This window comes from Pseudochaenichthys georgianus, chromosome 21, assembly GCF_902827115.2.
Source record: "Pseudochaenichthys georgianus chromosome 21, fPseGeo1.2, whole genome shotgun sequence".
NCBI lineage: Eukaryota > Metazoa > Chordata > Actinopteri > Perciformes > Channichthyidae > Pseudochaenichthys > Pseudochaenichthys georgianus.
Window position 1 is genome coordinate 31,760,308 of NC_047523.1, and position 59,812 is coordinate 31,820,119.

General features: G+C 41.6%; 1 protein-coding gene across 3 annotated transcripts; it reads left to right on the forward strand.

The window, feature by feature from the left end:
• The first annotated feature begins 30,258 nt into the window (after positions 1-30,258).
• On the forward strand, positions 30,259-58,550 carry LOC117466517 (sentrin-specific protease 7). Of its 3 annotated transcripts, XM_071206999.1 has the most exons (23): positions 30,259-30,430; positions 31,118-31,201; positions 31,969-32,034; positions 32,145-32,260; positions 32,909-33,157; positions 35,965-36,089; positions 36,404-36,510; positions 37,071-37,383; positions 38,417-38,634; positions 39,107-39,226; positions 39,333-39,366; positions 40,588-40,818; positions 41,061-41,617; positions 41,836-41,963; positions 42,606-42,722; positions 42,818-42,940; positions 44,969-45,064; positions 45,155-45,360; positions 45,450-45,487; positions 56,169-56,212; positions 56,294-56,362; positions 56,446-56,596; positions 56,765-58,550. In XM_071206999.1, exons 2-23 carry the CDS (start codon positions 31,148-31,150, stop codon positions 56,897-56,899), a joined length of 3,297 nt encoding a protein of 1,098 aa, XP_071063100.1. In that variant the 5' UTR covers positions 30,259-30,430; positions 31,118-31,147; the 3' UTR covers positions 56,900-58,550. The 3 variants fall into 3 exon arrangements, with proteins under 3 accessions (XP_071063100.1, XP_071063101.1, XP_071063102.1); XM_071207000.1 differs by lacking the exon at positions 31,969-32,034; XM_071207001.1 differs by lacking the exons at positions 31,969-32,034; positions 32,145-32,260.
• The last annotated feature ends 1,262 nt before the right edge of the window (positions 58,551-59,812 follow it).

Genomic DNA, 59,812 nt, shown 5'->3' on the forward strand with positions numbered 1-59,812 from the left:
GATAGTATTGTGAGTATACTGTACGTTAAGTGCAGAGTATAATGTATCCCAGTGTGGGAGGAGCTTACCCATTACACATTTGAGACTTGAACCCTCTGACCCCCACTTTTACTAACAGGTGCGGTGTGTATTTGTGTAAATCTGTCTATCTGTCTTTTTGTGTGTGGAAAATTACGATATATATATATACTGTATATCGCATTTGAACCCTCTGACCCCTTCCAGCCTCCACTTTCACTGGTGTGTGTGTGTGTGTGTGTGTGTGTGTGTGTGTGTGTGTGTGTGTGTGTGTGTGTGTGTGTGTGTGTGTGTGTGTGTGTGTGTGTGTGTGTGTGTGTGTGTGTGTGTGTGTGTGTGTGTGTGTGTGTGTGTGTGTGTGTGTGTGTGTGTGTGTGTGTGTGTGTGTGTGTGTGTTTCTTTCTGATCCCTTTTAGCCTCCACTTTCACTGCCGGGTCAGATTGACCCGAATACCATCTCTGTGATATAGACATGTAGGGGGGGGGGTTCCAAATGCATGACATGAACCATTTTAATTTTAAGTGTTTATTACACTAATTAAGGTAAGAAGAAGAAGTTTCATACAAAAAAATACTTGAAAGTATTTTTCGTAGATTTTCAAACTTTCAAACGGGTCAATTTGACCCTGAATGTAACAGGAGGGTTAATCGTTAATGTCAGATATGGACTAAGTAAATGGGTCATTCCAGAATTGGAGGACATTTGATGTCCCCCATATAAAAAAATCTAATAATCCATGCCCAACATGCTAAAACATGCACTTGTTGTGTTAAACATACTTGTCTTGAGACAGAATGTATATAAAGTTGTAGAAAAGGTGGTTTCAAAATATTATTTAAATGATCAAATAGCTCTCGAACATCCCCTAAAATGGCATTTTTCTCTTGTCCCCGCTTCTTGGTGACCAACTTGCATGTCAAATATAACATTTAAAATAGGGATTTTATTAACTTTTTTTGGTATTATTCTATTTTTATATGTCTCTTGTAATGGTAAAATCAATTTGTTAAATCATAAACATATTTTAAATAACAGTAATTTTGCACAGAAGGTGTGTCCCTCAACATGCGTTCAACCCTGTTACCCAAACCTTTTTAGATTGGCACAGGAAGTGAACAAACTGTAAGTCAGATGACACAGTGGAAGTGACATCAGCAAGCCATGTGCTAGCAGGGGCGCCGTAGGGGGTGAAAAGTTAGGACGATTCTAAGGGCCCGTGACTGACAGGGGCCCCAAAATGTTCAGAACATTAAGAAAAAATATGTAAGTAACCTTTCATCAATTCTCAATAATTAACATTAATAGAATATTATATTGATAAATTACTCATTAAACTTATGATTCATTTAACTTATTTTCTACCAAAAGTTAATTACCCAAAGTCTCTGTACACCCCCTTCTATTTACGTGTAATGGTTTGGTCCTGCCTCCAAACGCGGTGCGGCACCAGCACTTGCAGAGAGTGAAAGCATGTGAGGAGGGATGCTAGTACTTAGCCTACATACGTGTGTTGTACCATGTTTCAACGACCAACAAAGTCAGACTCTAAGAAAAGGAGAGAAAGGAGAGAAAGACAAGAGAGAGGGACTAAAGGGCGACAGTATGTCACCCAGTTTTTCACAAGAAAAGGTGGGTGTGGTCCATGAGTGGTGGAAATTAGTCTGTTAGCTAATGTTTTTTTGTTTACTAAGCTGACATTAAGTACTGTTAATATCTTTACAGAAAATTCAGAGGTCTTTAATTGCACTGCTCTTTTAGCTGATATTTAAAGGTAGGGTAGGTAATTCACTTCAGAAGCCATTTTTGTTATATTCCATGGAATGCTCTTAACATCCCGATAGCAATGAATATATTAAATGCTTTGACAATAATTACAAAAAAATGCATCTGTGGAAGCCGTGGCGCTGTAAAAAGCACGACCAATCATCTGAGCCGGCCCGGCTAAAGTAACTGGATGGCCTGCCTGCCTGTCAGCCTTCCATCTGTGCAGGAGGGGGCTCTGTAAGGAACTCTGAAGGAAGGGGCAGATTTTTTTCGGTTGTGTACTTTCAAATTCTAGCGCACTCGAGCTGGTTTCTCCATTCTTACCTACCGTACCTCCCTACCTTTAATAAATGCAGGCACATTTTTAGCGCCTATTCATACTAAATCAGTTGTCCCTCCCCCTGGTGCCAGGTCCAACAGATCCATCTTTAGGCTCAGGAGCCCTGTCCCCCCCATAAGGCTGAACCAGCTTTTCTCCCAACTGAAGGAGGTGAGCAGCATTGTGTTGAATGCCACTTAACATATCTGAAGGGAAACTGGAATACAATATATATATAACAAAAAGCTAACATCTAATTTAAATTATACATTTCAAACACAGTATTTTCCCACATAGCCAATGATCTATATAAAACAAAAAACTGCTTTTAGTCTATTTAGGATGATGGACCGTTTGAAGCATTGAGTGATCAGTCTGTAAACAAAATGTTAATCACCGACATTTTGGTTATGATATTAATACTAATGTTATTATATTAAAGCAGGGGTGGGGAACCTCCGGCCCCCGGGCCGTATACGGACAGCTAGATCATTTGGTACGGCCCTCGAGGTAATTTATAAACAATAAACAAAGTGGCCTGTGCCTGGTGGTGGGGCCCAATGTGATATATTTTCATGGGGCCCAAAATCCCTGGCGGCGCCCCTGTGTGCTAGTGCCATGGGTAGACCAAAACTAAGTCCTCTCTTTTATTTTTCATATTTTTACAATAGGCTTGTTTTGAGACAAACGAGACCTGCGATCAACGTCTTGCTAGTGCGTTGCATGATGGTTGTCTCAGTACCTGTAATATGTGCAATAACAATAAAGTTGAATCTAATCTTGAGCAGGAACAAATGCATTTACTTAGTACATATCTGACATTAACAAACACATGTGTGCATTCTTTATAAATGCAAACCGAGTCAAGCCGACTCCGGAGGTGGCGGTATGCACCTTAAAGTTGTTTGCAATCCGCCAAAAAACCGAGAGAAGAAGAAGAAGAAGAAGAAGAAGAAGAAGAAGAAGAAGAAGAAGAAGAAGAAGAAGAAGAAGAAGAAGCCGACTCCGAGCTGTCCGACTTCAGGCGAGCTTTTTGAGACCTCCCCCGGCTGTGATCGGCTATTCTCGTCTACTTTCGAGGCGAGCCGCAGCTCGTTTCAAACAAGCCTAATCTTTTCAGTCTTAAAAGAGTGTGGCCCTCTGACCCACTCAACCCTGTTACTGATATTATCAGAATAAAGCATATTAATTTCAAAGTTATCTTTCTTGCATTAGATATCCAAGTTTGTCCTTGCCTTGGAAAGTAGCATTACATGCTACATCTAGCAATAATTCCTGAGGTTAAAGCTCAAATTAGCATTGATTTTCAACCCTGTTACTTTCAACCCTGTTACTATAACTAGAGTAACAGGGGTAATTCTTCATTGGAAAATATACATTTGATGCCTTAGCTGGGCAAATAACTTTTTTTGATGGTTTATTATCTGTTTTTCCTAAATATGTTAAAAAATAAAATAAAAAGGTTCATTTTTCAAAAATGTTGGTGTCTAAATTGTCCTCCAATTCTGGAATGACCCAAATACATGTGTTCCTGCTCAAGATTAGATTGAACTTTATTGTTATTGCACATATTACAGGTACTGAGACAATGCAATGCAGTTTAGCTTCTAACCAGGAGTGCAAAAAGCAGTAAAGTGAAAAGTAATGTACACAATCTACAGAATAAAATATAGAATGAATTGAATGATGAATAAACAGTGAGGGGTAGGCTATGAATACAATACACAGCAGCCTGTGAGCAATATGAACTAGCCTAATCCCAATACTAGGGGTGTAACGGTACACGTACCCGTACCGAAATTATTCGGTACGGGCCCTTCGGTTCGGTACATGTGTGTACCGAAGTGTACCGAACGAATATAACGTTAAATGTAAAAAATTGAGAACGTGAACAACTTCTTGGAAGTAATCTGAGGTGCTGCGTCGCAGCATTCAGAGTAATTTGCTCCCATTGGGCTCATCGCGTCATAGAGCGAGCAAGTCATTTCATTGGATGAGAGGGCATGCTATGAGAGCTGGTCAGAGGGATGCGTTCAAATGTAGTCGGTAATTTGAGGAACTGTCGAAAATGAATGGCAAACGCAGATAAAGTTGAGCTCGAAAATCCTCCAGCATCATTGAAGTCTCCGGTTTGGGAACATTTTGGTTTCGCAGTTACGTACAAGGATGACGGACAAAGACAGGTGGACCGAACCAAAGCTGTTTGTCGGCATTGTTCAACTAAAATTGGTTACGCGGCTGGCAATACATCAAATTTGCACACTCTTGAAAAGGCATCACCCGAACGTGAATATAACCGGTACCAAAAGAAAAAAGACTGAAGTGCAAACCCAACTCCCGCTAGCATTTAGCCTCCACCACTCGCAAAAACTTCAGACCGAGCCAAAGCTATTATAAACGCCAAATATCCTTATGTTGCCATGTTAGCAAAGCGCTACCTGGCTGTATCTGCTACCTCTGTCCCTAGCGAGAGGGTTTTCTCCACAGCAGGAGACATTGCTAGTGCCAGCAGATCTGCCCTTTCAGCAGCCATGTGGAAAAGTTCATCTTTCTTTAAACAACATGAAAATACAATGACAAGCAAGTCCTAATGTCAAGCTGGCTGCTTAGGTACTAGGGATGCCAGCGATTATTTGATTATTCGCTACAGTCTCCATAATCGAATATTATTTTTAAAAATCGATTTTATTTATATATATATATATATATTTTATTCGGTCGAATAATCGATTATTATTCGCCAGGGCTGCCGAATAATCGATTTTGATCATGGTCAGTTTCTGGCAACCCTATTAGGTACTAGTAAAGTTCAAATACAGATTATTTCAGTTCATCGAAATGCTGCACCTTAATGTTTATTTTATTATATTTTGTATTTATTTGAGTGAATACATTATTCACAGTTTAATAATAATAAAAAAAATATATATATATATGTTTTGTTTTGTGAAAAAAAATTCTGCTGTACCGAAAACGTACCGAACCGAAATGTTTGTGAACCGTTACACCCCTACCCAATACCCCTCCTCGACTCCTCCTTTCCCTCACTCGCTTCCCTTCCTTGCGTCTTAGCTCCGCCCCCGTAAGATGCGAGCGAGAGACATGAGGAGGTGACGCAAGGACAGAGGAGTCCTCAGGTATTAATTGGGATGGCCTCATTCACTCAAACGTCACTCTTAAACGACGTCTGTTAATGATGACATACACATAGCTGTATCCCCTCTCATTGGGCTTAACTGAATAACCCCTTAGAACCGGCCCATTTGTTGTTCAATATTTATTTAAATGAATGAATCTTTCTCTTGTTAGTCAAGGAATTCAATGTATGATGGTTGGTCCTGCTTTTGTGTTCCGTTTTGGTGTAAAATGTAGCCTACATTTAAATAAATATATAATTATAGTAATGTGAAAGCCTTTTAGAAATGAATTGCACATAATAATTCCCACGGAGCTGTGAGCACTTATACATTTATGTGACGCTTTTCCACTCATCTTCCAGTTGACGGTTTTCCTCAGGTTTTTCTCTGTTGAAATCGACCAGCTGTGAAGGTGGGGGCGGGGCTTTTATACACGAGTAGTGAAAACACTTCCGCGTAGTCTGCTCGCGTGTATCCTCCCTTTCGTCTCCTCCCGCACCCCTCCTCCCTCACCACTCCTCGACTCCTCCGTGTGCATTTCAGCTATTGGGACGTCCTTCAACATGGCGTGTCTTGCAGTGGCGGCTGGTGGAAAATATTTCTGGTGGGGCTGTTGATATAGTGAGTAACATTTTTTTTTTTTGGGAGAAATTACCCCTTAAATTAGGACTTCTGGTGATGTAATGGCGCGTTTCCACTGCAGCGCGGAGCTCGCTTTAAGCGTGCCGAGCCGTGCGGGGCCCGTTTTTGTTGTGTTTCCACTTGGCCTAGTACCAGCTAGCGGGTCGTAATTCACAGTTTTTCTGGCCCCATAACATCGTGGTTCTAGGGCCAGGAACAACCAGGCTGAGTCGGGCTGAGTATGCTAAACTAGAGAGAATCGCTGGCAAGGAGGCTACAACTACAACAAGATGAACATATTTTACCATGATTTAATTGTAATACACGTTTCAAAATGATGCTGAAGTAACAACATACTGATACCGGTTAGTAAAAAGCATGAATTAACGCTTTGACAAGTCTGTAGACAGACGGCAGGCGAAAAACCCTTTTAAAATGCGTGTTTTCTAAATGGAGCTTGGCTAAGCTAACGTTGCTCCGACCGTCCACACTCACAACCAGACATAAAGAGACCAGCGACTGTATTCTCCAGTGCCCATCATACAGGGCAAATGCAAAATGTTGCCGCTGGCCCGGGGTGCAAAGGGTGTTTACTTTATTCAATTATTAATGTAAACGTATTACATCAAGGGCATACAATTAGGCATTATTTTTTCTCCCAGCGCAGCGCCCCTCCAGATCTGGCGCCCTAGGCGACCGCCTAGTTCGCCAGTGGGAAGTGTGTAGTATATCACTCAGTATAACAGGCCTACTCTCTTTATTTGCTGTAGTTTAGTAGATATACAAACATAGAGTCCATATTTTTCTAAAACCATTTAGTGCTTCACAATAAAATACACAACGGTTGTTAGGCTGTTAGCTGTGCGTGTGTGTGTGGTACAGTGTGTGCGTAGATGCAGCGGACAGACAGGTCTCAGTTGGTTTGGTGTCCTCTGCTTACTTTTAATACTTGTAAGTTGTAAATAAAACTTTTGGCCCGTAATTTATTTTCCTCATTGTAGCGACCAGAGAGGGGGGGGGATATATCCAGTCTCTGATAGTGTTACGTTATTATGAGAGTGCTCTGTTTGATTCTGAAATTGTATATATATGTATATATGTATATAAATATATACATATATATATATATATATATATATGTGTTTGTGTGTGTCCCCGCATCTGTAGCCTGTTATTGTCTCATTATACCGCACTGTGAATGAATCAAAGTAAATATATAAGTGGTCATGAACACATCAGTAGTAATACAAATGCCACTTCAATCTCATTAGTATGCAGAAAAAGTGACAGGTCGCCCCGCCCATTTTCGACCGGAAGTCCCGCCTTATTTGACCGGAAGTCCCGCCTTTTTATTTTGAAAACCGGAAGTCCCGCCTCGTTTCACCGGATGTCCCGCCCCCGCTTCCGGCGGATGTCCCGCCCCCGCTTCCGGTTTTCAAAATAAAAAATAAATTAAAATTAAAAAAATAAAATGCCGTTGTTTTCAATCAATTAATATGCCTAGGATATATGTCCCGCCTCCTTACCACTTCCTGTGTGGTTAATCCTGTATACAGTATCGAATGTAACTTACAAATACTTGCAAATAACATGAAATTAATCAAAAGTAAGGCATCTTAAAAACATATATTTAAACCTCTCTGTTTTTGCAAACAGGACATGACAGGACATGAGGGGAGAGAACATATGGTGGAGGAGGGGGAACACACACACACACACACACACACACACACACACACACACACTTTCCCCGCCCCTCACCCTCTCCCTCTGTCTAAATAAAAAGCCATCGTCTTTAGTCACTCTTAAATATTTTTCAAGTCGAGAGAAAATGGCCAAGAGACGTCTTGATATGAATTTAATCAGCGAGACACCGGTGACAACTTACAGCCATCCGTTGGGTGCTCCAAATCAAAGTAAAGCATATAAAAAACAGATATTTTAAAAAGTCAGCCTTTTTGCTAGAGGATAAGGGAGGGGGAAAACCCCAAACCCCCTATGGAGAAGTCATAAACCCCCTATGGAGACAAACATGTTGTAAACAGAGGGAGGTAGGTAGGTAATATACTTAAATATATATATATAGAAAGTCAGAGAATATTTATCAGAGGATAACGCATATACATTTGTACAAGTCGACACTGGTGCATTTTGTAAGAAAACAGAGTTTTCGTACTCAGACCGCTGCAACAATTTCAAGCAGATCTCTGTGATATGCAGTCGCTGTCCGAATATAATGATGGCTTTAATTATTTATTAACAGTCATAAATGTATTTAGAAAAACCTGTGCTCAAACATTAAAGAAAAAGAAGGGTAAGGTTACCAAAAAGCTTTTGATATAGTTTTAACTCACAGCGAGATCCCTAAAAAGTCACTAACAGCTGCGGGGAAAGAATTCTTTAATAAAGTTTTTCAAAACTTGTTGAAGAAAAGCGGTATACAACATTATATAACCGCCAGTGACATAAAGGCATGTATGGTAGAAAGATTTAACCGTACGCTGAAAACTAAAATGTGGAGGTATTTTACAGCTAAAAACACTCATAGATAGCGTTTTTTATGTATGACAACTTTACAACTGGTAGAAAGTTAAGTACTTTTTCTGAGCAGATTTTCTTTAAGACTGTGACTCTTAACACACCAACCCCCCGAGAGCCAGACATACTCATCCCCTTTTCAACGTATTTTGTTTTTGTCTTTCTCGCTTTTTTTTTCCATTATATTTTTGAAAAAACTACATAGTGATTGCTAGCAAAAATACAACATGCAACTAATACATTATACAATATTACGACTTTTGACGATATTTTCAACACAATATACTTGTACCCTTTTTTTTTTTTTTTTGTAGGACTTCAAGATATGTTGCATGTCATGCATAAACACGGTGTCATCTTTCTTGAAACTGACGTGCTGTCCGTTTTACAAACAAGTTATGTTTATGCTTCTTCATCCTCTGAATGTTCCTCCCCCGTCCCTCTTCACAATAACAATCAAGGTGGATCTGTGAAATGAAACACCTCTTCCCAAAGCGTGACTACCCTATTGAGGGCATGCAGTAGGGGCAGTAGGGCAGTAGGGTCTAAATCGATGGGCCAGATATACTAACATGCAGAACGTACGGTATGTTTGAAAAAGACTAACCATTTATCCAGTTCAAGCTGTCTTTAAGATGTGACATAGCGCTCTGACTATTTCCCGTAAAATCGTGACAAACTATTACTTGTTCTTACATTTGACCTCTTGCTGCTTGGTTGAAAATGATAGATGAAAAAGAACTTTTTTTAAAAAGAGTCAAACCACAAATGTTTTAAGATTGTTACAAAATGTAAAAAATAAAAAAGGTCTGGAGACAAAATTAATTCAGGTGACTCTGGCTTTATTAGGACAACAAACATATAATACAAATGGGTTAGGGGTTAAATATAACCATCGTGGACTTAATAGTCTAACAAAATACTTTTATCTGAATACATTTGTTCTTTTTAAGAGCACTTTTTGAAATTATTTATTTATTATTTCAATGGAACAATCCAGTGTTTGTTAACATTAACGCTTTCTTCTCTTTTTCTTGTGTTACTAAGATACTTTTAAACACACTTTGGTGTATGCAACACTTGTTCAGATAAACAAGGTTTTTTCTTTTCTGATAAACTTACATATTTTAGTTATTTTATGTTACCAAGATACTTTGAGATACACCCTGATGTACGCAACACTTAACAAAGGGTATAATATGAAGTAGTTGGTAAGGAAGGGGTTTTTCTTTAAGGGTGCAAAACTTTAGAACAGGGTAAAATATTCATTAATTTGTATTGAATTGAGTTTTCTTTTTTTTGATTTTCAACATATTATGACTTTTACATATTTCTGACGTACTATACTTTTTTGACTTTTTTCTGTAGAATCTTGACAAAACTATTACTTGTTCTTAAATGATGACCTATTGCTGGAGATGAGATGAAAAAGCTACAACGCTTAAAGAACTTTTTTCTAAAAACTCTCAATTCTACACTGACTCCCCCCACTCAACGCAATAAGTCCCAACCCACTCAGCAAATCATCTAAAACGAAGGACCCCACCAAGACAACCGTTGAAAACTAGCCATGGATCTGAGAAAAACCAAGTCTGATGTAGCCTACCCTTATTATCACCAGGATAATGGATATGGGCTTAATAACTGGATGGTACAAAGTAGGGGAGAGGATGTTCCCGAAGAAGAGCTCTCCTCTATATGTAATAGTATTGTAAACGAAACATTTAAAGTGGTCCTGGAATCTTCATTTTTCAGAAACATTCTGTAACATTACCGAATAAATTACACTTACTCTTTTTCTTGTGTTACCAAGATACTTTTAGATACAGTTTGGTGTCTGAAAACTGAAACTGGTTGAATATGAAGTACTTTATAAGGAATTCGGATTCTTTTAAAGGCAGATTTGGGCTTTTTTCTCTTGCCAAGATACTTTTAGACACACTTTGAGGGATGCAAAACCTTAAAACTAGAAAATGAAGTACAGTCTGATTAGATTTTTTCTTAAAGACTGTTTCTCTAAAAGGTAAGTTTGTGATTTTAACAATTTTCCCTGACACTTGGCAGATTTGTGTGTAATTCTCTCACAAAGGAACTGTAAGATACACTTGTTATGTATGCAAAACCTTAAACTTTTTTTTTTTTTTTGAAAATAAAATACTTTGTCTGAATACATTTTCTTTAAAGGCACTTTTTTTATTTTAACGCTATTTCAGTGGAAAAATACAGTTTTGTTGACATCAAGGCTTTTTTTCTCTTTTCTTGTGTTACTAAGATACTTTTAGACACACTTTGATGTATGCAACACTTGTTCAGTTAAACAATGGGTTTTTTTTTCTGATAAACTTACATATTTTAGTTATTTTATGTTACCAAGATACTTTGAGATACACCCTGATGTACGCAACACTTAACAAAAGGGTATAATATGAAGTACTTGGTAAGGAAGGGGTTTTTCTTTAAGGGTGCAAAACTTTAGAACAGGGTAAAATATTCATTAAATTGTATTGAATTGAGTTTTCTTTTTTGATTTTCAACATACTATTTGTACACAATGACTTTTCCATATTTCTGATAAACTATACTTTTGACTTTTTTCCGTAAAATCATGACAAACTATTACTTATTCTTAAATGTCACCTATTGCTGGAGATGAGATGAAAAAGCTACAACGCTTAAAGAACTTTTTTTCTAAAAACTCTCAATTCTATAATTGACTCCCCCATTCAACGCAATGAGCCCCACCCTCCACTCAACAAATCTTCTAAAACGAAGGACCTCACTAAGACGATCGTTGTAAACTAGCCATGGAGCAGAGAAAAGCCAAGACTCCCCCCGCGAGTTGCAGTCAGGAACAGAGTCCACCAGCGACACCACCATGTGGGAAACCCGAATCTTGCAGTACTACTGCTGCTGATGCTACTCCTCGGGTCAAGAAGTCTCAGTTTAGGGACACAGTGAAATCGGAATTGTTTTATATTCTGGAGATGGTGATGTATCGGTACAGAAAAGAAATCTGCAAAGAATGCCGACGCAGTAACCCCGACCAGAGGCAACACGATTGTCGGAATGACATGCCCGATTTCTTCTTCAGAAACAATTACAAAGCGTTAATGAAAAGACTTTGGCTCGCCGACTTCGTTGCAGTGATTGACCAGAGTCTTATTGAAAAAGGCATTTGCGAGGATAAACTGAGGATAGGACGCGCTTCGGAAGCCTTTCTGCACAAGCTTGTAAAATGCAGATGCCTCAAGGAGAGACTTGAAATATCCATACAGAGTTGGATGGAGAAGAAGAAGAAGACTAACAAACAGCAGTCGGATGGAGAAGAAGCCAGGGACTTGTTCAATGCAGTGACTTTTTTCTTTAAGTAAAATAAAAATGGGAAACTACTATGCAAAACGCTCTGTATATATTGATCATAATGTAGTCCTTACCCGTTTAATAAGTGTGATGATGGGGACGATTGAAAACAGAATGAGTAGTGACCCCCGTGTAAGCAGAATGGCTGAAGTTTGTAAACTAGAAGACATTTTGGATATCGTTCGTTCTGGCAGTACTATTCCGGGTCATTGGGAAATGATTGTAAACGAAACATTTAAAGTGGTCCTGGAATCTTCATTTTCCGAAACATTCTGTAACATTATCTCAGAAATGAAACAAACATCAACAGTGTATCATGTGCTCTCATTGTATGCTCTGTTTGTAGATGTAATGCATCTTTGCGTCGAAAACAGCATAGACGTGAATATTTTGACTGAAGTGAAAAAACTCCATCACGATATCTCCAGTAATATGGGGAATTCTAAGCTGGAGACTGTCCTGGGGATGCTACAATCAGTATAACTATTGATTTTGCGTGTGAAAAAAATAAAAAAAGTGGTTTTTTACATCTAAAAACGGTTGTCATCATTTTAGCAAGGGGGGCGTGTCTGATACATGTGTATTACAGTCCTTCTTGTTGTGTTTTTCAGTGTTTTCTGTGTGTCTGTACACACAAAGCACACTTCATTATCTACTTTTCAGCTTTTTTTAAAAGAAAAGTGTGTCTTTCGGTAACTTTCTCAGAGAATTTAAGCATAAATCTGTCAAATGTTCAAAACAGCCTTGTTTTACTGAAATACCCTCAAAATGACAAACTGCCATTAAGAGTCAGATTCTTAACCAAATCTACTGACACAAAGTACTTCGTTATCTACTTTTCAGCTTTTAAATACAAAAGTGTATCTTTCGGTAACCTTTTTGAGAGAATTAAGCATAAATCTGTCAAAGATTCTTAACGAAATCTACTGACACAAAGTACTTCATTATCTACTTTTCAGCTTTTATACACAAATACAATACAATACCCTCAAAATGACAAACTACCATTATTACGAAATCTCCTCAAACAGAGTACTTTCTACAGATGAAGCCTCCCACTCAACGCAATAAGTCCCACCCCACTCAGCAAATCATCTAAAACGAAGGGCGACCGTTAAAAACTAGCCATGGATCTGAGAAAAACCAAGTCTGATGTAGCCTACCCTTATTATAACCAGGATAATGGATATGGGCTTAATGACTGGATGTTACAAAGTAGGGGAGAGGATGTTCCCGAAGAAGAGCTCTCCTCTATAACATATCCATGTAAGGTCTTTAGGACAAAAGAGGACCATGATAACATGACATATGAAGAATATCTTTCTCTTAAAAGATGGTATTATAGATAACCTTTATAGAAACAGTATATCTCATGCCACTCGCCAAGATCGCAAACGACAATTAGCAGAAAAGAATAGAAAAAGTAAAGAAAAACGAAGAAAAAGAAAAAGCAACATGAAAAGGAGAAGAAAAATTAAAAGCAAACGCAGAATGCGAATGAAAAGAAAAGGGACCATAGGACGGAAAACTAAAAAGACAAAAAGAAGGAAGGTGAAAAGAAAAAGAAACAAAGTGAAGACATTTAAACTAGAGGATGGTGTTGTAGAGCAATTACCGGATCATAATAATCTTATAGATCATCTCCCGCTAACCGACTGCTGCGAATGTGTTGAACAAATACCAAAAGCAATGTCAAAAAAACAGAGCATACAATGAAAGCACATGATACACTATAAATGTTTCGTTTACAATACTATTACTATATATGAAAGCAAAAAAATAAAACACATTTTCATTGTGTAATGGTTCTTACAGCTAAACAAATCCTACGCCAGGTATTCAACAGACCACAAGAAGCACAAGAAGTCCCAGAAAGGATTACATTCAGAGCTAATAATGGAGAAACCGAAGAAGAAGCAAAGCAGATTATAATCGTTGCGGGTGAAAGGATAGAGAATTTACATGTGATGTTAATGCATTTATCTGATATAAAAAATGCTTTAGTATACTTCCAAGAGACCCCTAAACATCTACTTGGGCTGTGTGAATTGAACGACAAACCGATCACCGTCAATGAAACGCGGAGAGAAGCAGCAGAGCAAATCGTTAAGTCTATTACCTTGTATGCACTACGACATTAACTTGGTAAAATGTAATATGTTTTCTATGAATTGTGTTGAATTTTGTGTTTTTTCAATTAAACAACCATTACACAATGAAAATGTGTTTTATTTTTTTGCTTTCATATATAGTAATAGTATTGTAAACGAAACATTTATAGTGTATCATGTGCTTTCATTGTATGCTCTGTTTTTTTGACATTGCTTTTGGTATTTGTTCAACACATTCGCAGCAGTCGGTTAGCGGGAGATGATCTATAAGATTATTATGATCCGGTAATGGCTCTACAACACCATCCTCTAGTTTAAATGTCTTCACTTTGTTTCTTTTTCTTTTCACCTTCCTTCTTTTTGTCTTTTTAGTTTTCCGTCCTATGGTCCCTTTTCTTTTCATTCGCATTCTGCGTTTGCTTTTAATTTTTCTTCTCCTTTTCATGTTGCTTTTTCTTCGTTTTTCTTTACTTTTTCTATTCTTTTCTGCTAATTGTCGTTTGCGATCTTGGCGAGTGGCATGAGATATACTGTTTCTATAAAGGTTATCTATAATACCATCTTTTAAAGAAAGATATTCTTCATATGTCATGTTATCATGGTCCTCTTTTGTCCTAAAGACCTTACATGGATATGTTATAGAGGAGAGCTCTTCTTCGGGAACATCCTCTCCCCTACTTTGTAACATCCAGTCTGTAAGGGTTTAGCCAGCATGCTGATGTTTTTGTTATTGTTCCTGTTCTCATTGTGTTTCTCTCATTTCAGTCTCAGCTTTCCTGCCCTTGATTGAACTCCACCTACTTCCCTTCCCTAATTAGCCTCACCTGTGCCCCATTATCATCTCTCCCTCTGTCTATTTAGTCTGCATCCACAGTCCCTTCAGTGCCAGTTCGTCTTTGTTATTCTTAGCGTTCCAGCAGTGTTTTTCTAGTATCTGATTCCCGTGTACCGAACCTTGGATATAAAGACCTTTTTGCATCCTAATCCTCTGTCTCCGAGTCGTGCTATTGAGTCCTCCACTTGTGTTCATTCAGTCGTTACAGTACGAACTGGCCAGAACCATGGACTCAGCCGACTCTGAGAATTTGCGGTCTGCTATTCGATCCCAGGGGGCTCGTCTTAACCTACAAGATGAACAACTTACCGCTGTCTGCCAGGGAGTACGAGAATTGTCGGATCGGCAGGAGGGTTTCCAGTCATCCATCGGCAGCAAGGTTTGCCAGCTGGCAGATCAGATCCAGCAGCTGGTGGCACATCTCAATCCACAACGCTCTGCTACTCCGCTTCCAGCGTCGGATCCGGCTACAGCTCCCGGTCCTGTTCCTGCCACCATGCCGACACCGCTGCCTTCGGTTCCTCACCTCTCCAGACCAGAGCGTTTTTCCGGAGACTCGGATAACTGTCGTGCGTTCCTGGTCCAGTGTGGGTTGCACTTCGAGCTGCAAGCCGCTTCCTTCCAGTCTGAACGGGCTAAGGTAGCCTACATCGTTTCCCACCTCACCGGCAGAGCGGAGGCGTGGGCTACGGCGGAGTGGGCTCGAGATTCCCCAGTCTGTAATTCCCTGAGAGGTTTTACAGAGACTTTAAGCAAAGTATTTGATCACACAACTCCAGGCAGGGAAGCAGCGAGAGCTCTAATGGATTTACACCAGAGAGGGAGACGTGTCTCCGACTACGCCGTGGAGTTCCGCACTTTGTCTGCAGACAGCGGCTGGAATGATTCATCCCTCTTCGACGCTTTTCGCCATGGACTGTCTGGCCCCATCAAGGACCAGTTGGCTCCTCTAGAGCTTCCCTCTGACCTGGATAGTTTCATTGCTATGGCAATAAGAATTGACACTCGCCTCGTAGAGAGAGAAAGGGAGAAGTCGAGAGCTGTGTTTTCTCCGCCAGGCCAGAGAGGGCAGTCTCAGGCCAGTCCTTTTTTCTCCAAGCAGCGTTTCCAGACGACCGACTCTCCAGCGCCGCCTACTGCCCAGGAGGAACCCATGCAGTTGGGAAGAGCAAAGCTGACTCCTGAGGAGCGCCAGCGCCGCCTACGGGAGGGGAGGTGCATTTACTGCTCACAGAGGGGTCACTTTGTAGCCAGATGCCCAGTAAAAGACCAGGCTCATCAGTAAGTAGGAGGGTCCTGGTGAGTCGAACTGTTTCTTTTAGTCCCTCTCGTACTCTCACCTCTGCTCAGCTAATTACTCCTACTCAGACTTTGTCGCATGCTGCTCTAATTGACTCCGGAGCAGATGAGAGTTTCATTGATTGGAGATTAGCCAAGAGACTTGGACTTAATTTTGTTCCCCTGTTGAGGCCTCTTGTAGCAAAGGCTCTGGATGGACGTTTATTGTGCCGAGTCACTCACCGTACTCGGCCCCTTAAACTAATCATCGCTAACGGCCACACTGAATCCCTGAGTTTTCATCTTTTTAACTCTCCTTCACACCCTCTTATTTTGGGCTACCCATGGCTGGTAAAACACAATCCCCACATGGACTGGTCCACCGGGAGAGTTTTGGGTTGGCATAAGGATTGTTTGGCCACATGTTTCCCTTCTGCTCCTGCTCCAGAGAGAGCTCTGCCCTCCACCCATGTGACTGTTGCCCTAACTACTGCTGTCTCTCCCCCTCTCCAAGCTGCAGCAGACTCTGATTTTCCGGATCTTAGCAGGGTGCCCACCTGTTACCGGGACCTGAAGGAGGTTTTCAATAAGACTCGTGCTTCCACCCTGCCTCCCCATCGACCCTATGACTGCTCCATTGACTTGTTCCCTGGGACCTCTCCCTCTAAGGGACATCTCTACTCCTTGTCTGGCCCCGAAAGGGAAACAATGAAGAAATACATTGACTCCTCCCTTGCTGCCGGGATAATTCGGCCTTCCTCCTCTCCGGCTGGAGCAGGCTTCTTCTTCGTCGACAAGAAGGATAAGACTCTTCGTCCATGTGTCGACTACAGAGGGCTAAATGACATTACCATAAAGAACAGGTACCCCCTTCCTCTTATCTCTTCAGCATTTGAACTATTACAGGATGCAAAGATTTTTACTAAACTTGATCTTCGAAATGCTTATCATTTGGTAAGGATAAGGGAGGGGGATGAATGGAAGACTGCTTTCAACACCCCTTGTGGCCATTACGAATACCTCGTAATGCCATTTGGATTAACCAATGCTCCAGCTGTTTTCCAGGCTCTGGTTAATGATGTTCTCCGTGACATGCTCAACCAGTTTGTTTTTGTCTACCTCGACGACATTCTCATCTTTTCTCCGGATGAGACGACCCACATCCAACATGTCCGCCAGGTGTTGCAGCGTCTCTTGGATAATCTACTCTTTGTGAAGGCAGAGAAGTGCGAGTTCCACGTCTCCACCGTCTCTTTCCTGGGATTTGTCATTTCGGAGAACAGCATTCAGATGGACCCAGCAAAGGTTAGTGCAGTCACTGAGTGGCCTACACCTTCCAATCAGAAACTCATGCAACGATTTTTGGGCTTTGCAAATTTCTACAGACGTTTCATCAGAAACTATAGTTCTGTGGCTGCCCCACTGCATGCTTTAACCTCCCCCAAGGTGAAGTTCCAATGGTCCCCCCTAGCAGAACAGGCTTTTCAGAGGCTTAAGAAGAGCTTCACTTCAGCCCCTATTCTCACACTTCCTGATCCACTTCAGCAGTTTGTGGTCGAAGTGGACGCTTCAGATGTGGGCGTTGGGGCAGTCATCTCTCAAAGGTCAAAGAAGGACAACAAGCTCCACCCCTGTGCTTTCCTGTCTCGGAAACTCTCCCCAGCCGAGAGAAACTATGATGTGGGTAACAGGGAGCTGTTGGCAATTAAGGTGGCTTTGGAGGAGTGGCGCCACTGGCTGGAGGGAACTGAGCACCCTTTCCTAGTCTGGACCGATCATAAGAACCTTCAGTACATCAGATCTGCAAGACGCCTCAACTCCAGACAAGCCAGGTGGGCCCTATTCTTTACCCGATTCAACTTCACCCTGTCATACCGTCCCGGTTCTAAGAACGCTAAAGCTGATGCTCTATCCCGCCTGTTTGATTCCGATCCAGCTCCTCGCACTCCCTCACTAATCATTCCCCCCTCTTGTGTAGTGGGGGCAGTCACATGGGACATTGAGGAGAGGGTCAGGCAGGCGAGTGCTAATGTTTTGGTTCCCGACGGTTGCCCACAGAACCGGTTGTTTGTTCCTGACCCTCTTCTCTCACAGGTCATCCACTGGGCACATACTTCCCTCCTCTCCTGCCATCCTGGTGTTCGCCGCACCATGTTCTTCATTAAGCAGCGGTTCTGGTGGCCCTCCATGGAGAGGTCGGTCAAGGAGTACGTGGCAGCCTGTTCAGTTTGTGCCCGGAACAAGACTTCCCGTCAGCCCCCTTCTGGTCTTCTGCGCCCGCTCCCAGTGCCACATCGCCCCTGGTCTGACATCTCGTTGGATTTCGTCACAGGGTTGCCGCCGTCTCAAGGTAACACCACTATTTTGACAATTGTGGATAGATTTTCGAAGATGGTCCACTTTGTCCCGCTGCCTAAATTGCCATCTGCCAGAGAGACAGCAGAGGCAGTGTTGTTCCATATTTTCCGTCTCCATGGTTTCCCTAGGGATGTTGTGTCAGACCGGGGCCCACAGTTTACCTCACAGTTTTGGAAGGCTTTCTGCTCACTCATCGGTGCCACAGTCAGCCTCTCTTCTGGACATCATCCGCAGTCTAACGGCCAAACGGAGCGGCTGAATCAGGAGCTTGAGACCTGTCTACGCTGCCTGGTGTCTCAGAACCCTGCCACGTGGAGCACGCATCTGATTTGGGTGGAGTACGCACACAACACTTTGCCTAGTTCTGCTACTGGTCTCTCACCTTTTCAGTGTGCCAATGGATACCAACCACCATTGTTCCCCGACCTGGAGAAGGAGGTCAGTGTTCCATCTGCACAAGCCCTCATCCGCCGATGTCATCGCACTTGGAGCCGGGCCCGCCAGGTGCTACTACGGAGTTCAGCCCGTTATAAAAGGATGGCCGATCGCCGACGTATCTCTGCTCCTACCTACCAACCTGGACAAAGTGTGTGGCTCTCTACTCGAGACCTGCCCCTTCGAGTGGAGTCTCGCAAACTGGCTCCTCGTTTTGTGGGTCCCTTCCCGGTATCCAAGGTCATAAATCCTGTGGCAGTACGGCTTCGACTACCTCGATCCTTGAGGGCCTATCCTACATTCCATGTGTCACGCATCAAACCAGTTAAAGTGAGTCCACTGGTCCCCACCTCCAGACCCCCTCCACCCCCCCGGTTTATTGATGGTGGACCTGTATATACTGTGAAACGCCTCTTGGCAGTTCGACCTAGAGGCCGGGGACGTCAGTACCTGGTTGACTGGGAGGGCTACGGTCCTGAGGAGAGGTCATGGGTCTCCACCAGTAATGTCAGTAAGGACCTCATCCAAGACTTTCAACGTCAACATCCTGAACAACCTGGGACGTCAGGTGCCGTCCCTAGAGGGGGGGGTACTGTAAGGGTTTAGCCAGCATGCTGATGTTTTTGTTATTGTTCCTGTTCTCATTGTGTTTCTCTCATTTCAGTCTCAGCTTTCCTGCCCTTGATTGAACTCCACCTACTTCCCTTCCCTAATTAGCCTCACCTGTGCCCCATTATCATCTCTCCCTCTGTCTATTTAGTCTGCATCCACAGTCCCTTCAGTGCCAGTTCGTCTTTGTTATTCCTAGCGTTCCAGCAGTGTTTTTCTAGTATCTGATTCCCGTGTACCGAACCTTGGATATAAAGACCTTTTTGCATCCTAATCCTCTGTCTCCGAGTCGTGCTATTGAGTCCTCCACTTGTGTTCATTCAGTCGTTACACAGTCATTAAGCCCATATCCATTATCCTGGTTATAATAAGGGTAGGCTACATCAGACTTGGTTTTTCTCAGATCCATGGCTAGTTTTTAACGGTCGTCCTTCGTTTTAGATGATTTGCTGAGTGGGGTGGGACTTATTGCGTTGAGTGGGAGGCTTCATCTGTAGAAAGTACTCTGTTTGAGGAGATTTCGTAATAATGGTAGTTTGTCATTTTGAGGGTATTTCAGTGAAACAAGGCTGTTTTGAACATTTGACAGATTTATGCTTAAATTCTCTGGGAAAGTTACTGAAAGATACACTTTGTGTATAAAAGCTGAAAAGTAGATAATGAAGTACTTTGTGTCAGTAGATTTCGTTAAGAATCTTTGACAGATTTATGCTTAATTCTCTCAAAAAGGTTACCGAAAGATACACTTTTGTATTTAAAAGCTGAAAAGTAGATAACGAAGTACTTTGTGTCAGTAGATTTGGTTAAGAATCTGACTCTTAATGGCAGTTTGTCATTTTGAGGGTATTTCAGTAAAACAAGGCTGTTTTGAACATTTGACAGATTTATGCTTAAATTCTCTGAGAAAGTTACCGAAAGACACAACTTTTCTTTTAAAAAAAGCTGAAAAGTAGATAATGAAGTGTGCTTTGTGTGTACAGACACACAGAAAACACTGAAAAACACAACAAGAAGGACTGTAATACACATGTATCAGACACGCCCCCCTTGCTAAAATGATGACAACCGTTTTTAGATGTAAAAAACCACTTTTTTTATTTTTTTCACACGCAAAATCAATAGTTATACTGATTGTAGCATCCCCAGGACAGTCTCCAGCTTAGAATTCCCCATATTACTGGAGATATCGTGATGGAGTTTTTTCACTTCAGTCAAAATATTCACGTCTATGCTGTTTTCGACGCAAAGATGCATTACATCTACAAACAGAGCATACAATGAGAGCACATGATACACTGTTGATGTTTGTTTCATTTCTGAGATAATGTTACAGAATGTTTCGGAAAATGAAGATTCCAGGACCACTTTAAATGTTTCGTTTACAATCATTTCCCAATGACCCGGAATAGTACTGCCAGAACGAACGATATCCAAAATGTCTTCTAGTTTACAAACTTCAGCCATTCTGCTTACACGGGGGTCACTACTCATTCTGTTTTCAATCGTCCCCATCATCACACTTATTAAACGGGTAAGGACTACATTATGATCAATATATACAGAGCGTTTTGCATAGTAGTTTCCCATTTTTATTTTACTTAAAGAAAAAAGTCACTGCATTGAACAAGTCCCTGGCTTCTTCTCCATCCGACTGCTGTTTGTTAGTCTTCTTCTTCTTCTCCATCCAACTCTGTATGGATATTTCAAGTCTCTCCTTGAGGCATCTGCATTTTACAAGCTTGTGCAGAAAGGCTTCCGAAGCGCGTCCTATCCTCAGTTTATCCTCGCAAATGCCTTTTTCAATAAGACTCTGGTCAATCACTGCAACGAAGTCGGCGAGCCAAAGTCTTTTCATTAACGCTTTGTAATTGTTTCTGAAGAAGAAATCGGGCATGTCATTCCGACAATCGTGTTGCCTCTGGTCGGGGTTACTGCGTCGGCATTCTTTGCAGATTTCTTTTCTGTACCGATACATCACCATCTCCAGAATATAAAACAATTCCGATTTCACTGTGTCCCTAAACTGAGACTTCTTGACCCGAGGAGTAGCATCAGCAGCAGTAGTACTGCAAGATTCGGGTTTCCCACATGGTGGTGTCGCTGGTGGACTCTGTTCCTGACTGCAACTCGCGGGGGGAGTCTTGGCTTTTCTCTGCTCCATGGCTAGTTTACAACGATCGTCTTAGTGAGGTCCTTCGTTTTAGAAGATTTGTTGAGTGGAGGGTGGGGCTCATTGCGTTGAATGGGGGAGTCAATTATAGAATTGAGAGTTTTTAGAAAAAAAGTTCTTTAAGCGTTGTAGCTTTTTCATCTCATCTCCAGCAATAGGTGACATTTAAGAATAAGTAATAGTTTGTCATGATTTTACGGAAAAAAGTCAAAAGTATAGTTTATCAGAAATATGGAAAAGTCATTGTGTACAAATAGTATGTTGAAAATCAAAAAAGAAAACTCAATTCAATACAATTTAATGAATATTTTACCCTGTTCTAAAGTTTTGCACCCTTAAAGAAAAACCCCTTCCTTACCAAGTACTTCATATTATACCCTTTTGTTAAGTGTTGCGTACATCAGGGTGTATCTCAAAGTATCTTGGTAACATAAAATAACTAAAATATGTAAGTTTATCAGAAAAAAAAACCCATTGTTTAACTGAACAAGTGTTGCATACATCAAAGTGTGTCTAAAAGTATCTTAGTAACACAAGAAAAGAGAAAAAAAGCCTTGATGTCAACAAAACTGTATTTTTCCACTGAAATAGCGTTAAAATAAAAAAAGTGCCTTTAAAGAAAATGTATTCAGACAAAGTATTTTATTTTCAAAAAAAAAAAAAAAGTTTAAGGTTTTGCATACATAACAAGTGTATCTTACAGTTCCTTTGTGAGAGAATTACACACAAATCTGCCAAGTGTCAGGGAAAATTGTTAAAATCACAAACTTACCTTTTAGAGAAACAGTCTTTAAGAAAAAATCTAATCAGACTGTACTTCATTTTCTAGTTTTAAGGTTTTGCATCCCTCAAAGTGTGTCTAAAAGTATCTTGGCAAGAGAAAAAAGCCCAAATCTGCCTTTAAAAGAATCCGAATTCCTTATAAAGTACTTCATATTCAACCAGTTTCAGTTTTCAGACACCAAACTGTATCTAAAAGTATCTTGGTAACACAAGAAAAAGAGTAAGTGTAATTTATTCGGTAATGTTACAGAATGTTTCTGAAAAATGAAGATTCCAGGACCACTTTAAATGTTTCGTTTACAATACTATTACATATAGAGGAGAGCTCTTCTTCGGGAACATCCTCTCCCCTACTTTGTACCATCCAGTCATTAAGCCCATATCCATTATCCTGGTGATAATAAGGGTAGGCTACATCAGACTTGGTTTTTCTCAGATCCATGGCTAGTTTTCAACGGTCGTCTTGGTGGGGTCCTTCGTTTTAGATGATTTGCTGAGTGGGTTGGGACTTATTGCGTTGAGTGGGGGGAGTCAGTGTAGAATTGAGAGTTTTTAGAAAAAAGTTCTTTAAGCGTTGTAGCTTTTTCATCTCATCTCCAGCAATAGGTCATCATTTAAGAACAAGTAATAGTTTTGTCAAGATTCTACAGAAAAAAGTCAAAAAAGTATAGTACGTCAGAAATATGTAAAAGTCATAATATGTTGAAAATCAAAAAAAAGAAAACTCAATTCAATACAAATTAATGAATATTTTACCCTGTTCTAAAGTTTTGCACCCTTAAAGAAAAACCCCTTCCTTACCAACTACTTCATATTATACCCTTTGTTAAGTGTTGCGTACATCAGGGTGTATCTCAAAGTATCTTGGTAACATAAAATAACTAAAATATGTAAGTTTATCAGAAAAGAAAAAACCTTGTTTATCTGAACAAGTGTTGCATACACCAAAGTGTGTTTAAAAGTATCTTAGTAACACAAGAAAAAAGAGAAGAAAGCGTTAATGTTAACAAACACTGGATTGTTCCATTGAAATAATAAATAAATAATTTCAAAAAGTGCTCTTAAAAAGAACAAATGTATTCAGATAAAAGTATTTTGTTAGACTATTAAGTCCACGATGGTTATATTTAACCCCTAACCCATTTGTATTATATGTTTGTTGTCCTAATAAAGCCAGAGTCACCTGAATTAATTTTGTCTCCAGACCTTTTTTATTTTTTACATTTTGTAACAATCTTAAAACATTTGTGGTTTGACTCTTTTTAAAAAAAGTTCTTTTTCATCTATCATTTTCAACCAAGCAGCAAGAGGTCAAATGTAAGAACAAGTAATAGTTTGTCACGATTTTACGGGAAATAGTCAGAGCGCTATGTCACATCTTAAAGACAGCTTGAACTGGATAAATGGTTAGTCTTTTTCAAACATACCGTACGTTCTGCATGTTAGTATATCTGGCCCATCGATTTAGACCCTACTGCCCTACTGCCCCTACTGCATGCCCTCAATAGGGTAGTCACGCTTTGGGAAGAGGTGTTTCATTTCACAGATCCACCTTGATTGTTATTGTGAAGAGGGACGGGGGAGGAACATTCAGAGGATGAAGAAGCATAAACATAACTTGTTTGTAAAATGGACAGCACGTCAGTTTCAAGAAAGATGACACCGTGTTTATGCATGACATGCAACATATCTTGAAGTCCTACAAAAAAAAAAAAAGGGTACAAGTATATTGTGTTGAAAATATCGTCAAAAGTCGTAATATTGTATAATGTATTAGTTGCATGTTGTATTTTTGCTAGCAATCACTATGTAGTTTTTTCAAAAATATAATGGAAAAAAAAAGCGAGAAAGACAAAAACAAAATACGTTGAAAAGGGGATGAGTATGTCTGGCTCTCGGGGGGTTGGTGTGTTAAGAGTCACAGTCTTAAAGAAAATCTGCTCAGAAAAAGTACTTAACTTTCTACCAGTTGTAAAGTTGTCATACATAAAAAACGCTATCTATGAGTGTTTTTAGCTGTAAAATACCTCCACATTTTAGTTTTCAGCGTACGGTTAAATCTTTCTACCATACATGCCTTTATGTCACTGGCGGTTATATAATGTTGTATACCGCTTTTCTTCAACAAGTTTTGAAAAACTTTATTAAAGAATTCTTTCCCCGCAGCTGTTAGTGACTTTTTAGGGATCTCGCTGTGAGTTAAAACTATATCAAAAGCTTTTTGGTAACCTTACCCTTCTTTTTCTTTAATGTTTGAGCACAGGTTTTTCTAAATACATTTATGACTGTTAATAAATAATTAAAGCCATCATTATATTCGGACAGCGACTGCATATCACAGAGATCTGCTTGAAATTGTTGCAGCGGTCTGAGTACGAAAACTCTGTTTTCTTACAAAATGCACCAGTGTCGACTTGTACAAATGTATATGCGTTATCCTCTGATAAATATTCTCTGACTTTCTATATATATATATTTAAGTATATTACCTACCTACCTCCCTCTGTTTACAACACGTTTGTCTCCATAGGGGGTTTATGACTTCTCCATAGGGGGTTTGGGGTTTTCCCCCTCCCTTATCCTCTAGCAAAAAGGCTGACTTTTTAAAATATCTGTTTTTTATATGCTTTACTTTGATTTGGAGCACCCAACGGATGGCTGTAAGTTGTCACCGGTGTCTCGCTGATTAAATTCATATCAAGACGTCTCTTGGCCATTTTCTCTCGACTTGAAAAATATTTAAGAGTGACTAAAGACGATGGCTTTTTATTTAGACAGAGGGAGAGGGTGAGGGGCGGGGAAAGTGTGTGTGTGTGTGTGTGTGTGTGTGTGTGTGTGTGTTCCCCCTCCTCCACCATATGTTCTCTCCCCTCATGTCCTGTCATGTCCTGTTTGCAAAAACAGAGAGGTTTAAATATATGTTTTTAAGATGCCTTACTTTTGATTAATTTCATGTTATTTGCAAGTATTTGTAAGTTACATTCGATACTGTATACAGGATTAACCACACAGGAAGTGGTAAGGAGGCGGGACATATATCCTAGGCATATTAATTGATTGAAAACAACGGCATTTTATTTTTCTCATTTTTTTAATTTTTATTTATTTTTTATTTTTATTTTGAAAACCGGAAGCGGGGGCGGGACATCCGCCGGAAGCGGGGGCGGGACATCCGGTCGAACGAGGCGGGACTTCCGGTCGAACGAGGCGGGACTTCCGGTTTTCAAAATAAAAATTAAAAGGCGGGACTTCCGGTCAAATAAGGCGGGACTTCCGGTCGAAAAGGGGCGGGGCGACCTGTCACTTTTTCTGCATACTAATGAGATTGAAGTGGCATTTGTATTACTACTCACATCTGTCCATCAGACAGAGGGCTGCTGTGCCTCCTGTCATCATTAATGGACGTCTCTTTAAAATGACCGCTCAGAGGAGAGGAGTTCTCATTTCTCTAACCGCCTGCTGCTTCCCCTCCTCTCTCCTCGGTTCCCCTCCTCGGCTCGCATCTCCTGTGGGCGGGACTAAGTCTCGAGGATAGGAGTCGAGGTGGGGAGTTAGAGAAATGAGAAAGGGCCCTGGGGCCTCATTTATAACGCCGTGCGTAGGATTCACATGGGAAGGTTGCTTACGTAGTAGAAATCCAAAAAATAGATACAGAAATGTTCCGACATTTTCCGATTCACCAAACATTGCGCACCGGCGAGGAAAGTGCGTACAGCACTTCCTACGCCGGTTTCCCTTTATAAATCACAACCGACTTGAAATGCGGTGCAGCTTTTGCGGGCTTCACGTAACGCCCATATTTGCCTATAAATAGTCAAAGAAACGCCCATTCATTCATTCTGACTGACTTTATGAAGAAGATCGCAGGAAATGACGACAGAACAGCTAAAAAAGACATCTCACACCGTGTCAGATTTTGGTTATTTTGGGGAGGTCGAGATAAATCATATTGTTTGGTGGATGCAGTTTGAACCAGAGTAGCAGCATGGAGGTCGGATCGTCACCAAAATAAATAAATAAATGGCCCGAAAAAGGTTAATGACAAAAACAATACACATAGCCTTCCTCAGGCAGTGTGTTTGTACCGGGGACAGGAGACACCCCCTTGATGAGAAACTAGGCTTGTTTGAGACAAGCAAGACCTGCGCAGTTGCGATCAACGTCTTGCTAGTGCGTTGCATGATGGTTAGTCATTTTGTCCGACTTGCTCTGGAGGCTCGCCCACATGAGACTTTGAAATCTCGCGGGACAAAGACGCCCGCAGCCTTGAAAGCGAGGCGAGGCGAGTTGGCGCAGTTGCTCTCCACGAGCTGCGGAAGCGAAATGCTTGATGGGAAACGGCTCGCTGGTATCTCGAGCTGAGCGCTCATTGGTGGTTTTTACCACGTGCTGCTGATGAAACTCTCCAATTGGCTGGCAACAGTTTGTTGTTGTTTTGTGTCAGTTTTACGTCGCCACATCCATTCCCATTTTTCATCATTGTTCCACAATGTTTATCATCATGAAATTAATATCTATATATTTTATACTATACTGCTTACCGTTTTCATACTTTATATATCTTAGCATATTCATACGCACTGTTCATACTGCTCACAGGCTGATATCTAGTGTATTCATACCCCACTGTTTATTCATCATTCAATTCATTCAATATGTTATTCTGTAGATTGTGCAGTGGCGTTTCTATATGTACAAAGGTGGTGGGGCACAAAAAACTCAGATGTCTAAATATAAGCTTCTGCAGAGAGGTTCATGGCTGGTGAGGCACTGGCACTGACTCTTCAGGTTTACAAATATATTAAATCAAAATATAATATTATTTTCAAAAGCTTTTTTTGTCTGATGCTTCGATTAATTTTAAACAGACAGTTCAACAGAAGGATACCCAAAAAAATGTAATTGTATCATTTAAATATTGAATTGTTCTCTTAGTAAGATCCCATTTTCAATAAAATTGCAGTCTTACCTTGACTTGAAGATTAAGTCCATTTGCCTATCCTTCTGGACAAAAATCTTTATTACTTTTTTGTAAAAGTCCTCCTTATCTTCTTGTAGTTTCAAAAGTATATCATAAATATAATCTAATCAATAGATTTATGATTCGAAAATGATAAAAGTAGGGTAGACATGTGGATATTATCCGGCTGAACAAAACGTACATTTATCTAACAGCTACGTTTCCCACAGATCTTATTTTGACCTATTTTCTAAAATCCTATCTCGTTGCTTTTTTGTGGAGGGAAGCCATGCGCAGTTTACTTCCGGATTTTAGGACGCCTCACTGCAGCTCTCTCGTCTCCTCTTCACACACCACACTTTTCGCGGCACACGTACTTACAGCCAATCAGCTCTGAATTATGTGAGATGACGTATGGTGGGGATGGCAGCACTATGGTCATTATTTTTTGCCACACACATTAAATAGGAAAATACTCTGAGCATGCGCAGTGTAGTTTTTGCAGTCACCGTTCACGTAGACCAGGGGTCTTCAACTCAAATTCAACGAGGTCCAGTTAAAGAAAATCTCCCCATGCAAATGTCCGGAACATCAAAATGTCTAAGTTGCTTCATGAATTAGTGTGATATATATTGAAGTGACCTGTAGCTTTATCAACGTCTGCATGTAATCAACAACTGACTGCCAATCAAATAAAGAAAGTACAATTCAAAAACAACAATATTTATTGTCAATTAACATTACTGTGGATATGTGTAATGTTTAAATATTGAAGTTAAATGCATCAATGTGGTGCACTTTGAGAGCAACATTAAGAGATCTATGGATACATCTCTCAACACCCATATGAAACAGAACTGTAGCATATTTTCCTTTTTGGATATTTTACAAATCACTCCCCTTTTAAACTCTATTCTTGTTATTTTTAACAACTTTTTTGTTGCTGTCATATAGTATTTTATACCTGTTTTTCATTTAGTCTCATTAATAACTATAATGATCATATCAAGGTGTGCCTTAACCTCACTGAGCTGAGGTTATTTGAGCCTCTCAGGAGATAGCTCTCTTCCACCTGGTTGTAGAAAAGCTCTTTAAATTCGTTAGCATAGCTAGCTAACCAGATGCTAATAACAACAACAGATCGCCACTGTGCTTACAATTAAAGACACAGCCACGCAAACACTGCGGCATGTGTACGGCTCCTTATGGATATTGCAATATTTTAAGGGCTGGAGCGGCGTTCCGGTGCTCAGCAGTCAGCACTCCTTTCAGACGAGACATATACCACGTGAAGACACGTTACGCTCGTGTTGTGTTTATGAACCTGTCCTTGGCCAGGAAAAACAGGTACTCGCTTGTTTAATTATTTTTGCGGTCTAGATTTCTTCTTCTTTTTTGTGAGAAGTTGTCCGTCTGTCGGACTGACTCCCTCCCCCCCACCCCCAAAACGAAAACTCTTCGGTTCTCCACGAATTACACAAGTCACCCAAATCAGCGTTAAAAAAGCGGGAGGCGCCGAAAAATCCCCTATTAATGTATTGATTATAGCTCCGGGTCCGTATAGGTCGGCGTCTGGGTCCGGATCCGGACCGCGGTCCGCCTGTTGCCGACCCCTGACGTAGACAGTCAGAGGGAGGGGCAGGATCAGGTTTTGTCCCACATGGCTCTAAACAGCTCAATAGGCACACACTGTAGACACTCATTAGAAGAACACAGACTAAAACAGCAATGTACAGACGAATCAGATGATTAAACATGATCTTAAAATATATTTTGTATATTTTTTAATTTATTTTTTGCATTTTGTTCTAATCATTATTTTAATACTTTCTGCTGACACTAGGTGGGGCTGTGCCACTGAGATTGTGTACATTACTTTCCACTTCACTGCTTGTTGCACCTGGTTAGAAGCTAAACTGCATTTCGTTGTCTCAGTACCTGTAATATGTGCAATAACAATAAAGTTTCTCTTTAAGTTAAACCAAATCATTAAAATAAAATCTATTGTAATGTAATGATTTAACCTTATTTATTGAATACATCATTTAAAATGGCAAGATTAAATCAAATTACATCCATGTTGGACACATCATAAAGCTTAAAGTGGCAGCTAAAGAATTAACACAGCAGCAGGTCTGTTCAATTCATGCTCATTAAGCTTCATGTGTGCGGATCTGAAGGGACTGATCATTTGTAGCCTGTCCACCTATCAGTTTTGCAAACATTAAGAGGGAGGAGCATTTCTAATTATGGAACCCAGTCACTGGTGTGGTTCATCATCATGACTGAATTAACAAACCTATATAAAGCAATGGAGATCACTTTTGTCTACAGTGGGTACAATGGAATTTCCGCCATTGCAAACCCAGCCAGTCAAGCCGACTCCGAGTCCGAGCTGTCCGACTTAAGACGAGCTTTTTGACACCTCCCCCGGCTGCGATCGGCTACTCTCGTCTACTTTCGAGGCGAGCCGCAATGTGTCTCAAACAAGCCTACTGTAAGAAGTGAATGGGGAATCCCCCCGGTGTGGAGTCATGACGACTGGATCTGAATTATGTTTTTGTATTTGGTGGTTTGTGTTCCAACTTTCGATCAGCTGTGCGCAGCGTCTCCACTGCAGCCTGTGCATCTCAACCCCCCCCGCAGCAACCCTATATCCACCAGTTAAATGAAATACAACTTTAATATATTCATTGCTATCGGGATGTTAAGAGCATTCCATGGAATATAACAAAAAGTGTTTCTGAAGTGAATTACCTACCCTACCTTTAAACGTGATACACTGTGGTGGTAGCCCAAAGCTTTCTTATATTTAAAAATATCTGAATTGCATATCTCACAATTGTACTGTAAAAATGCATTACTTGAATTGAACGTGCTTAGTTACTTTGCTCACCCATCCTTCCCGGGAAAAAATGTTAGCCCTTTGTGCACCTCGCTTTTATTCCTGTTGCACTTCTGGTGCCTACCGGATGTTGCTAAGGAGAATAGGAGCGCAAATAGCAGCACTGAGCCCAACGAAATGTGACTCTGCTGTGTTTTATAAAATGCTGGTGGAAATGTTCATGTGGAAATAGTTGGCCTACAGTCTCCTTATATTACCTGTTGGTCTGAAGAGAATCACGTGTCGACGGTAAGCTGTATCTCTGCTAGCTAGCATAATAGACATGGTAGCATTCACCAAGCTAACGTTAGCACTGCCGGCTAACGCTAGCTGTAGAGGGTTTTCACTTTCGGTTGTGAGAAATGTAACTTTAATCAATTTTAAAATCAGACGTGGTAATTTTTGGGGTGGGCATTGACATATCTGCAATACGGGTTTCCTGTTATCAATAGGAAGCGTTAACGTGAGTTGGGTGCTATCTGTGCTACATACATTTAGTAAATAACATAGTTAAAAGGCTTAATATTTCATTAAATTAGTATAATTGGGTAATGTTGTTTTTGTTTACATATTTGTATCTGTTTGCATTGCTTATGTACAGGGGACACACATGGTCTGATTGAGCAACATATCTTGTGAAATAGTGTTACTGTTGCTTCTAATCCAAATAATAAATCAAACATCACAGCCAGCTTCTGACACATTTTTCTTTGGTATGGTTGTAAAAATTGTGTTAACATTTTGTAAAGTGTCGATTCGAACAAACTCAAAATGTGAAAGCTTGTTTGTTGAAATTACGTTACGACCTTTTTACTTTTAAAAACACATTGGTTATTGCTTAGTGAATGAAACTCGTTTTTTAAAAATACATGTTACAATTATGTACGATTTAATTGAGACACTTAATAATTTTTCTTTTCTTTGTTTGTCTTTCAGTGTTCTTGCTGTGTCTCAAAATTGTAAACCATGATGGATCGAAGAAGAGCCTTAACTATTCCATTTAATGTTGACAATAACTTGGTATGTGTGACCCATGTTTTCCTCACATGCATGTGCGCTTTTTTTTGCGCAGCATGAATTGCTTAACTGGAGAAATGCTGTAGGGAAGCTTGCTTTATGGCTGCCATAATAGATGTGTTGTTCACATGTAAAGCATAAGCACATTGAGATGTATTGTTTAATGGCTCTGACCTGCTTTTGTGATTGCTAATGGTATACTGTAAAATGATGTTGATCTGTGAGCTTACTTCCCTTTTGTTAAAAATAAATGGATCGCACATTACAGTGGAAGCATGATAAGCTGTAAATAGCTATTTCTGCACAATTGCCAATGCTACAGTTACCATAGTAAACTGCTGCTGTGTTCATTGTTTGTGTGTTTTTAAGTTAATTATACGATCTATAAAATGTGATATGTTAAAGTAATGTATTTTAAAGCTCTGTGAAACCCAAGTTGATGTTTTCAAATTGCTTATTTTGTCTGACAAAGCAACGAAAATAATCAATATATCAACACACAAGGCAGAGATAATCAGCAAATAATTCAAATGGATGAGCTGGAATTAGGGAAATGCTGGTGTAAAATTATAACCAATCATCAAATTAGAAAACGTATTCTCTTACAATCAACTTATCAATTTCCTGAGTTATGATTGCTGCTTTATTCCAGTGCACATGCTTCAAGACATAGACACATAATGAAATTCCTACTTGAATGCTTTGCTTATTTGCCCTTTTTGTTTTTTAATTTATACAAACACAGTAACTAACCACCCTGTTAATTTTAGGTGGGAAACCCACTCAAAATCTCCGTGCCATGTCTCTCACCAAAGTGTGGGAAGTTAGAAAGACAGGTACAGCGATCCTTCTCTGTGTGACCACATAGACACATGTTATGGTGGTGGTGGTGAGGTTTTTCTGGTTATTTTCATGGGACTGGCTCTGTTACCTTCCCTCCACACAGGTTTCCTGGACTGCATTTGCAGGTTGCAAACTCAAACATTGTGATTCACAGCATACAAATGGATCCACGCTGCTTGATCACAAGCACGCTGCTATAGTCACACTGGAAATGGCAAGGTGAGAAGAACAAATGGATTTTTTTTACTGCTGTTTGCAGACAGAAACACCCGATTATTGTTCTGCTATCAGTTAAAACTATAAATGTGTAGTGTTGTCTACGCTAAGCTTAACTGTTTGATACGTTATTGTTCAAAGCTTGCTTTCTGCTTTGCTTGAACTATATGCTATATGTACACGTGCTCGTTTATTTTGTTTTGATTGGCATCATCTTAATTGGGGAGAGGGTACCGTATGTTTAGACCTCTTCCTTTTTTAATGTCTTTAAGCAGTTATGGTCTTTGTGACTTTTGTGATGAATACCATCATTATCACACCACCGAGACTGTTTGTATGTTCATCGTCTTCCCAAGTTTAGTCTACAATGATGAATTTGAAAGATTGCCAGCTGTCTATTGTTTGTGTGTACAGTAGCAGTGTTGCACATTGCTCGAATTGGCTCCTACTTAAAAATAAAGATTGCTTATATGCACCATGTCTCAAGGCCAAGCTTATCCTGACTGCACACATGGCTGATCTAAACCCCTCTCTCTTGATCAGCTGGTATGGACACAGCTGGCCAGGACACATTAAAAGGTTGACAATGTTGCAGACAGAACGTTGCTCTAGAAAGGTTGTGAATAACTGCTTCTGTGTTTCATCCTGCAGGAGGAAGCCCTGTCTGATCCTGACCAATGTCCTAGAGACAGAACAGGGTAAGGCCTACATGGAAAGAATAACACAGAGTCCAACTTCAAGGAAATGCAGACGAGGGTCAAGTACACCATTGGAGAGTGGGCGAAGCAGAGGGGAGCCTCTGATCTGCAGAGACAGGAGGTCCAGTCAGAAGGAGGCTGTTCAAAACCGAAGTCAAACCCCTAAAAGCAACCAAACGACAACGACCCGACTTTCTCAAAGGTAGGAATCAACTGTTAAATGGAGAGATAGAAATGTAGGAAATGTGCTTTCTTGCAGAGGGTTTGAGAATTGATTCCACTGTCATTTATTTACCATAAATATAAATCTATAGCATGAGTCTGCTAACCTTAGCTTAGCATAAAGACTAGAAAAAGAGGGGGGGATCTAGTGTGGCTCTGTCCATATTTAAAAACAATGATCTACCAGCTACTTTTAAAGCTGACTTATTCATATTATATAGTTTGTTTGTGCAAATTGAGTGGTTCTTAGGACATTTAACAATCCTCTTTTTGGTTAAATATAAATATGGCATTAAGTCTTTCCAGGGAGACAAATGGCTTCCAGTTCCATCTTTTGCTTCTTCACGGCAAAGCTTACTTCCGAGGCAACTCGCAGCATCTTTGCGATAATAATAATGATCACAGAGATGGACACAAAGATAGTTTTACTCACCATTAGGGGCCTAACTCTAAATAATAAGACAGGTGGGTCTCACTTGCAGAAAAGAAAATGTCTCTGTTTATGTATCATCATCTTTATTTAAAGAGACTCTTGGTTCATTATTACAAAACACTCAAATATAAATTAAAAAAGGCAGTTCTACCAATGTTTCCACAGAGGTGACTGGTATCGTCCAGCACTGAAACACGGATTTGAAAGCAGCATAATGACAGAGTTATGAGAAACATTCAATCGACAGATGAATTTGTACATTAGATTTCTCAAAAGAGCCTGGAACGTGTTGACTCGTGCATTACAGAACATTTCACTTGCACTGCACCACCTTGGTTTTCTAAGCATTATACACAAACAGTCATTATATGCAACCTGGAGCTTCCGGAGCCTCGCCTTCTTATACTTGACCCATAAGGGGGCAGTATAGAGAGGAGTGCAATAAGCTCTAAAGAGGTTCACCTTAACCTTATCTGAACACCAAGAGAATTTTCTAGCCAACATGTTGGCTTGTATATATAACACACGCCGCTGTGATGATGTGCCCCAGATACTTAGTGTTACAGCAAACAGACAGCACCTGTCCTGATGGGTAGAATGTTGGAAAACAAAGCATTGTATTTAACGTCAAATTTGACTCCGTAATCAGAACAAACATTTAGCAACTGTTGAAAACCAGCACTGCTAGGAGAAACAATTGCCAGATCATCGGCATACATAGATATGTAGGGAGGCGTGTGGCGTAGTGGGTTGTCCGTAGGTGTTCGGATCAGGGGGTCACAGGTTCAAACCCCGCTGCAGTCAGCATGTCGTTGTGTCCCTGAGACACTTCACCCCAAATTGCTCCTGTGGGGATTGCCCACAGTACTGAGTACGTAAGTCGCTTTGGATAAAAGCGTCTAACAAGTGACATGTAATGTAATGTAATACATAAGATGGTTTACAATCACATTACCAATCACACACCCTGTTTTACAGACACTTAAATCATCTGATAGATCGTTCATATAGATATTAAAAAGGCATAGTGAGAGGAGCCCCCCCTGGCGGACTCCATTACCAACACCAAATGGACCCCATTTGATCCGCATGCTCCGGTTGGCATACCAATAAGCCAGGATCCTAATTATACTGTTAGGCACACCTCTTTGTCTCAATTTTAAAAACAGTTTATGATGGTTAACTCGGTCAAAAGCCTTGGAGGCATCAATGAAACCAATCAGAACAGTGGAATTCTGTCTTCTATATGTTTCTACCATTTCCTTCTAAGCATAGATGCATAGCTCAGTACCATGCTTAGCCTTGAAGCCAAACTGGTTATCTGAGGTACATAAATAAGAACATAGTCTATCTAACCAAATTCTTTCCAGGACTTTGGATAACACACTGGCTAGAGAAATTGGTCTATAGTTACCCAAGCTCCCTACCTTGCCCGCTTTGTCCTTAATGACAGGGACCAAAGTAACAGTCAACACGGAGTCTGGCAACATACCATGAGTCATGAGGCCGGTAAAACAAATGGCAAGAAGAACTGCAACTTTCGGGCTTGCTAGTTTAAGGTTGTTAAACGTAACAGGCGGCAGCTCATCCAGGTAGTGGGAGACAAAACGGGGGATGTTTTCACCGCATTCATTTAGCACTTTTAGGCAGCTTTTGATATTGTTTGCATCCTTCTGGTTGCCTTTAAAGGCCACACACCGCTGCTTGGTTTCAGGACAGAGTTCAAACAACGTCTTTTTAGAAGTCTCGATCCATTCGGAATCAAAGGTGTTGGAGGCTACAAGGACTAGCTCGTCCTGGGTCATAGTTTTAATTTTAACCGCCAGGAAGTTGAGTAACTCATCCTCTACAATAACTAGGCCGTCAACAGTCTTGTATATTGTAGGTTTTAATCGAGGCCGGTGGTTTGAATCGGGAGCTACCGAGCCACGACACACACCATCAGCCATCTTTGATCTAGGACAGTAAACCAGCTAAAATCTCTTGTATGATGTTGTACTGATGAGAAATACAATTCTAAATACAGGATAATGTGATGGTTCACATGCACAGACCTGTGAATAACCCACCAAATTAGCCACAAAACCAGTAGGAGGTTTTATGTATTACGTTGTAATGAGAAATGACCTTTATAAGAGTTGGCTCTGTATTTTCCAGGCAGAAAACATGCTGATTTTATTTGGAATAATACCACACAGAAATCTTTCTCAACTTAGATCAAACATGTGTTTATGTGTTCGTTTTTGTCTGTTTAGTCTTAGAGGTTTAGGTATTCTTAGTATATGAAGTGTAACACTGCAGCATGTTGCTTGTGCTAAAAAATGAATGTTGTGTTCATTATTTTGTGTCTTCAGGTCAAGACTCTGCAGAAGGTCACAAAATGTTGATGACAAAGAGGACAGAGAACAAAACAAAGATGGCAAGCAGGTTATAATGGGAAAAGACGACGGAGACGACTTCAAATACGCTGAAGTTGTAGGTGTGTAGCATGAATGCATTCAGAATCACAGTTTCTATCGTGCTGCTGTTTTACGCCCTTTTGACTTTTTGACTATCTCTTATTTTAAGACAGATTTAGATTTTCCTGCTTTCCACCGGAACTTCTGTCAAATGTCCTTTTCAGGGTTAATGCTACTGTTTTACTGAAACAAAGCTGAATTTACCCTTCATTTCCCTTACACGGATATACTTTTTTCTACTTTTTAATAGTAGTAGTAATAGTAATTTTCTGTTTGACCGAACTGTATGGGTTTTTCCAGCCTGATTGTTTGCTTATCTTTCCGTCTGATACAGGTTGTGGGGTGTTGGTGAGATGGGAGCCTGTAGATGATACCGGAAGTTGTGATGAGTTCATCAAGGGCAGGTTGTCTGATCCAGAAAAAGAAGTGCAAAACAGTGTGGTGAGTGCCGTACAGAGAGTCTCGCAGAAGCGTAAACTTTATCCAAACTTTCTTCTAAAAGGCATAAAGCAACAGAACAGGCATGCAGACTATTTTGTAAGTGTGTTTTTAAATGGCATCATGTTTTGAATAAGCCTAAGTCAGGATGTTGTTTCCATAACACTCCAACAAAAACCCTCAGACATTTCCATCAATGTCAATTAAATGGAATTATGAATACCTATTCAAAAGAATTGAATGCAGCTTGGGAGCATATAAGACCCTAATTAACATCAGAATCCTCTGTGCCTCTTTTCGTTGATGACATCGAGCAATGATAGCATTGAGGCTGTATCTATAATGTTTTGTCATGTTCACGGCATCACATATATTTTAAGAGACAGCTATGTTTTAAAACACTAAAGGGATCACTTCTCCAATAGCACCATTTTGTGTAGAACATGTAAAAAGGGCTATTGTGACACCTCTACGGTTATATCTCTTAAGACATCTGTGTGTCTTGCGCTTGAACATGGCTCCAGTTGTTTGTTGAGTTTCTGCATTCTGTGCCGTCTCGACAGAAGAGGAAAAGAAAGGATCCAGCATCGCCGTGCAATGGAACCGGCAGCCCCAAACGCCACTGTGAGAGTGTGCTTCTGCTCAACAGAGAAGAAGGGAAGGATGGAGGACTGTCCCCAACGCGTGTTCGTCAAACGGAACCCGATGAAGATGGAGATCCAGAAAGCTTGGACCGTACCATTTTACAGTTCACGGTGGGAGGAGATGATCCGACCCCCGGTCGTCATTTAGAAGCCGGAGACTCTGTTGCTACCCCCAGACAAAGTCTTTCCTCCTGCCAGGACAACAAGACCACATCCATCCCCTTCGAACCCAGTGAGTACCCCAACAAAGGATAAGATCACCTCAAAAACTGGTATCTTAATTCTACTGCTAAACTTCACTTTGAAATGATCCAAGAGGAAAACGGTGACTCAGGCAGCTCAGCTCAATGCCATGTTGTTTTATATCAATGTGTAAATAGATGATCTGATCGTGAAGCTGAGCACTTAGCTTCTGTAGACTGTTAGTGAAGCTGGTTCGATGCAGAACAGACAGAATTAGATGCTCTTCTACATTATCACATAGTCTTTCAGCTAATGCAGCAGGACTCACCCACACTATTCCCAGACCAAAACCAAGCCCAAATAATGCGAGTTAGATTCCATTATCAGTCGAGCCTCAGTACTGGATTCATGTGGGCGATATCATTAACAACATTTAAGAGAATTTGTTTAAAACTCAGATAAAGATGTTTTCAATAAGATATTTATTTTATTGACTTTGATAAAAGTCCCCCTTTTTTATATTAACCGTCTTGTATTTCTTTTTTAGAACTGTTTTTGTATTCCTTTCTTTTTCTGGGCCATATTGTATATATGAATACTAAACATTTCTAAACAAAATCTAATCTCTTAAACATCTTGTTGACTGCTTTTTATTTGATTTATTTAACTAAAGTGTTTAACAAAAAAAGCTAAATTGTTCTATAAATAAAGAACATTATAATGATTATTTCTATCTTTACAACCTACTTGTGTGTCATATAATAATAATAATAATAGTAATAATACATGGGATTTTTATAGCGCTTTTCCTAAAGCTCAAAGACGCTTTACATTTATTACATATCTAGGACAACGTCTATCCCTGCTCTTTTTTTAATTTTATTATATGTACAGCACTTTGGCTCGACCAAAAATCATCTATAAATGTGCTATATAAATAAAACTTGATTTGATTTAAAATCCCATTACAACTCCTTTATGCAATATAGGACATGATGTGCTTGTTTTTGAAAAAAGTATCTTGGCTAGCTAGCTTAAATTCACTCTGGGCCTGATGTGTTTTCCATGTGCTTTTATTTCAGTTGTTCTGTCCAGTGATGATGATGAGGAGGAAGAGGAGGAGGAGGAAGAGGAGGAGGAAGAGGAGGAGGAAGAGGAGGAGGAGGACGGCGGTGACGCTGCTCCCTGCAGCCCAGCGGTCCAAACACCGGTCCCTGTGGAAGATGCAGTAGTAGAGATACAATCCCCACAGAAAGCTGAGGACAAAGAGCAAGAAGCTTCTGACCTAGAGGCCGTGCAGGTTAGCAGGACTTCTCCCTGTATTACGACTGATCCATATCTCTGTAATGAACACATTTCATAACAAGATCCATAATGCGTCGTCGGAACGCAATCTCTTATTTGATAAGAGCAAAGCATATATGAATCTTGGAATATAGTAAAAGGAACATTCAGATTTTTTTCTCAACTCATTATTTGTTTTTAGCAAAGTTTTAGCCATGGTTTAAACATAAACATTTTTAGCACTATATGAAAAAAGCATGTTGCTCTATGGGCCCGGGGATATTGGCCTTAAATCACAAAAGCTCAAGCGATTAATATTCATATTGCATCTTATGCTAACAAGATATTATGAGAGAAATGTTTCAAAGTAGCAGCATGCATAGCTGTCAGTGTGTCATTCTTCTTACTAGCACTAGGTGGCGCCAACAGAAGGAAGGATGTGTTTGAACTGACTTTCCCAACAGTGTGTGTATGTTTCTGTGTTGCAGGTGCTTACAGAGGAGCCCGTGTCAGTGACAATTTTTCCCCAGTCAAACCCCAGTATAGACTTCTCCTTCTCCACGCTGCACTGTGGTGGTTATCGAGGCAGAGCAAATGGAGAAATCATGGTATAAACCACAAATATATTAATTTGCCGATGCTGAACACAGATTTTTTTTTAAATCACATTTCAGGGGAAGGAGTATAACACATTGTTTACTCTTTCTTTCACAGATAGCGGACCACGAAATCATCATCCCACTGGAAGGTAATGATAAGAGGAGTTTTTACCTTTGGTGTTAATTACGCTTGAATAAACTCAGTGTTGTTGCGAGGCATTGGCCTACCTGAGCCCTTTAGTCTGAACTTGTTTTGGTCATGCTGTCTACACACATCCACTCCCAGCTTACTGGTCTATTTCAGATCGTAAAGTATGTGTGTGTTACTGGATTAGACCCTCAAGGCCCTAGAGCACTCTCAGCTTTTGAGACCGTGTTTGTGTGTAAGAAATATATCTGGTTAAAAAAATAAGTTGCATTGTAAAAAGATATTCTTGGGTAGATACACATTTTATTGCAGGTAAACCTCTGTGGCTGAAAAGCAAATTACTAAAGAGGTCGCAGGTTACATTAGCCTTGACGCGAGCCTTCATGGTATTTCAAAGTGCAGTCAGTCAAGCTGTGCAATCCATTGTTTAATAAAAACAGGCCAATCAGATGCTATAACAATATCAAAAGAAAAACACACCTAACCCTAACCCAAAAAAGATCACAAATCAAATTGAAAGGATACCTTTAGAAATGAGAAATTGACAGATGTGAAACATTTCAAGTGATTTTTCTGAGATTAGATATCTTGTAAATGAGGGATACCTATATTTGTAAAATGTTGTCGGACGGTACAGTTGGTCATTTAGTCACACAGTCTTTCTACCTCTTTGTTGCAAATGTTACGCCCCTTTCCTTTCAGATGGGGAGAAATGATCACGAGTGAAAAATGGTGTTTCATCACGTACATTTACTCAAGTGAGGGAATTACCCGCGAACCCCAAATGTGTTGGTGGAGACAAACAAAAGCAATGGATCTCAGGATCCTAGATAAGACATTTAAGTGGATCAAAGATCAACATGTTATATTCAACATGTCAAAACGTAAATATTAGTTATCTTCACAGTTTAGTATTTATATACCATACAATCTTTGTGTGTCTAATGTAATATATGATCTTTTTAACCACATTACATATTTTATCACAAGAAAACATACATTTACTTTCTTCTATTAAAACAATCTATTACACAAACTGAAATATCTCTTAAACTATTTGATGGATTTCAATTAAGTTGGAGCACTGCACCACCTACAAAGAAAATCTGAACTGTGCAGGACCTCGGTTGACTTTCTTTGGTTATGGAAGAAGTAACAATGTTCATCATTTGATATCAACAATGCGATCTCAAGGTTCACCTGACCATTTCATCCTCCCCAGATGATGATACTGGAGAGCTGGAGGTGAGGCTATCTCTGGACCGTAAAGACATGAGGAGGTACAGCGTGTGGGAGCAGCAGGAACTGGTGGAGCGGGATTTTCACTTTGAGGACGTCGAGGAGCCTTTCCCTGCCGCCATTCTTCTGTTATGTGTGTCAGAAACGGCTGCAGCTGCTTTACAGCGAGAACTACAAAAGCTGTGTGTGAAACAACATGGAGCGACGAGCACTGGTGAGACCAATAGAGAGCTTTGAGTTAGGCGTTGCACAAGTGTTGTTTTTAAAAAGATACACTTTAGATTTCTACTGTTGGCAACTTTGTGTCCTTGAAATTGTCCTGGTTTCAATTTACAAATGTCAGTTTTTCTGTTCATACTTCTTATGTCATTTTAAGTAACGTTTGTCATGTCACATGATAATCTGCATGGTGCACGATGACCTTGGTTGTACATTTAGATTTTATTTTTTTCATAGGCAAGGCGAGCCCGTTTGTCCTGCTGACCCTGAGATATCCTGTGGTGGGAATGGAGGGGGCTTTATTGCGCTCCCTCCTGGACATTGACTGTCTCAACAGTTTGGCTCAAGGAACCATTGATAGTGGCAACAAACTTAGTTGTTTGGACGACTTCAACACTCCTGTTCTCTCTCTGGATGATAGCCTAGAGCTGATCAGAAGAACTGGACTGGACTCTCCCCTGCTGTCTCTGCTGGGCCTGGACTGCTCTTACCCTCGATTAGACACAGACGATGATGACCTGCATTCTGATGTAGACTTGAGCACCCCACCACACGTCGATTTGGAGGTTGATTTACAGGAAGAGACAGAACTGAAGCTGGACACAGAAACAGATCCAGACACAGAACTCAAACCAGAGGAGGGTCGCAAAGAACAAGAGCTCGAGCAACAGCCTGAACAACAGCCTGAACAGCAGCCTGAACAGCAGCAGCCTGAACAGCAGCAGCCTGAACAGCAGCAGCCTGAACAGCAGCCTGAACAGCAGCCTGAACAACAGCCTGAACAACAGCCTGAGGTAAAAGAAAGCAGCAGGGGAGGAACATGTGTACTGTGATACTCAAAAGTGTGAGAGAATTCTAAGAAAATAAGCAGAATAACTGGCAGCAGATTTTTCTTTTCATCTCCTGTGATTCATCTTGCAACCCCTCAGATGTGTGTTCCTCTGGATGATAACCATTGGTCAAAGGTATATGATTATAATTCTGCTCCTATGATATGACCTTCCTCCCACAGAAGAAAAAGGAGGAGCCCGCTCCTGTATACACGCTGAGCCATCGTAGAACAAACAAGTCCTACTACGTGTCCCTTTGTAAACCGGACTCCAGCTGGACTACATTTAAACATCATGGACTGACACGAAGGCAAGTGACCTGCACTATCATATATGCTGCTTCTCGTAGAGCCTTACAGGCTGTCAGACTAAGATAGAACATACTAAGAGTAAATGGAATAGAATAAAAACAACAATCCTAACTTTGCATTCACACACATTAAACAGTTACAAAGATACAAATAAATATAAGTAATATAATCAAACAAAGGAAGTGGTCTGAGGTAGGGCTGTGCGATTATGGCAAAAATCCTAATCGCGATTATTTTGGTCAATAATTGATATCACGATTATTAAAAACGATTATCCATCCATCCATCCATCTTCTCCCGCTTATCCGTGGTCGGGTCGCGGGGGTAGCAGTTCCAGCAGAGAGCGATTATCCATTTACTTTGAAAACATCCATTCATTTTAAATAATAATAATAATAATAGTTTTATTTCAATTCGTAATGGAGATTAAAATACGATTAATTGCACAGCCCTATTCTGAGGGACAACGAGTATCTGTTCTTGTTAAATGTTAGTTGTTAGTGGTATCAACAGAAAGGACATTTCGCATGATGATCAGTTCAAATGTGCTCTTTGCGTCAACAGCGATATCTGTAATACATGACCTGTCATCTACTGTCCTTGTACACGGCTCATCTTTTCTTTCTTCCACCTCTGCTCAGGTTGATACAGTTTCCTCCCCCACCGTCCAAAGGAGGGATAACCGTCACCATGGAGGACCTGCAGTGCCTCGACACAGGGATCTTCCTTAATGATGTTATCATCGACTTTTACCTCAAGTAAATAATGCCTTAAAATGTCATTTGGTTTCTCACACGTTTTGTAGAGAAGAGATCCAGTTTTGAACAGATTGTGTTGCTGTGATGTGAAACAGATACCTCCTCCAGAACGCCTCTGCTGCCGTGGCCGAGCGCTCACACATCTTCAGCAGCTTCTTCTTCAAGCAGCTCACACGCAGGGACAATGCCAGTGAGGGAGGCACCGTTACCAGCGACTCGTAAGTATACAGATGTAGCGCTTCATTTCAGACGCCTACCCGTACGGGTCCGTGATCGGCACGGGGTGGGCCCCTGCTGAAAAGGAAAACCCCCCCGCAGGACTTGAAACGCCCCCTTGATAAATACATTTAATTATAATGAAACCAGCTGCAATGGATCATGGATCCACCAGGGGGAGCCGTGAAAAGCTGCCACACTGGAACTCATGTGAAATAAACAGCTGATCTACAGGTATCTGATATAGCGGATATTTGTTAAGATCCATATGTCACGGATAGGATCATATTCTGTGCTAAATAAGAGACATGTAATCATTTACTAAACATCACCATGTTTTTATTTAACAAAATAATGTTTAATTCACATTGGCGTAAGTACAAAACCATCGCTATGTTTTTAGATCAGGAAACGTATCGAGTATGTACACCTTCCTTTTTTCCCGTCCAAAGTTTGAATTGGATAAAGGTAATGGTTATCGATGGTGCTTTTATAGCCTATTGTATAATAACTGTGTGATTTATATTGCTTTTCAAATGCATATATGGCCACCCATTTACACGGCTCTTCCCGTCAAGAATATGAATAGAACTTAGGTAGATCACTTTACATTTCTGCAAATTAATTTTTAATCACACACGTCTCCCCGTCCCGAAAATGATAAATAAAATAAAAAGAGGAAACAATTTTCAAGATCAGTTTTCAACGTTTTATTTAAAATAACTGACATAACAGACACCATACTGTAGGCCTATCTGCTGCGGAAACCAGGACGAGCTATTTCGGGATCTGTTTTTCGGGGGCTCCTCAGTCTCATTTACCCGGCTCCTGATCTTATGCCACTGGTCAGTGTTCAAATTTGGGAACCAATTGGAAACATCGGACTCAATCTTTTTCAACCTCTTGACGGGAAAAAAGGAAGGTGTAAATGGTTGAATGTCCCTCTTCGTCTCTTTTCGTATCACTCCGTTTACCTGATTACCTCACCCCCTCCCTGGTAAATACATCCTGTTGAGCAGAATCTACAGTTTCCAGTATTTTCCGTTTCGTAAAATGATAAAATACGGCGAAGATATTAAAATATGTGCTTCCATTATTCATACTTCTGAAATATATCTGTATTAACTTTATATCATCGTATGTCCGTGTTTATTGGGTCTTTTTGCATGAAACAAAGACTGGCATATAGTTTCAAGCCAGTACTTTCGACAGAAATACACATATACATCTTGTTGAGCAGGATCTACAGTTTCCAGTATTTTCCGTTTCCGTTTTCCTGTTGTTTTTATGCGGCACCGGCTTGAACAGGTCATGTGATCTGATCACGCCGGCGTGACGGTCAACTCCAAAGGGTTAATATTAAATACATATGAGTATAACAGGTATAATCACCACACGTATCAAGAAATAGGCACTTTGATTTATAGGTTATTAACTTTAACTTAAAAGTGGGGTAGGTAATTCACTTCAGAAACACTTTTTGTTATATTCCATGGAATGCTCTTAACATCCCGATAGCAATGAATATATGAAATGCTTTGACAATAAATACATAAAAACATTTCATCTGTGGAAGCCGTGGCGCTGTAAAAAGCACGACCAATCATCTGAGCTGGCCCGGCTAAAAATAACTGGATGGCCTACCTGCCTGTCAGCCTTCCATCTGTGCACAAACTTATCTCGTGCCCTCATTGGTCATGTGCGCGTTCGTGTGTGTTGGAGGAGGGGCTCTGTAAGGAACAGGCAGATTCAAATTCTAGAGCTGGTTTCTCCATTCTTACCGACCCTACCTTTAATATTGTTGGGAGGTGATCAAGAAATACCATGTTTTACCTCTACTCAACACTGGCCCTGCTCCCTAAATGTACTTATAAAATCTCAAATCAAAATAATTGTGAAAATTGTATAAAGACCTGGTACAGGAGAGACATAAGACTTATATTTCCAAGCACTCTTAGCACCCCCAAGTGTCTACAGTTATTTGTATGGTTGTAAAACCTTGTTAAAATGTTGCTTCTGTGTGCACCCAGCTGTCAAAGGCAGAGGCGGCACCAACGGGTGAAGACATGGACACGACATGTGGACATCTTCAAGAAGGACTTCTTGTTTGTGCCTGTCAATCAGGAGTGAGTTACATTTATTGTGAAGAGGTGTATTGTATAGTGTTTTTTTGGTACATCACATTATGTATCACATTGCTTTTTTTGTCTGTTTAGGGCTCATTGGTATTTGGTTGTAATCTGCTTTCCTGGACTGGAGGAACCAAAAACAGAGACCTGGAGTGGTCCTGACTCTGAAAAGAGCCAGCGAGGGACAGGAGATCTGCAGGAAGAGGAGGCAGCTCAAGGGTCCAAAAGCCCGAGTGATATCACAGAGACACCCCCTACATTAAATCGCCTCGACAGTGTGGACACAGAGAAAGGTACGTTTTTAAATGAGACTGAACGATACATGGCTCTTCATGTTACTGACTCCAGAGCTGTAGCTAAAGGTATTTTTTTTGTGTTTTAGAAAAGGCTCTGGAAAAAGACCCTCAACCTGATCGAGTGGTAAGAAATGATTCTGTTCTGTACTCATCAGGAATATCAATATCTTTGCTTTATCTCACAGAAAATGTATTGTTTAGTACAATGTTGGCTTTTTTTGTTCTTTAAAGTGGACCTATCATGCTATATTTGAAAATATATTGTAGGGCAATACCTACACTGAACACAAATATAAATGCAACACTTTTGTTTTTGCTCCCATTTTTCATGAGATGAACTCAAAGATCTAAAACATTTTCTATATACACAAAATAACCATTTCTCTCAAATATTGTTCACAAATCTGAAAAAAATCTGTGATAGTGAGCACTTCTCCTTTGCCGAGATAATCCATCCCACCTCACAGGTGTGGCATATCAAGATGCTGATTAGACAGTAGGGCTGCAACAAACGACTAATTTGATAAACAGAATAGCTGAAACTTTAACATAATAAATAACTCGGTTACCTCTAATCATTAACCCATGTTTGTATAATGTAGTTAACTCCGTGTGTTGCTGCTAGCATACATAACACCTCACGTGGAAACGTGGATGGGGCTACAGAGCTACTAGAAAGACAGTCGAACCCGGTGCATTTCTCCGTCTGGATGTGGTGCACTTTTGCTAAATGTTTAGGCAAATTGCTCGTGTTACCGCCCTTACATGCTAAACTCTTATTGTACTTTTGGTAACGAGCATTTTCCACATCGAGACGGGTACAGTTTAACCACACCTCGGAGCGCGTTCTCTCCGCCATCTCCGCAGTGTGTTGCTGCATGTAGCAGCCGCATGTGTGTAAACTGCCCCGCCCCCTCGCACATAGACGGGGGAGAGAGATCTCTCTTCTGGATTGGAAAGATCGAAAATATATCATGGACGCCTTTGTTTGTCTTTTTGCATATTAGAAACGAGTTGGCGACACTAAGACTACGATATAATGCTTATGTAGCAATAACACATGACATATATTTTTTAAATGTCCCCAGTACCGATAAAAAGACCAATAACGTTGGAGCTTAACGGCGCGTAAAACACACGTGATGACGTCACTAACGAATCGACAACTGAATTAGTTGGCAACTAATTTGGTAATCGATTAAGTCGATTAGTTGTTGCACACCTATTAGACAGCATGATTATTGCACAGGTGTGCCTTAGGCTGGCCACAATAAAAGGCCACTCTAAAATGTTCAGTTTTATCACACAGCACAATGCCACAGATGTCGCAAGTTTTGAGGGAGCGTGCAATTGGCATGCTGACAGCAGGAATGTCCACCAGAGCTGTTGCCCGTGAATTGAATGTTCATTTCTCTACCATAAGCCGTCTCCAAAGGCGTTTCAGAGAATTTGGCAGTACATCTAACCGGCCTCACAACCGCAGACCACGTGTAACCACACCAGCCCAGGACCTCCACATCCAGCATGTTCACCTCCAAGATGGTCTGAGACCAGCCACTCGGACAGCTGCTGCAACAATCGGTTTGCATAACCAAAGAATTTCTCCACAAACTGTCAGAAACCGTCTCAGGGAAGCTCATCTGCATGATCGTCATCCTCACCGGGGTCTCGACCTGATTCTGGTTGGCCGTCTTGACCGACCTGAGTGGGCAAATGCTCACATTCGCTGACGTCTGGCACGTTGGAGAGGTGTTCTCTTCACGGATGAATCCCGGTTTTCACTGTTCAGGGCAGATGGCAGACAGTGTGTGTGGCGTCGTGTGGGCGAGCGGTTTTCTGATGTCAATGTTGTGAATCGAGTGGCCCATGGTGGTGGTGGGGTTATGGTATGGGCAGGCGTATGTTATGGACGACGAACACAGGTGCATTTTATTGATGGCATTGTGAATGCACAGAGATACCGTGACGAGATCCTGAGGCCCATTGTTGTGCCATTCATCCACGACCATCACCTCATGTTGCAGCATGATAATGCACGGCCCCATGTTGCAAGGATCTGTACACAATTCCTGGAAGCTGAAAACATCCCAGTTCTTGCATGGCCAGCATACTCACCGGACATGTCACCCATTGAGCATGTTTGGGATGCTCTGGATCGGCGTATACGACAGCGTGTTCCAGTTCCTGCCAATATCCAGCAACTTCGCGCAGCCATTGAAGAGGAGTGGACCAACATTCCACAGGCCACAATCAACAACCTGATCAACTCTATGCGAAGGAGATGTGTTGCACTGCGTGAGGCAAATGGTGGTGACACCAGATACTGACTGGTTTTCGGACCCCCCCAGACCCCCCCAATAAAGCAAAACTGCACGTTTCAGAGTGGCCTTTTATTGTGGCCAGCCTAAGGCACACCTGTGCAATAATCATGCTGTCTAATCTTGATATGCCACACCTGTGAGGTGGGATGGATTATCTCGGCAAAGGAGAAGTGCTCACTATCACAGATTTTTTCAGATTTGTGAACAATATTTGAGAGAAATGGTTATTTTGTGTATATAGAATTTTTTTTAGATCTTTGAGTTCATCTCAAGAAAAATGGGAACAAAAACAAAAGTGTTGCATTTATATTTTTGTTCAGTGTATATAAAACATGTCTGTGAAGTTTTTTTTTCAAAATACCAAACAGATCCTGCATTTTAGCCTTTAAAGGACTTGTTGACCGGCAAAGCATGTGGAAACTAACAATGAAGACAATAAAGATTACTACTTGATTCAAAAATACATATATTATTGAATTAACTTAACAAATTATGAACAAAATTAACAAAGCATTTTTAAAGCACCACATGGCCTCAAATTCTCCCACATTTTTTGTTAAGCAAAAGTAACCGTAGTCCGCTTTCAGTCTTGCTTTAACCATCCGCTTGAAAATTGAAACTGCATCGGTATCCAATGATCCCGCAACTTTATTCCTCCTGCTGAGGTAAATGGCCATTTTAGCCTGCCCCGACAAAAAATTCAAAAGCTGACTTTCGCACTTTTGCTTCTGGCTGTACCTACAACCCAAAATGAACACTGACTTAGAAAAAACCACATTAAACAAAATCAACATCTGAGTGAGTAGCTGAAAAAGACAAAGGAGTCGACCACATTCTGTAAAACAATGAAAAATGGTTTCCCTCTGTTCACAGAAAGGACAGGCGTCAGACACTGAAACAAACGCATTTACAGCTACCACAGCGTGGAGAATCCTCCACTGGAGGTCCCCACCCCTCTTAGTCAGCGGAGGCTTGTAGAGCGCTCTCCACTCAGGCCTCTGAGCCTCCGTCAGGCCCAGGTGGGCTCTCCACCGGGTGTCCACTCACTCTTGGAGTCTGCTCTGATTCAGCACCTTTGTCAACAAATAATAAAATGTTTTGTTGGACATGGTGCTAAACTTAAAATCAGTAACATTGTCCAACTTTAACAAAAAACCCTCACAACTGAGATCAGGAAAACATTGCATCTCTGGAAAAGAGTCATTGTCATTTGGAGACTTCAGTCCGTTACAGTGAGCAGCGATCAGCGCCAGCTCTGACTGGCTGAGCTGCTGCTTCCAGCTCTGCAGCAGGAGGCTGACCACCCGGACTGACCTGAGGCTCAGACGTGAGGCCAGGCCTGCAGCGTTGTCCAGACGGGGGCCACACACCTCCACCACCTGGTCCTCTCCTCACAGAGTCTCTGTTGTAGATAAGGCCCTACTCCACACACAAAACAAGATCCACGGACCACCGGCTCTCTGAGGAGCCAGAACAGTGAGCCACAGCACTCTGGTCTCTCTTTTTTGAGTAGTCCCCACACCTTGAAGAGACCTCCATAGAAACCCGAGAGATTGTTCAGGCTTAATCCTTTCAGGTCCATTAGGAACAGCGACTCAGCCAGCCCCAGCCCACCACAGCGCTCCAATAAGGCCCGAGCTACGGGTCTCCAGACCAGGTCAGCAGGTCCAGCCAGGAACCTCTGGACGAACCGGAGCCCGAAAGCCGCCCCTCTGCATGCCAGGTGAACCAGGCCATGTCCCCCCTCCTCCTTTGGTAGGAACAGGACGCTCTGAGGGACCCAGTACATGCGGTCCCAGAAGAAGTCCACCATGAGAGCCTGCACCCTGGACAGCAGGTTTACGGGTGGGTCGGTGCATGCCAGCCGGTGAGCCAGCATGGAGGAAACAAGGTTGTTTAAAATAAGGATTCTCCCTTTAAAAGAAAGTTTGGGAAGGATCCACTTCCACTTCTTTAACCGGCCTTCCACTTTCTCTATAAGACCGTCCCAGTTTTTCAAACAAAATGTGTCATCACCAAGATAAATACCCAGGTACTTTAACCCTGCCCTTTTCCAACCAAGGCCCCCAGGTAACAACAAGCTGTCAATACTGCCCTCTCCTCCTGCTAAGGCCTCACTTTCCCCCCAGTTGACTCGAGCAGATGAGATTTTGCAAAAATTGCTCACAGTTTCAGTTCAAACATTGATGTTATCTTGTTTTTTTAACAAAGACCATTATGTCATCCGCATACGCAGACAATTTAAAAACATCCCTACAGCCAGGAAAAGAAAAACCCTGTAACTTTGACCTTAACCGGTGTAAAAAAGGCTCTATGGCCAGGGAGTAGAGCATCCCGGACAAAGAGCAGCCCTGTCGGACTCCTCTCTGAGCTTCAAAAGGAGCACACAAACTACCGTTTATCTTCAGTACACTCTCAATGTCCCTGTACAAGACCTGGATCTTGGCTATGAGACCAGAGCTGAACCCAAAAGCTTCCAGCGTCTGCCACAAGTACTGGTGTTCAACTCGGTCAAACGCCTTTTCTTGGTCTAGAGAAATCAGACCAAGCTCACAGCCCAATGAACCGGAGAGGACCAAAACATCTCGAATTAGAGTCACGTTGTCAGTTATCAACCTGCTGGGTACACAGTATGTCTGGTCTACGTGAACGACATGCTCCATCACTTTCCTCAGCCTCGTCGCTAACACTTTGGAAAGCAGCTTGTAGTCGGTACAGAGTAGAGACACAGGATGCCAGTTCTTAATCTCCTGCAGGTCTCCCTTCTTAGGGAGGAGAGTGAGCACAGCTCTCCTGCAACTCAGAGGCAACCTCCCGTTACTTAGACTGTCTCTGAGCACACTCAGCAGGTCGTCACCTATAACTGGCCAGAGAGCCTTATAGAAGTCTGCAGGCAGGCCGTCTATGCCAGGAGCCTTCCCACTCTGCATGCTCTGCAGGGCCTCCTGCAGCTCCTGGGCAGAGAGCTCCGCCTCCAGCTCAGCATGGTCCTCCTCAGGGACGTTAGGAAGGCCCTCATAGAACGACTGCACCACGTCTGGCTCGGCCTGGAACTCTGTTCTGGAGAGCTCATTGTAGAACTCCACAGCACACTGACGAATGTCGGCGGACTCCTGAAGCAGCTGCCCAGCATTGGATCGCAGGGAGTGCATCAGCCTCCTCTGACCATTCTTACGCTCGAGACCAAAGAACAAGTGAGAGGGAGCATCCATTTTCACGTTGTTCTGAAACCGGGATCTGACCAGAGCACCCTGAGCAGAAAACCCCAGCAGGTCAGACAGAGCTGAGTTTTTACTTTTGAAAACTTCAACATGTTCTCGCTCTCCTGTGGAGTCTGCCAATCCCTGCAGCTCCACCACTTCTCTCTCCAGAGCTCTCAGAGATCTAGCCATGTCCTTTGTGACATTGAAAGTGTACTGCAGGCAAAGCTGCTTGATCTTCACTTTACCTACATCCCACCACTGCTGAAGAGAATTGTACTCACTCTTAGATAAACGGTAGTTTTCCCAAAATAATTTTAAAACATTTTTAAAATGGTTGTCGGCCAACAGAGAAGCATTAAAGTGCCAATACGCACTATTACACTTAACATGATTAATAAAAACTGAGACTTGTACGAGGGAATGGTCAGAGATTCCCACTGGACTGATGGAGCAGCTTCTGCTTACATTAATGTGATGATTAAAAACATAGACACGATCCAGCCTAGCTAGAGACAACAGGTTATCCCTAGAGTGCACCCACGTGTACTGCCGCTGGCCCGGGTGGAAGTGCCTCCAAACATCACACAGCTTTCTGTTAGTCTTATTAAGGCACTCTTCGAGGCAGCATGCGGTTCCTGGTGGTTCCTATCCAGCACAGGGTTCTCTGTGCAGTTGAAGTCACCCCCCAGGAACAGATACTCCCCACTATCACAGGTGCTAAGAGTGTGTTTCAGTTTCTCAAAAAACAAAAGCCTCTCTGCGCCCACACTGGGAGCATAAATATTTATAAAACATATTTTAACTTTTTCAAATTCAGAATTTATTTTGAGCAAGTGTCCTAGGATGACCTCATCAACCGTACAGGAGAAGGGTGTAAAGCCCCTCGCAAAGAGAATGGCAACCCCTCCACTATTGCTGCGCTTATGGCTGAAGAAGCCCTCCCCCCATTCCCTCCTCCAGTCACTCTCGTTCTCAGCAGTGCTGTGAGTTTCCTGGAGAAACGTTACATTTAAACTCTTGTTTCCTAATAAAGTAAATAAAGATGCTCTCTTGGCATCCCCTCGAGCACCGTTAATGTTTAAAGAGCCCAGCTTTATATCACTCATAATGAAATTATAGTTGCATCCTAACAAAATCAAAAACCTGGCTGAAGAAAATTTAAAAATAAAACCAAGATGTACTTATTCATCATTCTTTGCAGTTTCCTCTCTAATCCTCTGAAGTATCTTCTTTAACCGAGCCTTCTCTGGGCCGCTGAAGAAAGGTTCCCCTAAGGCTTCTTTGCGCCGCATGAGAACCCTGGCAGTATTGTGAAAGATCTGCAAATCTGCAAAAAAGTCATCTAATTTCACCCCCCTCCACCCCTTAGTTTCCGCCAGAAAGGATCTGATCCTCTGGAAAGAATACTCCTCTCCCTTTGCTACCTCAACGATGTCAAAGAATGACTTGCTGTCACTGTCCTCTGAGTCGTCTGAGACTCCCTCTGGCTGAGAGGAGGAACACAGCGACTCCTTCTTTGACACCTTCCCTTTCTGAGCCACACTTCCTTTGCTCACTTTTTCCTTTTAACAGGTAACCTTAACAAATCCTCATCCATTACCACATCCTCCAGAACAGACTCAGCCACTCTGGCTGCAGTGTGCTCACTATTGTGTGACCTGAGTGTCCGCATGTGTGATACTGTGTGTACCGGCTGCCTGTGTGTACCGGCTGCCTGTGTGCTTTCTACGCGTGAAACCGTTGGCTCTGCGGTTCCACCACCGGCGTTTCCGCCGCGGGCCCGGCCATGGACAAGGCAACCGGCAGCAGCTCCGCAGCTGGCGTGGACCCCAGCACCGGCGGCCCGGCCGTGGACAAAGGGACCTGCAGCGGCTCCACCGCGGGCGCGGACCCCAGCACCGGCGGCCCGGCCGTGGACAAGGCAACCGGTAGCGGCTCCAAATCTGGAGCTGCTACCGGCTCGATCGATCAAAAGATCAAGCCTTCCGACTACAGGGAGACGATGCACGACCTGCTAGGTAGGGAAGAACCCGAGTTCTACCTCATGGGGCTGTTTCTTCGGGACGTGCGGCTGCATGTCCAGGGTGCGCTAGCTAACACGGCTAGTGTTGAGCCCCGCGCTTTGGCCGAAGAAGCTAGCCGGTTCTTCCTGGTCGCCCGGCGATTTAACCCTGAGGTGCTGGCCACTACACGCAGCGGCACCTTCCCTGGTAGAGACACGTCGCCTAGCAGAGGCTCCGGGGCCGACTGCATCGACTAATGGCTGCCGGCTTACGGTTAGCGGCCGTCGACACCAGCTAACAGCTAACCGCGACAGCTAACGGCTGGCAGCTACCGACGGCTGACGCTGACAACGACAGCTAACAACAGCTAACAGCTAAGCACGACAGCTAACGGCTAACGACAACTAACAGCTAACGACGGCAGCTAACGACTAGCTGCTAATGGCTATCGACATCCATCGGTTGACATCTGACTTGACAATTTTGTTGTGGTGCCGGAGAGGAGGTTTGACCTGGTTGGCCTTGTGTGGATCTTCTCACAATTTCGCCCACCTGTTTTTGACCGAGGACAGTACGACCCTTTTGAGTTTTTCCCTGGTGCCTGAGAGGAAGTTCGATCATGTCTGGTCGGCCTCGTGTGGACCCTCTCGCTTTTTCACCACGCTTCTGGACCTCGTCTCGACTCTACGGTTTCGGACGTCGCCCATGCCTTCATCGGCCCGTTGGAGGAGTGCTTCGGGACCCTGTCTGGCCTCTTCCCTCGCCTCGGCGGTTTCGGACGTCGCCCATGCCTTCATCGGCCTGTGGGTGGCGCGCTTCTGGACCCTGCCCTCGCCTCGATGGTAGCTTCGGACGGCGCCCCGTCTGGCCTCTCCCCTGTCCATGGCTCCTTCCTCCCGAGGACTTCATGCCTGCCGCGGCCGGGCTGCGCTCCTTCCTGCTGGGGACCACCGGGATGTTCACGCCCATCCCCACGTCGCAGCACAGCGACCCAGCTTTCTGCGTCTGGCGGATGTTGTCTTCGTTCGCCACGGCGCGCCCTTACGACAGCCCGTTCCGTGGCCGCGGCCCTCGCCCCCACCCTCCTCAGCCCCTGTGGTGCTTCCTCCCGGACCATAAGTGATCACTACACAAGCCCCCGCAGAATTCAACCATGGGCAAAAACTGCGGGGGCTTGTGTAGTGATCACTTATTAACACACTGACACATAATTCACACATGGAACTACAGGTTGGGGGTATTGTTTCCGCACGGACATATATGTGGTTCAGGGTTTCTGTTAGCCGGTAATTACTGGTTTTTAGCTGGTAAAATTGATTAAAAACAGGTAAATTCAAAACCTGCCGGTCAAAATGTCTGGTAATAATTAGGGATGCTCCGATCGATCGGCCGCCGGTCATTATCGGTCGATATTCACTCTTAATAGTTTGATCGGTGCTCTCTATAAAGGCTGGTCAGGAGAGCTGGATCTGATCGATATGGACACAAACGCGAGTGAAGTATAACCGGACGAGAGAGAGGGATCAAATCAGCTGCTGGGTCTGACGGAGACACCAGCTCTGAATGATCACCTCAAGCCCCGCCCACTGTTTAGCGAGCTGCATGAGAAACTGACGGGCTGTCAGGAGAGAGAGAGAAGGAGAGGGGAAAAGAGAGGATCCGTTTCTCCCGTGTTATTATTCAAAGTTGATGTAAAGTTTTGAATAATGTACTTGATCTACTACAAGTTTGAACGTAATAATTATGTTGTTTGTGGAATCATTTATTGAAAAATTAATCTGAATTTTTCGATCTGTTACGATTTATAAACTGAAGCAATATAAAAATGAGCCCCATTAACTGAGTTTTAAACATCAGTATATCCGGTCATAGTCCGGTAATTACCTGCTAACGGAAACTCTGCTACACAATTTTTATTATTGAAACATGACCGGTAAGTTTCAAATTTGTCCGGTAAAATAAATTCTGTCCGGACATTTGACCGGCGAGAAAAAATCCTAGCGGAAACCCTGATGGGTTAACTATATATATTTGTGTGCCCTCCTGGCTTCTTCCTCTTGTCTTCCCAGGCAGCGACCCGACCACATGTCCGTTTCTGCTGCTCATTAAAGCGAGCTGTTGGAGTTGATATAGCAACTCCAAGCTACCCCCTGGCGCCGCCCCTGTCCAAACACTACGACATCGTGACACAACACTACCGTGGATATTTATAACACTTGTGACAATATGTACACAAAACTGACCTGCAAAACGGAAGAAATTATGAACAATCAAATTCTTAGCTGCTCGTTTGGCGGGTTTTGCCAGAATGGCAAGACGACGGCAGCTCTGTCTCTACATCAGTCCGTTTACGGCAGGCGCAAATCACAACAAACTCCTTTACGGCAGTGTTACCCTGCCATCTACTGCCCCCTGCTGTCCATTGTTAAACAGGTTTCTAAAATGATATTAAATATAAAATTGTGATCACACACTCTGTATTTGTCTTTTGTAGAGATTTTTCATTTATTCTTTATATATAAAATCTCGCCTAAAATCTCGCCTAGGGCAGCAAATTGTCTAGCACCGGCCCTGGTACTAGGCCTCAAGAGCCTTTCTTGTGCTGGCAGACACATAGAAACAAATTGACGGGGCGCACTTCGCACGTGCATACACAAACAAATTCCGTGCGCTCCACGCTGACTTTATGCTCGACCCACGTGCCTTAGCACCGCTGCTATGACTCCCTCCTAGGGGAAACACTGCATTTAACCACACCTTGGAGCGCTTCTCTCCGCCATCCCCACCGTGTGTTGCATGCATGTAGCAGCCGTGTGTGTAAACTTCCCCGCCCCCTCGCACACAGACGGGGGAGAAAGATCTCGTCTGGAATGGAAAGATCAAAAATACACAGACAATAGACTAATTATTTTGTCTTTTTGCATATTAGAAACGAGTTGGCGACACTAAGACTGCAATATAATGTTTTTGTAGCAATAATACATTACATACATATTTTTTAAATGTCTCCAGTACCGATAAAAATACCGATAACGTTGGAGCTTAACGTCGCGTAAAACACACGTGATGACGTCACGAACAAATCGACGACTGAATTAGTTGGCAACTAATTTGGTCATCGATTTGAATCTATTAAGTCGATTAGAGAGTGTTTCATTTTCTGATGCTGCGTGAGTTCCCCGACGCACCGGGGACACATATTTATGTATAAAAGACATCACAAAGTGTATTTTGCATGATAGGTCCCCTTTAAGTCTAATCTTTTCATTTTGTTGTAGGACTGCACAGAACAGACCTTCCAGAAGAAAACCGTTATGAAGAGGTGAGTGGACGTGTTTTTTTTATGCATACGTGTTATGTGGATTTAAACACTCAATGACAGATGTAACTCTCCTCTCTGTAGGCCATGTATTCTTATCATGGATTCCCTCAAACTTTCTCTTCATGAGCGCGTCTTCAAACTCTTACGGGAGTAAGTATGACAATATTTATCTGTGTCTTTATAGCTGCATTTGTGTGTTTTTATAAATGGATTAATATGCATTTCTTCCTCAGGTACTTGCAGTCTGAATGGGAAGTCCGTCGAGGTTCATCGAGGGACTTTAGTTCTGATCAGACGCAGAGCTCGCACTGTATCGTTCCCCTGCAGGACAACAGCAGCGACTGCGGCCTCTACCTGCTGCAATATGTTGAGAGTTTTTTAAAGGTAAAGAAGTTGGCAGCATCTCTTTTTATGTGGCTCAAATATAGGGAGATGTTTTATCGTGATATTGGATCAAAAACAACTCTAACCTTCCAGGTTTAGAACTCAGTGGGACATAAATGTTTTTTAGTGCACGTACAAAGTCATTAATTCTTCTTCTGCCGTTCTCAGGACCCTGTGGTGCACTTTGATCTTCCTCTACAACTACAACGATGGTTTCCACGGCACCAGGTGCGGAGGAAACGAGACGAAATCAGAGATCTGGTACTTAGACTTTACAGAGAACAGAACCTGGATAGTAACTGATAGACTCATGAAGGAACTCTGCTGTTCCGTGCATCCATTCCTGTAGCCGTTACACATCACTGCTCATACTGAGCAATGGACATTTCCGATGACCTGAAAACATTTTCATTTGCCTAAAACGCTGTTATTGTTTTATTGTTTTCTGCATTCACTGACAAACAAAACATGTACACCGTTGGCTATCTGTTGATCCTCTGATTGAACATGAAAGCAGCAATCATGTCAGAACATGTTTGTACACCCTGGGAAGCTTTTAATGATTGTTTTTATGAGGCAAGATCTTTTTTTTGTTAATGAATTATTATTTATTTTTCATTTAGTATCTAGGGAATTTGATTAAAGTAGAACCACTGTAAGGCCTCGTTTGTACAGCAGATTGTCAACTTTTTATTGTTGAGTTCACTTGCTTTGCCAATATTTGTTTGACATTTGAGGTTATTTATTTCAGTCTCAGTCAGGGATTTTCTAATCAGAACTGTTCTTATTTTGCATTCTTTGTATGGGTACACCTTTACAGGATGAAAACAGGAACAGTATGAAAATCATTTCCTATTTCCCCCTTTCCATTAGAGAATGACATTAAGCCATAGGAACTGAAATCCAAACTTGAAGTAGCCGTTTATCTGTTCCCTTTTCAGGATAAAGGAAAAAAACTATTTCTGTTTGTCACTCAGTGCCTCACACAGTTATCCAGTGCCAAGAAATTACTTTACATACTGACAATAAACTAGGATCAATCACTCACATGTCTTTGCAACAAAGCTAAACTGTCATAAACATTTGTCTGTGACACTCTTTCTATCCCGATCCAACATGACAAATCTTAAGTCACAACGGACGTTAACTAAACATAAATAAATTGAAAACATTGTATAATTCACTATAATAATGTTGGACTACCAATAAACTACTTGTACTGTACGTTTGCATACAAATCATAGTTCTGATATTCATATGGCATTATTATCTAGTCATTTGAGGTTTCTTGGGCAATACCATTTATTATTTTCCAGATTTTGCATACTGTCGAAAATGTAGGTTTCTTCTACATTGTAAACCACTGGTCTCAGTATATAGCTTCAGAAGTAATATGTTGGTTCGGACTTTGGGACACGTTTTTGCCCATCATGCAGCCCAAATAATAAGCTGTGTGTTGTATTCAGTAATAACACATATTTGTTGTACGTAAGTATTTTTTTTAGTAAAAACACAAATTGCAAAAAGTCATGTTCTAAAATGTAAAACCTACCTTAAGACTCATTGCAGTGTTTGCCTAATTTTTTTTGTACGAGTTTTTGTTCAAATGTTTGTCTCTTTTTAACACTTAATTTTATTTAGTTTTTTAGACATCGTGCTGGATGAATGTACTCTAGCTGATTCCCAAATATATTTTAGTAAACCAAATAACAATCATTGTTCTGTCGATTCTTGGTCTTGTTTTTATTTTCTTCTGGAACCAGAATAGCGGCATTAAGCCTTCCCAGTATGTATTCTAGTGCCAGTGGACAAGTGTGGGGTCCTGACTCCTGACTTCTTGTCCTACTTGGTAACAAGATGAGGATTAGAGGTGTGTAACTAAAACAGAGACTGATGTGTTGTTAATCAGCTGATGTATTATTTTCTAGGTATTAAATGTTTTATTTTGGCTCCAGGTCTGCATTTTTTTTTTACAAGAGAAGCTACAGTAATAGGCTTGATTTTGTTCTGTACAATAACATGCCAATATAATCTGTTCAGAGGGTTACATGGTCGGCTTAGGTGTATTTACTGTCTCAGCTGCTAAGATCTCCTCTTCCAGTCTGACCCCGAGTAATCCCCCTCCCATTCTGTATGGCAGTGTGTCGCAGTGTATAGGGATATACCACATTTACACTCAATCTCAATGTATGAGGTACACCTAGCTAAAACCAATGCAGTTTAATAAATCAGTCTTGTAATACATCCTGGACTACGCTATTCTGAGCTATCTGTACCTTTAACTTCAGAAAATGTCTGAAGGTAGAACAGTTTTATTACCCTAACACAGAAATACTTGCAAAACAATAACTATAATAGTTGTCAATTATTTCTATCTCTTATTTAAAAATATCCGCTCTAACTCTGGTACACTTTTGAGCCTAGTTAGAGGCACAGATCTTGGGATGAACATGTCTGTCAGTCCACCACTTTGGTGGACATTTTACAGCCTGACTTGCAACATGTTTTCAATGCTAGATAGCAAAGGATAGCATGTTAACACACTTCATTTACATTGAGAACAGTTTAAACATTTCAGCTGCTCAACACCAACATGTAAGTATTGCCATTGTGAATTTGTGTTGGCCATTGTCAGCCTACTTTACCTGGGGTTGTTAGCCCTCTTGTCTTCCATATACGTAATGGCCCTACTTATAGAGGTCTCAGATTTCCCTTTTAAAAACAGGATAAACCCGTAGGAGGAAGAGTGTGGGGTTAAAGGTTGACTAAGCTCATGACTTTCACTGCTGTCAAGATATACATAACTTGAGCGCATCACCTCAGCTGCATGGCCAACCACATCGTCACTGTCATTTCTGTGAGGGAGTGGGACTGTGTGTCTGTGTTTTTGGGGGGTTTCTACAAAAAAAGCATCAAGTATTTGTGAGTAGCATCTTTCTCCATTAGATCTAAGGTGATGCCCTTTTCTTTAACCAGATAAGCACTTTCTTTTGTCATTTGATCTTATTGCTTTCAGATTGATGTTTATTTTTCTTCCACTTAGAGCAGCAGACACACGTACGCCATTATGATCTTCAAAGCCTGGATATATGTTTAATGCCATTTGCCTAAATAGGTAGAAGGGTGCTCTAAAAGTTTAAAGACCTGTCCTTCAACTTGGAGACCAGGATTAATCATATTTTATTGGAAATGTGCTCAGTCCTTGCAGGACACACC

What these genes read in the sequence shown, in the direction of transcription:
- LOC117466517 (XM_071206999.1), top strand. Translation starts at nt 31,148, where the DNA reads ATGATGGATCGAAGAAGAGCCTTAACTATTCCATTTAATGTTGACAAT. An exon ending in TTAATGTTGACAATAACTTG is followed by an intron (nt 31,202 to 31,968) that starts GTATGTGTGACC and finishes TGTTAATTTTAG; the next exon opens with GTGGGAAACCCACTCAAAAT. An exon ending in ACGACCCGACTTTCTCAAAG is followed by an intron (nt 33,158 to 35,964) that starts GTAGGAATCAAC and finishes TTGTGTCTTCAG; the next exon opens with GTCAAGACTCTGCAGAAGGT.